At 39.4% G+C, this 69,400-nt stretch overlaps 2 protein-coding genes across 5 annotated transcripts; one reads left to right on the top strand and one right to left on the bottom strand.

The window, feature by feature from the left end:
- Window positions 1-13,596: 13,596 nt before the first annotated feature.
- On the bottom strand, window positions 13,597-51,260 carry LOC115216347 (protein LSM12 homolog). Of its 3 annotated transcripts, none has more exons than XR_005001020.1 (7): window positions 51,240-51,260; window positions 50,141-50,282; window positions 31,953-32,086; window positions 27,314-27,423; window positions 23,960-24,089; window positions 16,726-17,545; window positions 13,597-14,738 (listed from the first exon to the last, which is right to left on the bottom strand). XR_005001020.1 is itself a non-coding variant. In XM_036506749.1 (7 exons), the coding sequence occupies exons 1-6, from the start codon at window positions 51,243-51,245 to the stop codon at window positions 17,453-17,455; spliced, it is 615 nt and encodes a 204-aa protein (XP_036362642.1). In that variant the 5' UTR covers window positions 51,246-51,260; the 3' UTR covers window positions 13,597-14,380; window positions 17,413-17,452. The 3 variants fall into 3 exon arrangements, 2 of the variants coding, with proteins under 2 accessions (XP_036362642.1, XP_029641452.1); XM_036506749.1 differs by having other exon boundaries at window positions 13,597-14,380; window positions 17,413-17,545; XM_029785592.2 differs by having other exon boundaries at window positions 13,597-17,545.
- On the top strand, window positions 50,750-54,114 carry LOC115216345 (protein boule-like). 2 transcript variants are annotated; one of them, XM_029785591.2, is made up of 2 exons: window positions 50,750-51,026; window positions 51,946-54,114. In XM_029785591.2, the coding sequence occupies exon 2, from the start codon at window positions 52,001-52,003 to the stop codon at window positions 53,069-53,071; it is 1,071 nt and encodes a 356-aa protein (XP_029641451.1). In that variant the 5' UTR covers window positions 50,750-51,026; window positions 51,946-52,000; the 3' UTR covers window positions 53,072-54,114. The 2 variants fall into 2 exon arrangements, with proteins under 2 accessions (XP_029641451.1, XP_029641450.1); XM_029785590.2 differs by having other exon boundaries at window positions 50,750-51,117.
- Window positions 54,115-69,400: the final 15,286 nt, after the last annotated feature.

Raw genomic sequence — 69,400 nt, 5'->3', positions numbered from 1 at the left:
AGTTTTCTTTAGGCAGATAGGGTATGATTTGAAGGAGATTTGGCTGCCATTTCTAGCATGCTGAACGACCACGTAGAAACACCACTTGACTACTTACTGCTGCTGGTGGTGGTGATAGTGAGTGGTGGAGACAGAAATAAAGTGAGTTACAATGTAGTAAACGTGCTGAGAATATATATAGTTATGTTGGTGGTACCCTGTAGTGATAGCGAGAGATAGAAATATAAGGTGACATTGTCTGAAAGTAGTAGTCACAGATAAGATCAAAGTGGAAGTTGTCTTAGTAAAAGGACGATGCAAGGAAATGATGTCGCTGGTGCGGAAATGAAACTTATGAAAGCTTTATTGTAATTCCACTCACGTCTGGGATGTGTCAGAGAAATAATAATATCGTCCCTTGTACTTGAGTTGGATCGTTTATTTTACCGACTCTTCAAGGCTCACTTCGGCGGAACGTGAATGAACTCAGAATTTAAAAGGCTGTTGTAATTAGATTCTGAAAGGGTATTATTGTGAAACAACGATCTGCGTTGAACAAACCACATCTGTAAGATTGTCAAGATGGTTGAGGGTGTCTTAGCACCACTCAGCCGCTTAAAAAAAATTTGTCCGACGCGCAGACAAGAATGATAGTCCGTGTTGGGAAAAGTCCAGTAAGTTTACTTTCTGTGAACATGACGGTCTCAGTAGCATTATAAACCCCCAGGCAAACCACTACAGCTGGGCCCTTTGGTATTTATTCATTGACAGCAAGCCACAGCATACGTTGATAAGAATTGGCCCCTAGATCTATGAGGCTCCCAAGCAACTGCAAAAATGTGCTCGTGACTTAAGATGGTACTAACTGTGAGATTCCTAAGTTACGCACTGGCCTTGTTTGTCCCCTCTGTGTTTAGCCCCTTGGGTAGTAAAGAAATAGGTACTAACTGTGAGACATTTCTCTTTAAGATGTACGTATGTGCGCCCGCACAAAAATTAATATTCATACGAAACAGTTTATGCGAGGACAGTTGAACAAAACAGAATTACCGAAAAACGATTGACCGAATTGCTCAAATCAATAATCAATCGAATTATAGTATGTAGTTTCGAGTTCAGTCCAACTGCGCAGTACCTTGGGCATGTGCCTTCTACAATAGCCCCAAAGATGTCCGATGCCTTGTGAGTGGATTTGGCAGTCGAAAACTGTTTACCCTTCACATGTGTGTGTGTGTGTATTTGCTGCCCATCACCGCTCAACAGCCGTGCTGGTTTGTTTCCATCCTCGTAACTTAGCTGTTCACCAAAAGGAACAGAACAAGTAGCAGATTTTAAAATAAGTACTGGGGTCGATTGCTTCAACTAAAACCCGTCAAGTTGGTACCTCCGCGTCGCTGTAGTCCAATGACTGAAACAAGAAAAAGATAAAAGAAAATATTAAAAAATAAATTAATAAATACAACGGTGTAATTTACTTATCTTTGAGCAAGTTAGGTTTATCAGGCCAAAAACAAATGGTTTTTAACTGTAAGCGTGACAGATATATAAGCATATGTGCAGATACCGAAATATGAGATTTCATATGTTCGAGAAGTATTTGAATTTTTTTTTTTAAAGTCAGTTTGTAAGAAAATGTGACAATATAGCATTTAAACAATTCCTCTATATTCTGAAACTTGTAATTCGATTTTTAGTTTATTTGAGCAGGTATGATATGAGTCTTTTATCTTCTACTTGTTTCAGTTAATGGAATTCGCCTAAATAAGATACTACGCTGAATACACCCACTTTTGCTAGTCATGCTGTGGTCACCTGCAGGATGTTGGCTATACTATATATGTAAATATACTACATAAGTAATATTTTTATTAACAAACCCGAAAGGTTTTGCGAGTTACAGAGAGAAAGCTACTATGGAAGGCCCATAGTATAATAACTGTATAATATTAACTAAATTTGACTGAAATTGATAGGTGAGCGATTTGTGAGTTCAATTCAGCCTGAGGTTAGCTCATCATTTTTCGTTCATTTGTTTATATTTAAAAATTGTCACTTCAAATTGGAGAATGAATATCATTATAATATATATTAAATACACTTATTATATATATATATATATATATGGACGGTGCTGAGTTGTCAAACATTTAAACCAAATTTTCTCAAAACAATTTGTCCGACCGTCCCATAGGCCTTCCCTTTGAGAAACACTGATTTAACCTAAATTTGAGACACCGGCAAAAGAAGAAATAAAGATAGAATTTTCTTCTATTTCAAAGAATGCTTTATCGATTGCATTCTTACCTGGAATCGATTTTTGTAATTTTTTCAAGACTTATACACGCCCTGATACCGTCGTTATCTACATATCAAATTTGAGCGCGATCGGATGGAGGATGCCCGAGATCCTAGATGACACAGACAGACAGAACGGATTTAATATAATAATAATATATATATATATATATATATATTTTCACTTTATTCAAATATATATATATATATTGTTATATTTCGGAATGGTCATATTGCCAGTTTAGCCAATAAAAACACACGCACTATATATTTGGTGTTATTTTGCTTCAGTGTTATTTTTTACATTAATCTTAATCTTATTTTGGCCAGAGTTCTTTCGTCACACTCCTGTGACCGCATCAGTGGTCCTTTGTTTTCTTCTTTCTTATTTGTCTCTTTACTAACCATTTTGTATTTCTATTGTATGTCTTCATTTGCGCATGCGTATATCTCTATGTGCGTCTATGTTTATTTAGTGTGTGTATGTGGGGGGATGCCTGTAATATTTGTATCTTCTGTTTATATATGTTCATGTAATTTGTATTTTGTTTTTGTTTATTCTTATTTTGTTCATGTGTTTACATCCACTTATTATTATCATTACGTATGCTTGTATGTATGTATGTATAGCAACAATACTAGTAATAATAATAATAAATTGAATCGAAAAAAAAAATATATATATATAGTTATTTATTTCTATTTGTTTATTTATCTGTGTATTTATTATTTTTATTTTATTTATCTGTGTATTTATTATTTTTTTTTCGAGCAAATAGATAAAACTAGAACTGTACTCGAAAACAAACTTGATAATTTTTCAATCTTTTATATGTTAGGGGAAAAATATGGAGTCGATGCAGGAATCGGAATTCAGAGATCCAAGAATATATCTATTGAGCCCCACCGACATTATAAAATGCTTTATAACAAAATTATCAGTACAATAGTTGACCAAATAAAAGCACGATATTCATCCTTAGAAGAGTTTAAATTCATGGAACTTTCGAATTTCAACAAATTTGATGAGTATTGCAAACAATTTAAAAATCATGGGTACTATTTAAGAAGAGTGGTCCCGGTGCATGCACCCGAGCATCCACGCCAGCTAGTCGTGACTAGTCGATCCTTACTTTGTGTTTTTGTGTTTTATTTACTTTGTTTAAAACATTATTTACTTTGTGTTTTTGTGTTTTATATATTTTGTTTAAAAAATTTATTTAATATGCTAGATAGTTGTAGGATCGCCTAGTCACGACTAGCCAGCGCGGATGCACGAGCGAGCACAACGGGACCACTCTTCTTAAATAGTACCAGGGCGACGTTTTTTTTAATTCTAGGTCATATGGGGGTGATTGCATATTCAGAATCTCCCATATGTAAATCGTAGGAATTCAAAAATTTTTTTACTGAAAAATTGCCGGGGGGTGGGGGGAGGCAAAGAAATTGATTGCATGCCCAACCCCAGAAGTCACCGCACGCCACTGGTATGTATATATGTATGTGTGTGTGTATATATATATATATATATATATATATTATATATATATATATATATATATATAGGAGTGGCTGTGTGGTAAATAGCTTGCTTACCAACCACATGGTCCCAAGTTCAGTCCCACTGCATGGCACCTTGGGCAAGTGTCTTCTACTATAGCCTTGGGCTGACCAAAGCCTTGCGAATGGATTTGGTAAACGGAAACTGGAAGAAGCCCATCATATATGTATATATATGTATGTGTGTCTGTGTTTGCCCCCCAACATCACCTGACAACCGATGCTGGTGTGTTTACGTCCCCGTAACTTAGCTGTTCGGCAAAAGAGACCGATAGAATAATTATTAAGCTTACAAAGAATATGCTCTGGGGCCAATTTGCTCAACTAAAGGTGGTGCTCCAGCATGGCTGCAGTCAAATGACTGAAACAAGTAAGATAGTATGTATGTCTGTATGTATGTGTATATATTTGTTATCTGCGTCTGTGTTTGTCCCTACACCATTGCTGGACAACTGATGTTGGTGTGTTTACGTCCCTGTAACTTAGTGCTTCAGCAAAAAGATATGTACTAGGCTTACAAAGAATAAGTCCTGTGGTCGATTTGTTCGACTAAAAGGCAGTGCTCCAGCATGGCGGCAGTCAAATGACTGAAACAAGTAACAGAATAAAAGAATAACATAAGAACCCAGAAATCTGGTTCAAGGAGTTTTAGTACTTTTAATGATAACAAACACTTTGAAAGAGAACATTTGAAGGTATTTAATGTGAAGATTCAATTGTGCAACTGATAAGAACACATTATCATATGTCCTGATAATGATTATTTGCAGTAATAGGTGTTCTTTTATCAGCTATTTTTTAATTGTTTTAGTTATTGGGCTGAGACCCTGCTTTGAAGAAAGAACTTCAGTTGAACAAATCCATCGTGGTACATTTTTTGTCCTTTTTTTTTTCCTAAGCCTGGTACTTACTCGATTGGTCTCTTTTGCTGAACTGCTAAGTTACAGAAGGGTAAGGCAAAAACAGACACAAAGACACAGATGTGAAATTACATTTGACCCTCTGGCCAATAACTGATGAGGAATTGCTGACAATTGTTGTGATCAATAATAAATTCTCATATATTCCATCTTCCGTCTTTCATTTGTCATATCATCATCATCATCGTTTAACTCTGTTTCCATGCTAGCATGGGTTGGACGGTTCGATTGGGGTCTGGGAAGCCAGGGGGCAGCACCAGGCTCCAGTCTGATCTGGCAGTGTTTCTACTGCTGGATGCCCTTCCTAATGCCAACAACTCCATGAGTGTACTGGGTGCTTTTTATGTGCCACCGGCACAGGGGCCAGGGGAGGCCGGCAATCGGTTGGTGCTTTTTACATGTCACTGGCACAGGAGCCAGTCAAGGCAGTGCTGGCATCAGCCATCATGTCCGGATGGTGCTTATTACATGCCACCAGCATGGAGATCACAACTCCAATTTCCATTTGATTTGCATTTTGATGTTGATATATATATATATATATATATATATATATATGTGTGTGTGTGTGTGTATATATATATATCCGGGTTCAGTCCCACTGCGTGGCATCTTGGGCAAATGTCTTCTGCTATAGCCTTGGGCCGACCAATGCCTTGTGAGTGGATTTGGTAGACAGAAACTGAAAGAAGCCTGTCGTATATATGTATGTGTGTGTATGTGTTTGTGTGTTTGTCCTCCTAGCATTGCTTGACAACCGATGCTGGTGTGTTTGCGTCCCCGTCACTTAGCGGTTCGGCAAAAGAGACCGATAGAATAAGTACTGGGCTTACAAAGAATAAGTCCCGGGGTCGATTTGGTCAACTAAAGGCGGTGCTCCAGCATAGCCGCAGTCAAATGACTGAAACAAGTAAAAGAGTAAAAAAGAATATGTATGTATGTATGTATGTGAAGGTGCATGGTTCAGTGGTTAGAGCGGCGAACTTACAATCGTGAGGTTGTGAGTTCAATTCCCAGACTGGGCTACGTGTTGTGTTCTTGAGCAAGCATGGGTGGGATGGTTTGACAGGAGCCAGCCAGGCCAAAGCCTGTACCAGACTTCTGTGACTGTTTTGGCAGGATTTTTACAGCTGGATGCCCTTACTAACACCAACAACTTTAAAGTGTGGACTGCGTAGCACCTGCACTGACAGGGTCACCAAGTACTTGCAACACAAAACAAAGAAAGAAAAGAAAATGCTAAAATCTTTTTTAGGATGCTTTATTGTTAAAAAGTATAGAAGCAGATGTGTTGTGTAAGGTTAATTTTGAAGATCTGATCACAGATTTTGCAATTAAAAAAATTTTTTCAGATATAAATAGAGTGGAAGTATACAAAAATAAACGTTATTTTCTGTATTACTCTTTGTAAATTTTGTTTCATTTTGGAAAGTAAAAATTTATCTTATGGTTTGTTATTGCATGTATTTTGAATTACATGCAGGTGGCACGTAAAAAACACCGTTTGAGTGTGGCCGTTGCCAGTACCGCCTGACTAGCCCTCATGCCGGTAGCACGTAAAAAGCACCCACTATACTCTCAGAGCTATAGAAACTCTGCCAGATCAGATTGGAGCTTGGTGCAGCAATCTGAATCACAAGTCCCCAGTCAAACCGTCCAACCCATGCCAGCATGGAAAGTGGATGTTAAACGATAACGATAATGATGATGGGAGCACCAAAATGTTTTTAAGTACTTAGGCTACTATGTGTCTTAATCCAGCCCTGGATGAAAGAGTCTACTGGGAGAAAAGTTTTAGGGTCCTTGGCATAGAGCTTTCTTCATTAACTTGTCTAAAGTATAGTGATGAGAAGAGAGGAAGGAGGAGAGAAAGACAAGTAAGTAAGAAATGCTTGAGAATAGATTACATAAGCTTAACAACATCCAGAGCAGAGACAATTATCATTGCTGTCAAAAAGGAAGAGATAGAGGAGGTGGCACACCAGTGTGTGGGAGGCTTGAGTGCATCTGAGAATGACTTTATGAATGAGTCAGATGAATGACTCTTTTCTGGATGAAGTCAAGAATGTCTGTGTACAGCAGCAGCAGCTGCATTCCAACTGTGAGAGCAATATACTCCACTGAGTGGAGGCGCAATGGCCCAGTGGTTAGGGCAGTGGACTCGCGGTTTCGATTCCCAGACCGGGCGTTGTGAGTGTTTATTGAGCGAAAACACCTAAAGCTCAACGAGGCTCCGGCAGGGGATGGTGGTGATCCCTGCTGTACTCTTTCGCCACAACTTTCTCTCACTCTTACTTCCTGTTTCTGTTGTACCTGTATTTCAAAGGGCCGGCCGTGTCACGCTGAATATCCCCGAGAACTACGTTAAGGGTACACGTGTCTGTGGAGTGCTCAGCCACTTACACGTTAATTTCACGAGCAGGCTGTTCCGTTGATTCGGATCAACCGGAACCCTCGTCGTCGTAACCGACAGAGTGCTTCCATACTCCAGTGAAGTCTTCGTCTGAGTTTTTTAGAGTGTCAATTATTATTGAGGACTGAGGCGGCGAGCTGGTAGAAACGTTAGTATGCCGGGCAAAATGCTTAGCGGCATTTTGTCTGTCTTTATGTTTTGAGTTCAAATTCTGCCGAGGTCGACTTTGCTTTTCATCCTTTTGGGGTCGATAAATTAAGTACTAGATATGTACTGGGTCGATCTAATCGACTGGCCCCTCCCCCCAAATTTCAGGCCTTGTGCCTAGAGTAGAAAAGAATAATTATTGAGGACTGAATCTATGTTTGCATGCTCGTGAATTAGTCGATTTGTGTAGCTTTCATCCATCAGAGTGTCTTTGAAAGATGGTAATACTCAGTGTGTCATTGCTCCTCACAGGAATACTATGGCTGTTGGGGTTTATACCCTCACCCTCCCTTAAAGCACAAACAACAGTAATAATGTTTATACAGGGTTATCAGTCATTGATCTTTTGTTTGAAGAAATTATGGAGACACTACTTGATAAGGGCTGACTTGGGTTTAAACGACAACAACCACCTTTGCCCTTGTTTTGATTAGAAATTCAGTACAGAAATCAGTTTATAGATTAAGAAAAGGTCCATTAAGGACTACCTGAAGTTGAAAAGTACTTGAACATCATATTTTTATCTGTTGACTGTGACCTTGGATTTATATAAGCTGTCTATTTGGACTGTTGATAGGGGAAGGAATTGAAGTGGGTTAGAGAAATCATTCATTAATGGGCTTTTGTTGTCGTAAAGGATTAAGATAAAAGATCCCTGTAACCCTAACTGTTGGTCTTTAGCCCCAGGTTAGTTCAAGAACTGATATATAATCAAGGCTGTTCTAGATGTGACAATTTTTTTTTCTCAGATATACTATATGTAGGACTATATTATGTAACATTTCTCCCCATTTTTAAGTAGATGTGATTTGAGAGAGATTTAACTGCTATTTCTAGTAGTTTTTGTTACCAGTTTATTAAGGTGACAGAGGTAAAGCATGAATGTGACACAATTTAATCTTCTGTGTGTTGGGAATTAGTGGGCTTGTCCCTTAGTAACAAAGCAGTTAGTGGGAGTGAGAAATTAGCTGAAATAACCAAGTGACTAATTAAATCCATCATATTAGTATCCACTTATTTTGGGTTCTGAGTTCAAATGATGCCTCAGCCAACTTTTGTCTTCCCTCCAGTAGTAAATAAATTAAGATATAATTAAAAAATAAAACTCATCAATAATTAACCAAAATCCATGCAGCCAATTTATAATAATCATCCACTTATGAAAACTGGCCCTGGACTGCTGTGCTTGAGAAGACACCTCACACTTATTGAAACGATGGGCATAGTTGGTGCTGGTGACATGTTATAGACACTCTGTAAAGTGGTTGGCGTTAGGAATGGCATTCAGCCATAAAAACTATGCCGCAACAGGTGACTGAAGCCTAGTGCAGCACTCCAGCTTATCAGCTCCTGTCAAACCATCCAACCCATGCCAGCATGGAGAGCAGATGTTAAATGATGATGATGATGATATTTAAGCAGAAAATGTTTCAATTCTCAGTTAAGCTCTTTCGCTTTACTGAATGTACTAAATTCATTTTTGAAAGCTAACACAACACATTGCATTTCTCCATTCTTCTTGGTAGAATCTTGAATCCCAAAAAGACGATTCTGCAATTCCTTGATGAATGTCTCCACGACCACCAAGACAAACGGTTTGTTTATAGGGATCAAAGTCTTGTATCATACATTAGCTCACTCCCTCCATCAAATGTAAAAATGATTGCAGAACAATACACGATGAAGTGTTTTGCTTAAGAATACAATGAACTGCCTGGGGTAGGAATTGAAACCACAATTTTATGATTGTGAGTGCAACACTTCAACCACCAATATTTCAATTCATCAACTGAATTGGGCTGTTAAGTATTTATTTTGAAATATTTCTGTTTTTGGACCATAAAATCTGGGATTGACTAAGTTTTTCTCAAATGGACAGTCAGAAAGTTAGAATTTACCCGACCCTCTCCAGTGAGAGAGAAAGAAAGAGACATTTGGTCTCTGTAACGTAATGCAATTATGTGTTCTTCTGATCATCCCTTCTAGTTAATGAGAGGTGGCAAGACAAAAAAGTAGCGATTGAGACTGGAAGCCATCTACTTGCGATACCAGAGGGTGCACACTCTCCTACCCTGATGTAATCTCCAGGGATACAGGCATCCAGCAACAGGGCCTCCGTAATGCTATGATGGACCGTGAAGTCTGGACCGTAGCATGGTAAATTCCATTGTCTCGACCACAGTCGAACGATGATGATGAAGACAAAAAAAAACGGTAAAATATATTTGGGGAACAAATAATGTAAAGAAGCATTTCTCAGTAATAACCAAATCACATTATTGGAAGCTAACTGGATGATAGTATGTACATGACATAGTTATGTACTAAATAACATGAATCAATCATCACGACCCATTGAGAAATTCTTTCAACACTCACCAATGGAAACAAAAGTTACCTCCCTTAAATTATCAATTTATCTCCCTTTAAACTATATGATTTGGATCATGTTTTTCTTTGGTTTAGGGTTAGATATAATGTCCTCTTTTATTTTTACAGACTGCAATTTGTGGCTTTCAGCAGATTTACAAAGACGTTCATGGAATGACGGGAAATATTTTCAACTAAAGTGTTATATTTGTCAGACAAATATCGCTATTTTGTTTTCTTTCAACAAATGACAACAAGCCTATATTTTGTTACTGTAACACCACCTTGCATTTTTTGTCAAATGAATTGACTCCACTACTATTGGTCTCTTTTGCTGAAGCGCTAGGTTACAGGGACGTAAACACACCAACATTGGTCAAGCGATGGGGTGGGGGTACATACACACACATATACTCTCTTTTACTTATTTCAGTCATTTGACTGTGGCCATGCTGGAGCACCACATTTAGTCGAGCAAATCGCCCCCAGGATTTATTTTTTGTAAGCCTAGTACTTATTCTACCGGTCTCTTTTGCAGTACCTCTAAGTTACGGGGACATAAACACACCAACATCAATTGTCAAGCGATGTGGGGGGGGGGACAAACATATATATATATATATATGTGTGACCGGCTTCTTTCAGTTTCCGTCTACCAAATGCACTCACAAGGCTTCGGTTGACCTGAGGCTATAGTAGGAGACACTTGCCCAAGGTGCCATGCAGTAGGACTAAACCTGGAACCATGTGGTTCATAAGCAAACTACTTACCAAATAGCCGCTCCTATGCATATATATATATATATATGACAGACTCTTTTTTTTTTTCAGTTTCCATCCACAAAACCCACACAGAAGTCTTTGGTTGGCCCGAGGCCATAGAAGACATTTTGCCCCAAGGCATCACACAGTGAGACTGAATTCGGAACCATGTGGTTGAAAAGCAAGATTCTTACCAGACACAGAAAGAGTGCGTGATGCATGTACACGTAAATGAGGCTGACTACGTGCCTTGTATGATGATTGTTTTGTTTCTTCATTCTCCAATGTTCTTCAAGCTAAAGTTTTGATCTCACCTACAACACTAATAATACCTCGGTGAAAGATATGCACAGTATGTTACCTGTATTTAATGCTCACTTTTCCATGCTTACATGGGTCAGACGAAATTCAAGATAAATCTTTCAACTTTCCTTTCACCAACCCTCACCCATTTCCATGTAAGGTAAATATTTCCCATGACCACAGGTTTTTTTTTTTTCAGTTTCCATCCACAAAACCCACACAGAAGTCTTTGGTTGGCCCGAGGCCATAGAAGACATTTTGCCCCAAGGCATCACACAGTGAGACTGAATTCGGAACCATGTGGTTGAAAAGCAAGATTCTTACCAGACACAGAAAGAGTGCGTGATGCATGTACACGTAAATGAGGCTGACTACGTGCCTTGTATGATGATTGTTTTGTTTCTTCATTCTCCAATGTTCTTCAAGCTAAAGTTTATTGATCTCACCTACAACACTAATAATACCTCGGTGAAAGATATGCACAGTATGTTACCTGTATTTAATGCTCACTTTTCCATGCTTACATGGGTCAGACGAAATTCAAGATAAATCTTTCAACTTTCCTTTCACCAACCCTCACCCATTTCCATGTAAGGTAAATATTTCCCATGACCACAGGGTTTTTTTTTTTCAGACTGGAAACAACATTTGTATTACAATGATGCATATTTACAATCACTGAGTGATATCAAGACAAGGGTATGCACAAACACACATATATATAATATATATATACATATGTATGTACCTACCTACATATATATGTATATATATCTATCAGTCGCCATGATAGATTATTAGCCACTACACACATTTTCTCCCCTTGTTTTTTTTCTGTGTCCCTTTCTGTAGAAGAGCATAGGCTCGAAACGTAAAAGACTTTTTCTATTCCTGAGCGTTATACTAATACATCTGTTTGTTTTGTACACCACCTGTCTTCGTCTTTTGTTTTTTTTTTGTAAACTCTCCTATATGTATATATACATACATATATGGGTACAGGTCATCAAAAAAACGTAGACAAAAATGAGAAACGAGAACATAGAAAACAAAAACATAGAAAATGAACATTTTTTTCGAACAACGAAAGAAACAGAGAAATGAGACATGCAACATAAAGAACATTCCCTTCATCAGTTGTCTCCTGTTGTATCTAATCTGCATTTCAAAGGTAGCGACAATATATATATATATATATAAAATCATCATTTAATGTCTATCTTCCATGGGTTGGATGCTTTGACAGGAGCTGGCAAGCTAGAGGACTGTGCCAAGCTCCCTCTCTCTCTCTCTGTCTTATCATTTAATGTGAATTTTCCATGCTGGCATGGATTGGACATTTTGGCAGGAGCTGGCAAGCAAGAGAACTGCACCAGGAACCAATTGCCTGTTTCTGCATGGATTTCAGAGTCCAATGTTCTTCCTAACAGCAACCACTTTACAGAGTGTACTGGGTGTTTTCTAGGTGGCACTACCATGGGAGCTTTTTACATACACAAAAGACTCCACTGTATTTTTTTCCACTAAATTTGCTCAATGACCTGGTGGTATGATATAGGATACTTGCCTAAGGTTCCCTATAGTAGAACTGAACTTTACCTGTAATTTCAGAACAGAAGTTTAGCAGTTTCAATATCTGCTGCATACATAAAGCACCAACCGATTGTAACCGATGCCAGTACCTGCTGACTGGCTCTTGTGCCAGTGGCATGCAAAAAGTACCATCCAAACATGATCAATGCCAGGCCCGCCTGACTGGTTCCTGTGCTGGCAGCATGTAAAAAGCACCTACTACACTCTTGGCGTGGTTGGCATCCAGCTGTAGAAACATTGCCAGATCGGATTGGAGCCTGGTGCAGCCACTGGCTCTCCAAACCTAAGTCAAACCATCCAACCCATGCTAGTATGGAAAATGGACATTAAACAATGATGATGATGATAATGATGATACACACACATTAAAATGTTTAAACAAACATCAAATTTTTAAAACAAACAATGCTTTAGGTTTTTGTCAAGTTTTTCTTTCTAGTTTTATTTTTTTAATTTTTTTGTTTGGTTTTTCAGCATTTTTCAACTTTTTCTTTTTAACAGTTTTTTTGTCTTTATTTTTCAATTGTTTGCTTTTTGTTGTATTTTAAATTTTTTTTTATTTTTTTAAGTTGTATTTCTCCAACGATGTCTGAATTTAAGTTATTGGAAGTCAAATGTATTGTCAATAGTTTAGAAACATCATTAAAAGAGTTCAAAAGTGTGTGGGTTATTTTTTTTTAGAAGGATGAAAGGGAGGGGAGGAGGGAGGGGATGGGAGGGAGCTCTCCCATATTTTTTTTTTTTTGTTTCCAACAAATTTTCAAAATTCTGACATTTTCCCTTCAATTCATCTTCCTATTTCAAGCATCATCATCATTAATAATAGTTTTAAATTTTGGCACAAGGCCAGCAATTTCCAGGAAGGAGGTAAGTCGATCACATTGACCTCCAGTACTCAACTGGTACTTATTTTATTGACTCCGAAAGGATGAAAGGCAAAGTCGACCTCAGCAGAAATTGAACTCAGAACGTTAAGACAGACAAAATGCTGCAAAGCATCTTGCCCGGATTGCTAATGATTCTGCTAGCACGCCACCTTCAATAATAATAGTGATAATAATGTTGCTGTTGTCATTGTTATTGTTCTTTGTGCAGTAGTTTAGCCCAAGGCCAGCCATCATTGAGTAAATAGACCAGACCTAAGATCAAAGACATTCCATCTGTGGACCCCACTCCCATTTTTTTTTTTTTTTGAGGTTGTTCTCAATTGTTGCCATTTGGAACTAGAATGGAAATTAAATAAGGAGACAGGGAAAGAAAGGAAAAGGGAGAGAGAGAGAGGGAGAGGAGAGAGAGAGAGAGGGAGAGGAGAGAGAGAGAGGGAGAGAGTTTATTCCACTTTGCCTAATAAATTTTTTTAAGAATTAGTGTTGTAGGATGAAAGAAGAAAAGAAAATTCAGTCAAATGATCAAAAGATTCACCACCAGACTTTTTTTATGGGATGGGGGAAAGGGTCCAGCAAAAATACATAAAGGGCTGTCGGGTCAGACCAGGTAAAAATCTGACCTTTGAACACCTACAATGTTGGCTGCAGCTCTGCAGTCAGATGTCCACAGCAATATCCCTTCTAACTTTTAACAATCACAATTATAGTAGTAGTGGTGGTGATGGTGGCCCTTTCTGTGGCAACAACAACCAAAGCAATTGCAGAATTTGTAGTGCCAACAATGACAACAACAACAAGACTAGCATTTTTCTCTTTTTAGATTGCATATAGATTTGTTCTCCATCTGCAATGTTGCTGTGAAAGAAGAGGTGAGGTGGAGGAGAGTGTGACAGAAGAGTGAAAGAGAGGGAAAGAGAGAGGGTGGAGAGTAAATTTTCTTTTTTTTTTTCTTTTAGTACAGTGCAGCAGTTGTCACTCATTGCACAATTTGTGCTGTTGATTACATGCAACCTGGAAAACAAAACTGCTGTAATGACAAGGGACTTGCTACAAGAAATGACACTGGAGAGAGAGAGGAGAGAGAGAGAGAGGGGGAAAAGGAAAAAAGACAAAGAAAAAACCCTTCAGTTGAGCAATAGGTTGGAGGAGTTGGGGCAGTGTGTGAGATTTCATTGTTCAAGGGTTTCATTTGTGTGTGTGAATTGTATTAAAAAAACATAACATAGTGACAAAAATAACAAGATAACAATAATAATAATAATAAATAGAGCAAAAAAATTCAAGGAAACAATTTCTCACGTTAAGAAAGGAACAAAAAAAAAAAACAGAACCTCTGTCCCTCCTCCATTAATACACCAGGGAGAGGGCTAGAGGAATACGGGGCTCTCAGGGACAAATGTTGATACAGCAAAACAAAGACACACACATACATACATGCACACACACACACTAAATGAAATAATACATTCACACACAAGTCACTTCAGATCTGTCTCAACAGCAACCACAACCTGGGACTACAAGCATTCAGGAACCAACTGGCTTATGCAAGCAATGTAACCTTACAGACACAGGACTGCCTTGATGCATGGTCACCATACAATAAATAAACCAGGGTATGTCATCAGAGAGCACAGTATTGGCAGTGGTGGTGGTAGTGGTGGTGATGATGTGTTCAATATCAGATGGTGCAGGAGTGATATGTATGGAATACTGGACATGCAGATCATACCTAGTAGTTCAAAAGATGACTTTCTATGGTGTATGCATTGAGCAAGTGTCATTTCCTATAACCCTAGGCCAACCAAAGCCTTGAGTGGATTTGGTAAAGGGAAATTGAAAGAAACGTATTTTGTGTGTGTGTGTGTGTGTGTGTGAAATTACGATTATCAAAAATCTTTATGTCTCGAGGAAGAGGGTTCAAAGGTCTACTACTTTTCAATACCTTGCCAAAAGGCCTCAGAGATGTACAAGGTGTTGATGTGAATGTGTTTAGAGAACACTGACATTTTTTTTCTCATATACTTGATTAACCAACATCATGGCAAGAAACACAAAGAAAGGCAGCTCTGTCCAAGTCACAATTTCACCAGGACCAATTCTGAAGAGAGGGTCAGGAAATGAACAACTAATGAATGCTAATGGCAGTGCTTCAGCATGGGCACAGCCTCTGGCTCAAACTGATAGTAAAATAATAGAATGTTTTAACACTATCGGACCTCAACAGCTAAGAATAATTTTACCAATACAGGCAGATAAAACAGAGAGAGTTTTTTTAAGTCGAGATCAGTGAATGACTAATAATTTTTTCATTGATTTCAGATGGGTCAGTGTGTGTGTGTGTAGTTGTGGCAAAAGGTAAAAAAAAAGGAAAAAAAAAAAAGCAGCAGGAGTTAGAACTCAGAGGATAGGGTGGCCTCTTGTTGTTGTTGTTGTTAACCATGTGAAGAAGAACAAGCAGAGTTATGTCTTTTGCTCAAATTGGTCAGAGAAGGCAGATGGTTCCCCCACTACTACCACCACATACACAGAACATTACTAGGTAATCTTGCAGTTTAATACAAACGTTGACTATGTTATCACGGGTATTAAGTCCAGCACCTCATCTAACCACCCCAACACCACCACCTACTGTGCCCATTATAAGGGGTTTTAATTTTCTTTTATCAAGCATTTCATCCTAAATATACTGATTAGACAAAAAAAAACAAAACATTCTTCCCCCGGAGCATGCACACACACATGCCCTCCATACAACAACACAATCTCACCACTAACTCTACAACAACACAATAACATCACTCAACGCACACACACGTTTGTTATCTGTGAGACAGGCATGAAAGCTTTCAGGTGAATGGTAATTGAGCAGATCTCTCACCTAAGGGATCCCAGCCATGGTTTTGCTTTATTAATCTCAGTGTACCATGCACCTAAGATTGTGATAACCTTTTCTACTCTAGGCACAAGACCCGAAATTTGGGGGGAGGGGGCCAGTCGATTAGATCAACTCCAGTATGCAACTGGTACTTAATTTATCAACCCCGAAAGGATGAAAGGCGAAGTCGGCCTCAGCGGAATTTGAACTTAGAACATAAAGACAGACAAAACACCGCTAAGCATTTCGTCCAGCCTGCTAATGTTTCTGCTAGCTCGCCACCACACCTAGGATTGTAATATCAAAACATGTTTGAGAGAGAGAGAGACAGACAGACAGAAAGAGAGACACACACAAAACTGTGATGTCCATGTCTTGCAAACCATTCTGGGTCAATAACACCCCCTACCCCTCCACCTGTCTTTAAGGTTATATAAGCAAAACCAGGAAGTGAAATGGTGAGTTCTAAAAGAATTGAAGTCAAATAAGAGGAGGGACAGTACCCACGGCTTCAGAAACACCACCCTATCTATCATCATTCATGCACATAACCTCCACCACACACACACACACACACACAATGCCCAAACATCTATACATCACACGGCTACATTCATGTGTAACTACACAGACATGAAAACATTTTTTGTTTGTTTGTTTTGTTTGTAGCAAAGTGTAAAGACCCTACATTTTTTTAAAAGAGAGAGGAGGTTGGTGAAGGGGAAAGAGGGATTGTGACATTCATTATATTCCCACCTCCCCGAGGATAATTAATTAGCTTTAGCTTGGATCTGAAATCTGGTTGGGAAGATGGGGGTCACTCAACAGTAGCCAACTGACCAACCAACCAACCAAACAAACAAACCTCCCCCCACCAACTTGTTCAATGACGCACAAACAAACCCCTACCACACACTTAAGCTAAATAAATAAATATAAAAATATAATTAAAAAAATATATGTAAAAACAAAACAAAAGGCAGGGGTCTGCTGTGTAAAAATAACTGGGAAGCAGAGGTGATGAGGAGGGGATTCCAACCATGATCCCAGTAAATCTATGTAAGTTTTGGCTGTCTTTACTCTCTATAGCAAATTGGGGTTTGGGGGTGAGAAAGAACGGCAGAAGGACCAAAAGAAAGTTGGCAGGGAAAAGGTGCTGGTGAGAAGAGAGAAGAAAAAAAAAATAAATAAAAAATAAGTAGAAAATAAGATGAAGGAAAGATAGAAGGGAGTTGAGAATAGAGCAGAGAGAGAGAGAGAAAAAGAGTGCTAAGTGAGAGAATCTTTAAGAAGATGTAGCCGGCGATGGCGATGGGGATAAAGATTTCCTGAGATTGTTTGGTAACTGTGAATCTATCTTACTCATGTGTTTGTGAACCTGTAAAATAGAAGCAAACAAAAATTGAATGTTAGATGAGAGCAGAGAAAAGAACAAGGCAAAACATTAACCAAACATTTCCCAAGACACTAAACCAGTCAAAACACTAATTAAAGGTGTCTATAGATTTAACAATGACTGCATTAATTGAATTGTTAAACAATTTCTACTTAGAAACAAAAAAAAAAGCTGGAGTATCACCTTCAAATGAATCCCATATCATCATCATTGTTTAATGCCTGCTTTCCATGCTGGCATGGGTTGGATGGTTTGACTGGAGCCTGGTGCAGCAGCCTCCTGGCTTGCCAGTCCTCAATCTGATCTGGCAAGGTTTCTACAGCTGGATGCCTTTCCTAACGCTAACCATTCCGAGAGAGTAGTGGTGCTTTTTATGTGCCACCAGCACAGGAGCAGAAGCCAGTCAGGCGGCACTGGCATTGACCACGCTTGAATAGTGCTTTTTACGTGCCAGCAGCATGGGTGCCAGTCAGGTAGCACTGGTATTGGCCACAACTACGATTTCACTTGACTCAACATCTTACGATTAAAGGGTACTTTTAAACAGGCAGGTTATGCGACACTGGCATCAGCCATGGCTAGGATCTCACACTTTATCAGTTCCTATTTGCCTAACCAATAAGTTAAGTAACATAAAAGTAAAACACAAACACACATTATATATATATAGGTGTAGCTGTGTGATAAGAAGTTTGCTTCTCAACCTTACAGTTCCAAATCCAGTCCCACTGTGTGGCACCTTGGGCAAGTGTCCTATACTATAGCCTTGAGCCAACCAAAGCCTTGTGAGGGCATCTGGGAGATAGAAACTGGAAGAAGCTTGGTGTGCATGTCTATCATCATCATCATCATCATCATTTAATGACCGTCTTCCATGTGGGCACTGGTGGGTTTGTTGCTTTGACTAGAACTAGCAAGTTGGAGCGCTGTACCAAGTTCCAGCCTGATTTGGATTGATTTCTACAGCTGGATGCCCTTCGTAATGTCAACCACCTTACAGAGTGTTCTGGGTGCTTTTTACATGGCACCAACACAGGATCTATTTATATGAACCAGCATGATTGCCTTTGACATCAACCAGCACAAGGACTCTTGCAAGATAAAAAAACCTCTTCAGCTGGGAGCAGTGTACACAAAACTGGAAACCACATAGTTGCTCTTATGCGTAGATCCTCCTCCACTTCGTATGTTGTTGTTGGCATTGCAATATTCTTATCGCCATTATTATGTTGTGGCAGAATTGTTAGCATGCTGGGCGAAATGCTTAGTGGTATTTCATCTGATGCTACGTCTGAGTTCAAATTCCACCGAAGTCAACTTGGACTTTCATCCTTTACGGGTCAATAAATTAAGTACCAGTTGAGTACTAGGGTCGATATGATTGACTGTGCCACTCTCTACAAAATCCAGGCCTTGTGCCTATTGTACAAAGGGCTATTATGTTGTGGAAGTATTCCGCATCTTATCTTTGACTCGTCTATTGTGCTATCGCTGATAGCTCCATAAGACAATGACCTTGAAACATCTACCTTGACAGTAACTAAAACTCGTATATATCACATAACTAACACTGACTTCAACTGAGAACTCATACAATGACTACTACTACTGACTTTCTACAACTGACCGTCTAACTTCATAGTGGCTGGTTCATACCACTTTGTCACATGGGAAATGGAGTATCATTTTCACTACAACAGTTGCAAATTGAACTTCTTGACTACATAGCCAGATACTTTATTCTCAAGCATGGACTAACCACGGGGGAAATTAACAGAAGTTGTAAGGAATGAATCACAAGAAAGCAAAGACTGAATTCTTCAATGGCATCACAAGTGCCAGTAACAAACAAAGAAGGAAAACAAGAGATCGTAAAATTAAGGGTATAGTTCAAATAAATAATAAACTGCCAGCAGTGGAATTGAAATCCAGACCACGAAGCTAATAAGCCCATGTACCTTACTTCTCTCTGAGAATTACTTCAATAAGAGAGTTGGTTCGAGGTTAAATATACCCTTGAAATTTGACAAAATACTCATTAATAAGACAATGAGTGCTCTTACTGCTAACAAACAGTGAGCTGAACTCTAACATTTGTTCTTTACAGTTAAAGAAGAAGTGGACCAGCTGATAGTCTTGATCTTAGACCAGTGCTTCTCAAACACAGTCCGTATGACCCCTGGGGGGGTACATATAAGATCTTTGGGGATCTGCATGAGCAAAATAGTAAATTGAGAATCCACAATAGTATTTTAAGGGTCCATCAAAAAATTTTGGTTTTAATGTATTTATTACAAGAAACAACTGACTTTTTACATGGGTTTTACATTACACGAGTGAATGTATGATAAGCAAAATAGGAATTTTAAAAGTTTCTATAAAACTAGTTTTTAAACATTGAATGGCTATGGGGGTCCACCAGCAAACAGTAACCAAAATGACTCATAGGTGGAGAACCATTTAGTGAGAGAAAATGGATTGTCAGTTGGTTGAGTCATAACTCCAGCAATGTGTCCCAGTTACTCATCAGGGTGGACCTCTATTTTTCAACAATGACAACTCAGTCATTCAATCAACTGAAATACCTGCTTCTACATTAACAGGTAAGTAGCTGAGCATTCTACAGAGAGGTGTGCTCTTAGTATAATTCTCAGGTATGGCTGTATGGCTAAGAAGCTTACTTCCCAACCATGTGGTCTGGCGTTCAGTCCCATTGCATGGCACCTTAGGTAAGTGAACCCTTTTATAACCCCAGATAAACCTAGGTCTTGTAAGGGGACTCAATAGGCTGAGACCTGGTAGATGAATATTTGGGAAACAGAAATTGAGAGAAATCCATTGTATAAATGTGTATGTGTGTGTGTATTGTTTTAAACAAGCACTGTTTATTTCCAGTCTTCCCTAAAAACGTCTGACCATGGGAAATATATTGCTTGGAAACAGGAGTGTTGGCAACAGGAAGAGCATTCAGCCATAGAAAAACCTGCTTTAAATCCCGCCTGACCTACGCAAGCATGGAGAAATGAATGCTAAATGATGATGAATCTGAGTGACATTGTGTAACAAGGCTGTTACCGTTCCAATTATGAGAACAATTGACTCAACAGTAACTTACAAAATTTCACTCACAAGGTATGGGTTAACCCAAAGCTGCAGGAAATAACAGTGGCCCAAGATGACACAGAGCGGAATTGAAATTGGAACCTCAAGATAACTATTGCCATACTGTGCCTACATTAATAATACTCAAGTAGGGTTAAATGCCATTCTCTAACCCAATTATTTGACACAATAACCCTCTAACCATCATCATCATCATTTAACATCTGCACTCCATGTTGGCATGGGTTGGATGGTTTGACATGACCCTGGCTAGCAAGGAGTTGTCCAGACTCCAACTGTCTGTTGTGGCATGGTTTCTACTGCTGGATACCCTTCCCAACACTGACCACTTAACAGTGTGCTGGGTGCATTTTATGTGCCACTGGCATGAGTGCTTTTTAAGTGGAATCAGCACCTGAAAGGACAAGCCAGTATGTGTGGAAGACAGCAGAGGGTTAAATTGTGTCCTTTTTTTTTTAAACTTTATTTTAACCCTTTAACATTCACATTACTTAGTCACCAGTTGAGACCCCCTTTGGCCATGACTGACCATGGGATTGCACCTAGAAAGTTACCCTCCCAGGCACAAGTCCAGGCAAGGTAGTTTATGAAAGACCAGCAGTCGCCCATGCATACCGGCCTCCCCTCTCCACGTCACCAGTGTTAAACAAAGGAAAGGCCAATACAGCCTGGCACCAGTGACGTTGCAGCTCATTTCTACAGCTGAGTGAACTGGAGCAACATGAAATCGAGTGTCTTGCTCAAGAACACAACACGCAGTAAGCTCGATGCTCTAACCACTGAGCCATTACCATCACTAGTCACAAGTAATGCTCATTTTATCTCATTGTTTTGAATTAATCATGCATTATCTTCTACCTTTGAGAGTTCAGTGATGTGCTGGTGGCACGTAAAAAGCACCATCCGAACGTGGATGATGCAGGTACCTCCGGACTGGTCCCCGTGCTGGTAGTCCAGATATGATTGGTTTAAATGCTAAAGTGTTATGGTGAGGATTGTGATGCAAAAGATTTTAATTTTTTTAGATAAAAATTATTAAAACATCAATTTTGCAATAAATGCAAAATATAACTTTCTGCATACAATGTTTAACACATAAAGCATGACGGGTCATGTCATGGCCATCAGGCATAGTTCAACAGGCCACGATTGTGGTCCAGATAGATGCATTTAATTTATGGACGTTTGTTGGGGTCTAATGTCACTCAAATGCTTCGATACCCCCCAGAATGCAAGGTGACTAATAGTTCAACTAATGACTTTTCAGATGATGTAAAACTTGCCACCATTATATACTAAGAAGATATTTTAGCTATTTTTTGTTTATCATGCGTGAATGGTAGTCTCATTTTCATAAAATATGCTCAGCAATCCGTGCTATGTAAGCGCTTTATGGGTTAAGCATAGAGAACTCTTCGATTTCATTCATGCTATCAAATTTTCTAGTTTTCTTCCATAAGAATATCATCATATCATCATTTAACGTCTGCTTTCTATGCTCCAATTCGATCTGGTAATGTTCCTACAGCTGGATGCCCTTCCTAAAGCCAACCACTCCAAGAGTGTAGTGGGTGATTTTTACATGCTACCAGCATGAGGGCCAGTCAGGCGGTCCTGGCACTGGCCACGCTTGAATGGTGCTTTTTACATTCCACTGGCATGGGAGCCAGTCAGGCAGCACTGGCAACGATCATGTTTTTATGGTACTTTTTATATGCCACCAGCATGAGAGCCAGTCACCTGGCACTGGCATTGACCACACTTGACTGATGCTTTTTAAGTGCCACCAGCACAGGACCAGTCAGGCAGCATTGGCATCGAGACCACACTCAAATGGTGCTTTTTACATGCCACTGACACAGGTGCCAATCAGGCAGTACTGTCATCGGCCATGTCAAAAACTTCACTTGCCTCAACAGATCTTCGCAAGCACTGTTTATTGCCCAATAATTGAGGGGTACTATTAAATGAGCCAGTTATGCTGCACAGGAATAGGCCACAGTGTTCCCAACATGGAAACTCATTAGCCTTTAGAAGCAAGTGAGCCTGTGTGGCCAGGATGTTTGCTTCCCAACCATATGGCTTTGGATTTAATCCTACTAGAGCACACTGGGCTAGAGTCAACTACAACTCTAAGCTGACCAAAGACTTGAAATTGGATTTGGTTTCGAGTGTTGGGCTTCAGGGAGGCATGGTGGCTGAGTTCCTTTCAAGTGTAGGGCCTCACAGAGGAAATGACTGAGACCTTTGGTATTATATCATGCTTGAGAAGAAGATCCACCAAGCCAAGCAAAATCGCAGTTATGGCAGATACCAGTGCCATGCAAATTGGCACCTGTGTCAGTGGCACATAAATGCATCCAAGTGTTGCGCAAATGGCACCCATGCCAGTGGCACGTAAAAGCACCCATTGCACTCTCAGAGCGGTTGGCATTAGGAAGAGCATCCAGCCATAGAAAATCATGAATTTGGTGCAGCCTTCCAGTTTACCAGTCCTGGTCAAACTGTCCAACCCATGCCAGCATGGACAACGGACATTAAATGATGATTATGAAACAGTGTGGAAGCACATCACGTGTGTGTGTGTGTGTGTGTGTGTGTAGCCTTGTCTTGACATTGTCTCATAGTTGTAAATGAGTACCGCTGTCATTCATTTCCAATATTCTGCAAAAACATTTCCAGGGAAATATCACTTTGCTTGGAAATAGGTAAAGGTAAGCAATAGGGAGGGCATCTGGCCATAGAAAATCTGCCTCAATAAACTCCATTCCAGCTTATGCAAGTATGGAGAACTGAACTGAAATGATGATAATGATGGCAATGTTATGGTGTTATATGAAATGTTCACAAGTGAAGACGTATATTGCTATGTGGGATTTAATGGAATTCTCCTGGTATGTGGTAACCATTTGAATATATATGCTGTTATAGTTTATCAATATCTGAATGATATTAAGGCAGAAATGTTAGCATGCTTGGCGAAATGCTTAGCGATATTTCATCTGTCTTTACATTCTGAGTTCAAATTCCACTGAGGCCGACTTTGCCTTTAATCCTTTCAGAGTCAATAAATTAAATACCAATTGTATACTGGGGGTTGATCTAATTGACTGGCCCCCTCCCCAAAATTTTTGGGCCTTGTGCTAGAGTAGAAAAGAATATCTGAATGATATTTTTTCATGCTCCTGACCTTATACATGTGAGTGTGTATGTTGTGTTTCTCTACATAAGTCATTAATATATGTATGGGGCAAGAGAGAGAGAGTGACTTACTATCTTTTTTACATGATTGAGGATTTGATTCCCATCGGGTCCATGGCAGTTCTCCATCCCATATGGAGGTGTTATTTCTACTGTTTCCATTACAATTATATTCTTTCCTTTCCATTTAGTTTCTGCAATGCTGAAATAGAACAAGATGAAACATTTTTTTTAAAAACATGGTAAAAACAAAAAACAATTAACTAGACTAATACAAGTTTATATTAATGAGGGTAGTGGATCGATAGGGTATCAAACAAAATGTTTTTGTACTCTTAGTTATATTGAATTACTTTCAGAATTAAAATTCTACCAGGTTTGACTTGGCCTTTAATCCTTCTGGCAGCAATGAAATAAATACCAGTTAAATATTAGGGATTAGATTTTTAATCAACTGTTCCCTTCCACGAAATTCGTGGATTCGGATTGTATAAATCACCTCATTTACACTTCATGCTCTGCTAGGTTAAGATCAGAAGAGCTGAGAGGGTGTTTGTGTCTGTTCATGACTTAAGAGGCACCTAAAACCAATCTGGAAAATGCATGGTACATGCAACCAAATTATACTTGTTTGTAAGTGATAGTTATATTGCATGTTGAGGCCCAGGAGCTAAAGTTTGTGGAGCAGATGTGGTCAATTGATTACATTAACCCCAGCAAGTACCTGATGTAAGTTATTCTGTAAACCCAGGAGAGATGAAAGGTAAAGTTGATTCTGATGGGATATTATTACAGGTGCAAACATGGATGTGTGGTAAGGAATTTGCTTCCCAATTTCATTAATAGTCTATCAACTTTTGGGATTTGATCTCAGAACTCAAAAAAGGCATTTTTTGTTTTGCAGATACTCTAACAATTCTGCCAATTCCTCATCCATTCATAATCTCGGCACAGGGCCAGCAATTTTGAAGTGGGAGGGGGTCGATTACATCAATCCTTGCACCTGACCCTGAAAGGATAAAAAAATAAAAAGTCAACCCTTGTGAAATTTAAACTGAGAAAGTAAAGAGCCTGAAGAAATTACTGCTAAGTATTTTGTTTGATGTGCTAATGATTCTTTAAGTCAGCCACCTTTTTACAATAAATAACAAGAGCACTCAGAGAGCATAAATCTCTGCCAAGGCAACACCAATGTCCTCTCAACAATTAGCTAAAGATGATTTTTAAAATGAGTATATCTGAAATAAATCCAAATGCTCTCACAAACAAGAATACTAAAAATGAACCCAACCACTCTCAAAAATTACGTAAAAAAAAAAAAAAAAAAAAAAAAAGGAAAAATAATCCAGAATCCTTGTCCGGTACCAGATCAAATCCGTTCATGCTAGTCATGAGGCTAAACATCCCTGAAAGTTTCATTCAAATCCATCCAGCAGTTCTCGAGAAATCTTGTCCACAAACAAACACAAATGAAAACAATTCCTCCACCTTAGCTAAGGCAGCGGTAACAACTATTTCTAGTATAGGTATAAAGCCCACAATTTTGGGGTAAGAGTCTCGTCTATCACATCAACCCCAGTGCACAACTGGTACTTGTTTTATCGATTCCATATAGATGGCCAGGGTGAAATTTGAAGTCAGAACATGGACAGACAAAATGCCTATAAGTATTGGGTTGTCCAGAAAGTTCATGCCGATTTACAGTAGCTTACCTTCCGACTTATTTTAGAATATGGTCGAGTCCATAAAATAGGATTTGACTACACCTTCATTTAGAGCACAGTTTAAGCTATCTTTTTTATGGAAGAAGGTTTATGTTCCTATAAACTGTGTTAATTCTGTAACCCTTTAAAATGGAAGATAAGAAAGTCCATTTTCAGCACTTGATGCTTTGGGAACCAGACAAAAATTGATGCAGCTCAGCTGAGATGTATATTCACCAGATATTGTGCCTTCGGATTTCCACTTATTCAGGTCTCTGCAGTATAGTCTTAATGGTAAGAATTTCAATTCCTTGGATGACGTAAAAAGATACCTTGATGAATTCTTTGCTATGAAACCACTTCAATTCTGGGAAGAGGGTATTTTCAAGTTAAAGGAAAGATGGAGACGCATTGTGCAACAAAATGGTTCATATTTGGTTGATTAAAAATGTAATGGCAATTATTTATTGACCCTTTTCTTTCCTTTAAAAATCGGCACAAACTTTCCGGACAACCCAATATTTTGTCCAGAGTCATCATCAATATGATTCAAATCTATGCAGGGAGACTCCAATGGATTTCAAGTCCTCTGCCTTAACCATTCAGCCACAATATCTGGATTATTAATAATAATAATAATCCTTTCTATTATAGGCACAAGGCCTGAAATTTGAGGGAGGGTCTTGTCAATTACATCAACCCCTTCCACTGCTCAGTTAGTAATTTTATCTGGCCTAAAAGGATGAAAGGCAAGTCAACCCTGACAGAATCTCAATTCAGAACATAAGGACAGAGAAAATGCCACAAAGCATTTTGTCCAGTATGCTAATGGTTCTGCCAGTTTGTTGTCTAAAACACAGACACACACACATCATCATTCAATGCCTGTCTTCCATGGGTTGGACAGTTTGATAGAAGCTGGCAAAGCTGAGAGCTGCACTAAGTTCCATTGTCTGTTGTGGCATGGTTTCTACAGTTGGATGCCCTTCCTAATGCCAAAGACAGACAGACATACATACACACAACGGGCACCTTCCATCTACAAAATCAATTCTCGAGGCTTTGGTCAGTCCAGGGCTATAATAGAAAACACTTGCCCAAGGTGCTATGTAGTGGGACTGAACCAAAAACAGTGTGGTTGGGAAGCGATACTAGCATCTAATGAAAAGAGGTTACCAAGTCAGGTACATATGGTTGTGATGTATGTGCTTAGGGTACCCTTATCAGATGGGTAGTCATATGGGTATATTGGGCTTTGTATATTTATATCCCAGCATCACCTTGACTGTGTGCTGCTCTCTGACTCAATAATAATATTGGTTTCACATTTTGGTACAAGGCCAGTAATTTCAGATAAGAGATAAGTCGATTACACCAACATTTCATTGACCCAAAAGGATGAAAGACAAAATAAACTCTTGCAGCATTTGAACTCAGAATGTAAAATTGGAAGAAATCCTGAAAAGCATTTTTTCCAACCTTAACAATCGTTTCTACTATAGGCACAAGGCCTGAAACTTATCAACCCCCGAAAGGATGAAAGGCAAAGTCAGCCTCGGCAGACTCTGAACTCAGAACACTGTGACAGACGAAATACTGCTAAGTATTTCACCCAGCATGCTAATGATTCTGCCAGATCATCGCCTTAATTTTCCAACCTTAATAATAATAATAAAGTAAAACAAAAACAAAGGATAACAAACAAACAAACAAAAAAACCAACGTTTTGATAATTGCATCAAAAACTGCCTGTCCTTCGGCTGAAACACCAACACCAACGTGATTGACCCTCTCTTTCTTGCTGTCCACATTCTGTCTTATTCGGCTGGTCAGCTGAAATGAAAGAATATATTTAACATTAAAACACACGTCTCCATGATATATTTATTTATAAAATATTTAAAATATGTTAATATCATTCAAGGCCCAATAGAAGAGTTGTTACAAAGACCACCATTATCTTATGTGGTCACTTCATGATATCATTGCTATGACAATATTGATAGCATCACATGTGTTTTACCAACTGATTATTCAGTTGAATAAAGCTTTTGAATACAAAGGAGTGTATGTCCACAGTTTTACTCTAAGTACAACATAACACAACAATGTCATCACTGGTTAATAATCCTCTCTATTATGGGCACAAGGCCTAAAAATTTGAAGAGTGAGGGATAGTAGATTATATCTACCCCAGTACTCGACTGGTACTTAATTTATTGACCCCGAAAGGATGAAAGGTAAAGTTGATGCTGGTAAAATTTTAACCCAAAACAGAGATGGATGAAATACCGCTAAGCATTTCGTCCTGAGTGCTAACAATTCTGGCAGCTCGCCACCCTAATAATAATAATCCTTTTTATTATAGGCACAAAGCCTGAAATTTGGGGAGAGGGATAGTTGATTAGATTGACCCCGGTACTCAAATGGTATTTAATTTATCGACTTCGAAAGGATGAAAGGTAAAGTCGACCTTGGCGGAATTTGAACTCAGAACACAGCAACCACTAAGCATTTCGTCCAGCACACTAACGACTCTGCCAGCTCACTGCCTTAATAATAATAATAATTCTATTATAGACAGAAGGCCTGAAATTTGAAGGAGAGAGATAATCGATTATATCAACCCCAGAACACAACTGGTACTTAATTTATTGATCCCAAAAGGATGAAATGTAAAGTCGACCTTGGTGGAATTTGAACTCAGAACATAGCAACAGGCAAAATACCGCTAAGCATTTTGTCCAGCACACTAACGATTCTGCCAGCTCACCACCTTACCACTGGTTAATAATAACCCTTTCTACAATGGGCACAAGGCCTGAAATTTTGGGGTAGCAGGGCTAGTTGACTATATCGACCACAGTGCCTCATTGACACTTATTTTATCAATCCCAGAGGATGAATGGCAAAGTCAACTTGAATAGTATTTGAACTCAAAAAGGAAAGACAGATGACATACCATTTAGCATTTTTCCCAGTGTCCTAACAGTTTTGCCAGCTCACTGCTCAATACTGCAGATTTGCTTGACATTTGCTTGACCTTAACGAGATAAGCATGTCCCTTAGTGGCTGACAATACATGCATCTCTGATCACAAGCAGGAGTGGTGGGGGAGAATCAGTCATGTATTGAGAGGAATTCTTTGAAGTTTGAATAACTCACCCTGGAAACTTGGTAGTGTCCTTCAGCATCCTCAAACAGCCCTTATTCTGGGACCTTTTGAGTGGGATGGGCTACTCGACTTAAAGAAATTCTGAGCCCCACCTGAAAGGTCATGCACTATTTATCTTGATATAGGGTCACCACGTCACACACACATACAGTTGTAATGCATGTGCCTGGTGTACCATTATCAGATGGGTAGTCATGATGGGTATATTGGGTTTTGTATATATGTACCCCAGTGTCACTTTGCATATGCTGCTTTCTCAATACTACAACTAATAATAATAATGGTTTCAAATTTTGGGATCTACAAGGGCAACCATTTTGGGAGAGGGGATGTGTTGATTACATCGAATCCAATAACAGTGATGACCTTCCTACTCGATGACCCAGGCATAACAGGTTTGGCTGTGATGGTTTAGGGCTGCAGCATGACTGAAGGGGATTTTGGGCACTAACTAATGATAAAAATATTACAGATTTGAGATTTATAATTATATAAAAGCAAGTATGATGGCCACATGAAAAGTTTCTGTACTGGCAAAAAAAAAAAAAAAAAAACTGTGAAACATGAAAAATGACTTTTCATTAAAATGATAATTGAAGAAAGAGTCACAACAAAATTCTGATCACATTAAATTCTATCAGATTCAAGCTAACCCTTTAGCATTCAGATTGTGAGACCATAACTGTGGCCCATGCCAGTGCAGCATAACTTGCCCATTTAAGAGTACCCTTCAGTCATTGGGCAATAAACCGTGCTTGTGAAGATCAGTTGAGGCAAGTGAAATCGTTGTCATGGCCAATGACAGTACCACCTAATTGGCACCCGTGCCGGTGGCACATAAAATGCACTATTTTAGCATAGTCAATGCCAGTGCCACCTGACTGGTCCCAAGCTGGTGGCCCATAAAAAGCACCATTTGGGCATGGTTGTTGCCAGTGCCGCCTGACTGGCCCTCATGCCAGTGGCACGTAAAAAGTACCCAATACACCCTCTGAGTGGTTGGCGTTAGAAAAGGCATCCAGCTGTAGAAACTTTGCCAGATCAGAGTGGAGCATGGTGCAGCCTTCAGTCAAACCATCCAACCCATGCCAGCATGGAAAACAGACGTTAAACGACAATGATTACTCAGTCAAATGTAAGGCTTATTTATTCATGTAGCCTCTGTAAAGTGATTAGAGCTAGGAAGGGCATCCAGCTGTAGAAACCATGCCAAAAACTGACAACTGAGACCTGGTGCAGCTCTTTGGCTTGCCAGCTTCTCTTAAACCATCCAACCCATGCCAGCATGGAAAATGGATGTTAAACGATGATGCTGGTGAATTGGAACAAAAAGAAAGGGATAGAAGATATGATTACTGCATACCATCTATGGCATGCAGTAATCTGAGCCCAGCCTCCTAAAAGCATTAGAATGTCTTCAACTGTGATCCAAAGATTAAAGAATGTACCAAATTCTTTCTACAACTTAAAAAGATATTTTAGATAACTTGGCACACAAACAAACACACATGAAATAGGAAGTAAAAGACCATCTTACTGACATCACTGAGTCACATGCTGATAGAAACATATAAATCTGGGTTTCAATGTTCCTGAAAGGACTCCCCACTTGATCCTGGCAGAATTTGGACTCAAAACACAGGGATTAAAGTACTACTAAATGACAGGTACAAGGTCAGAAATTAAAGAAGAGAGGAGAGGGGTCAGTTGATTAAATTAATCGCACTACAAGTGCTTTATTTTATCAATTTAGGAAGGATGAAGGGCAATGTTGGCCTTGCCCACATTTGAACTTAGAATGTAAAGAACCAACTTGCATGCTGAGTTGGCCAATCCATTACCCTAATGGACAAAAATGTTTCGGGAGGGGATAGTCAATTTGATTGATGATATTTGATTAGTATTTTGCTGAATCCAGAAAGAGAAATGTTTTTCACCACAATCCCTTCTACTACTACAAATAATAATCCTTTCTATTATAGGTACAAGGAACAGAAATTTTAGAGAAAGGAAGTAGGCAATTACATTGATCCCAGTACACAGCTGGTACTTAATTCATCAACCCCGAAAGGATGAAAAGCAAGGTTGACTTTGGTGGAATTTGAACTAAGAACATGAATACAGGATGAAATGCTAAGCATCTTGGCCAGCATGCTAATGATTCCACTAACACGCCTTATTACCTCCACCTTAGTGAAGGCAGAGGTTTTGTTTCCAGTCATGTTTGTTTGTTTGTCCAGGGACAAGATATCTCAAGAACTGCTGGATGGATCCAGATGAAAATTTCAGGGATATTTGGCCTCATGACTGGCATGAACTGATTAGATTTTGGGATTCTGGATTATTTTCCGTTTTTTTTTCACTTAATTTTTGAGAGCAGTCGGGTTCATTTTTAGTCTTCTCGTTTGTGAGAGCAGTCAAGTTTATTTCAGATATTCTCATTTAAAAAAAATCATCTCTCACTAATCATTGAGAGAACATCAGTGTTGTCTTAGCAGAGGTTTGCACTCTCTGAGTGCTCGTAATTATTAATAATAATTATTATTATTTCTACTATAGGCACAAAGCCTATAGTTGAAAACATCAAGCCCCAGTGCTCAACTACTATTATAATTATTTTATCGACCCCACCAAAAGAATGAAAGACAAAGCTGACTTCAGCAGAATCTGAACGTTAAGCTGGAAGAAATGCAGCAAGCATTCAATGTACCAATGATTCTGCCTTAAGAATTTCTAATGTAGATTCAAGAGGAAATAGTCATGTATATAAACCAAGTATTTGACACCTGGATAATTTTTTCCAGCAAGGAAAACGGGCATTAAATGATTATGATGGGGATCAATAAAATAAAGTACCACTGATATAACAGGATCAATATAATTGATCAGACTCTCCTTCCAAATATGTGGCCTTGTACATATGTAAGAAATCCTGGCAGGAGATTGACATTTATCAGCATGCCTAAGAAATCCAGCTGTAGATACCAGACAATTAGAGCCTGGTGCAGTTCTTTGGCTTGCCAGCTTCTGTAAAACCGTCCACCCTATGCCAGCATGGAGAATGGACATGGTGATGATGATGGGATGGCATGAACACCTCTGCTTGATTAGTGTAGATTTAGAGCTAAACAATTCAAAAGGTATACAACAGAATATCAGAAAGAAGAAATAAATGCTGCTAGCTTACCTTTGCTAGGTTGAGAGGCATCAGCTGTGGAGGCTGTTCTTTAGCATCTGCTAACACAATGACATCTTTCACATAATCAAGATTGATAAGTTTCATATCATGGAGATTGGAATTACCACTTGTGGCATTAGATTCTGAGAGACTTTGTTAAGGAAATCAAATAATGTTACAAAGCAACAAATTACAAATACATACACACATCGAAATATATTATAACATTCCAAGAGACACCTCTTCTATATACAGCTTTGAACAAGGCTTAACAGTAACTGTACAATAATTTAGTTATGTAAACAGGTTCACAAGCGTTAGTCATGTGGTAAGAAGCTTGCTTTCCAGCCATATCGTCCTGAGTTCAGTCCCACTGTGTCGCACCTCGGGCAAGTGTCTTCTACTATAGCTTCAGGTCAACTAAAGCCTAATGAGTGGATTTGGTAGTTGGAAAATGAAAGAAGCCCATTGTGTGTATGTGTTTGTCCCACCACCACTTGACAAAGGGGGTTGGTGTGTTTATGTCCCCATTACTGTTGACATGCACACACATTACCCCTACCACTGTAACTACTGATATACACACACTAACGCTCTTTACAAATAATTTACAAAATATAAGCATTTAAAGTACACACCCTCCCAATTTTGGAGGTCTCTAAAACAGCAGTTCTCAACTGCCACTCCCAGGACTTTGTGCAACCTTCAAGCAGCCCTCAACTGTCTTCCTTTTATAATTTTTTCTTTAACTGACTTGTACTTTACATTTTTTGATGTAGCCCCCTAAAAAAAATCCCCAGAATATTAAAAGAGGTAAGAACCACAGCTCTACAGCATAACATCCAATATACTTTGTTGTTCTGCATGACAGCAGGGGCCAACAGAGAGCTAAACCAGTGTTGAGCAACAACAATAAAGATAGTGGAATGTGTTCCTTAATCTCCACTTAGGTCTTGTGCTCAAAGCATGTTGTTTGTTCCTCCTCAAGCCATGCTTGGCTCATAAGGGCTAGTTTGCCTGCTTCATTGCCATATAGGCTCCCCCACCTGGACGGGACGCCCATCCATCTCAGGTGAGCTGCTAGATGCAGGAGGAGAGAGTGAGAGAAAGTTGTGGTGAAAGAGGTAGCAGAGTTTGCCATTGCTGCATGGAGCTTAGGTGTCTTGCTCTTAAACACACACATCGCCTGGTCTGAGATGCCCCATGATGCCTCAACTGCAAGTCAGCTGCTCTCACCATAAGACCATGTGCCTCCACACTCAAAACATTAGCTGCAATAAGGTTATTGATAGAAATGTGGATCAAAAGAATCCAAAGAACAAATGTCTAATACAATAGTGCTAATGAATGGTCAGAGTTCAAAGGTATACTGACAAAATCTCAGTCTAGGCACAAAACACATAAATAAGAGGGGACAAACAAAGGGATTAAGTCGACTATATCGACCCCAGTCTGTAACTGGTACTTATTTAATCGACCCCGAAAGGATGAAAGGCAAAGTCGACCTCAGCGGAATTTGAACTCAGAACATAGTGGCAGACAAAATACTAAGCATTTCGCCCAGTTTGCTAACTTTTCTGCCAGCTCGCCGCCTTCACAGACATGCATACCCTTAACGAATTTCTCAGGGAGATCCAGCGTGACATAGAATATAACAAGGCTGCCCCCTTCGAACTACATGTACAACTCATTTTTGCCAGCAGAGTGGCTGGAGCAATGTGAAATAAAGTATCTTGCTTAAGGACACGAGATGTCTCTGGGAATCGAACTCACAACCTCACAATTGTGAGCCAAACATCCTAACTACTAAGCCATGCACAGTCTTTATAGCTTTCAGAAAAATGGATATTTAGAATGAAGTTTTCTACAAATACCTTTCAAATGCCAATTACATTGGAATTCAATGTGGAAAAAGGAAATTTTTTTAAATGGTGGCTGTGCACACATACATACATTAAAATTTTCTCAAATTTTCAAGTCTCTTTTAGATGTGTTTTTTTTTTTTTTTTTTACACATTATACTGACATCGCAATCTACACCACCTGAAATGTATTTGTAGAAAATTTCATTAAAAAATGCCTATCTTTCTGAAAGTTATGAAGAAACAAAACCAACTCGTGTGAATTATCCAAAGCTCCGCTTCCCCATCCTTCTGAAAAAAATATTTCCTGACAAATTCCAATATAATTGGAATCTATGCCATCAGAAGCATATTTCTAGGAAATTTCATTAAAAAAATATCCATTTTTCTGAAAGTTATGAGGAAACAAAGTCAGTGGAGGGCACACTTGTGTAGGTGTGCCCATAACTAAGGTCTCTGCCAGAATTGGTGTGTACATGCAATTACACATAAAGGTCATTTGAAGGGCTTCTGGTTAGTCTCCATCTACTCAAATTTCACTCCCAAGGTTTTCAGTTAGTTAACCCAAAGATATTTGCCCAAGATGGCTCACAGTGGAATCAAACCAGAGTGCCGAAGGCTCGATACACAAAGAACTGTTTCTATTCAGTCCATTCATGTGAACATATTATGCACTGACACAAATTAATCAACAAACCTGTACATGGTTAATCAACTGGTTACAGAAATAGCAGCCAAATCTTCCTCATATACATTATTGTCAGTAGAATAAGATATGTATAATAATGACCACCAGGATAAAATGGAAGGAACCACAAAAAATCTATACATTGGAATTCCCAAAGATCTCCAAAAATTCTAAAGAATGCCTCTCCGAAAGAGAGAGAGGGGTGTTTATTGTTTATAAAATATATGATAAATGGTAATTAAGGCATAGGAGTGGCTGTGTGGTAAGTAGCTTGCTTACGAACCACATGGTTCCAGGTTCAATCCCACTGTGTGGCACCTTGAGCAAGTGTCTTCTACTACAGCCTTGGGCCAACCAAAGCCTTGTGAGTGGATTTGGTAGACGGAAACTGAAAGAAGCCTGTCGTATATATGTATATGTTTTTGTGTGTGTGTTTGTCCCCAGAAATACATTTGGGAAAAAGATGTTCATATACATCAATATCCATCTTTAGTCATAAGATCAGAAATACAAAAATTTTAAATATCTCGATCAAGTAAAAGAGGATCTTGGAAAAACAGGACATGATATAAAATTTACAAAACTCCACTAAATCTAAAAATTCATCATAAAATATTCTCTATAGCTTCTTCACGACCTGCTGCAGTGGTTCTCATCCTGATATATTTACAGGTGATGTTCAAGAGAAGAAATTATTGAAATTAGTCACTCATTTTGCTCTGCTGTAGACATCTTGCAAATTGAAAATTATAAAATTAGACATTAGCGTCAGAAAAACTCGACTTGGAATCCAACAGAGAAAATTATTCAGATATTTTATTAGCAACCTTAATTAAAATCAGGTCAAAGTCGAGGAAAAATTTCTTGAAAAAAGTACCTGTCAGCTGACTAGGTTTTGGACTGTCAGCAACAACAACAACTATGCTGACCAATTTTTACTCCCAAAGATGATGAAACAGAACAAAGGATGCAATTCTTGCAAGGTAATAGTTTCAAACAGATAGGGAGGAAATAAAAGAAAATCAGAAACTATTTCTTTTACCCCACTTACCCATTCCCGCCCCTTCTCCCTACTGAGGTTGAGGTGATTGACATGCCCTGCCCCTCAAAAATTGCTGGTTTTGAACCCAGCAATGAACATTCAAGTGGAACGCAGTGATCTCGGTCATAGAAAGCAGATAACCAGGGCCCGAGAAGAAAATATTCGTTTCTACTCTAGGCACAAGGCCCGAAATTTTGGGGGAAGGGCCAGTCAATTAAATCGACCCCAGTATGCAACTAGTACTTAATTTATCGACCCCCCACCACTCACCCGAAAGGATGAAAGGCAAAGTCAACCTCAGCAGAATCTGAGCTCAGAACACAAAGACAGATGAAATACTACAAAGCATTTCACCCACTGTGCTAACGTCTCTGCCAGTTCGCCGCTTTCCAAGAAGAAAATATTCTTAGCAATTTACATTGGCTCGAAGTAGTATTCATACTACACATGTTGTATCTTTGAATTTTACATTTGTAAAACATACCATAAAATAACAATTAACTCGGTAGTCACTCATGCAAAATGACTTTTTAAATTGGATAACTACAGCTTACCACTTCTAGGTTTACATATGTTACGTATATTTTTCCACAACTCACAACGTGGTGTGCTTATAAAAAGGACAGTCTTAGATGTGCATTGTCTTAAAATAAGACCACATGGTCACAAATGGAGCGTATTAGATCACAGCTGCAGGCTACAGCAGCGGGCCTTCATGGACAGGTTTCATGCAAGACAATTTTTCCACGGACCAGAGGGTCAAGTACATAACAAAACAAAGCACATAATATATAAATTACTACGGCAGAGATAAAGGACATGGACTGCACCCGCTTTAGGTTATTTTTTTTTTTTGCTTTTGGTTTTTTTCTACAGAAACCCACCTTTTCGACTGTGAAGATTCCGAATCTGCAAAAAAAAAAACAGCATTTCAATATTTGAATCCCCCCACCCCGTTTTTCACTTTTTAGAAATCTATTTTGTTGAAATATGTAGAAAAATACGAAGATTAGGATTGTAAAAAAAAATTTGTAAAATTGAAATTTTACAAAAAAATAAACACCCCTCCCCCATAAACAGTATCTAAACAGAAAACTCGACATGCTAGAAACAGCAGCTAAACGACGAATCGTTTTTTCAAAATTTTATTCCCCACCCCCTTTTTTGACAGAGAGGTGGAGAGGGGGAAAATTAAAATTTTGAAAATGTGTTTTTGGGAGTTTTCAAAATCTTCAATTTTTAAGTACGCTCCAACCGGAAAGTCCGTCAAGCTAGAAACAACAGCCAAATGAAGATCCACATTCTAAATACGAATTCTCAAAAAAAAAAATTTTTTTTAAATGTCATTTTAGTGTGTGTGTGTGTGTGTGTGTGTGCAAAAAAACTAATTTTTACATAGCTCTAATTCCAAAAGATCCTCAACACCACATGTTCACTTTCTGTCACAGATGCGCTGGTGGAGTGGATGGGGGTGTTTATCTATTTATGTCTATTTATTTTTGAAAAATTGAAATTTTACAAAATTTTTTTGTCATAATCATAATCTCTCTATTTTTTTTACGTATTTCGCAAAGAAAATTTCTTTAAAAAAGCGAAAAAAATTTTGGGGGGGGGGGGGAATTTAAAACTCTGAAATGCCGATTTTTTTTTTTGCAGATTCGGAATCTCCAGTGGGAAAAGTGGGTTTCTGTTGAACCCCCCCCCCCCACAAAAAAAAAACGAAGGGGGGTACGGTTCGTGTCCTTTACCTTCGCCAATTACTACATGCATATAAGGCAGAATCGTTAGCATAGCAGCATTATACGTTCTGAGTTCAAATTCCGCTGAGGTCGACGTAATCGACATACCCACCCCTCCTACTCCCGAAATTGCTGGCCTTGTGTCAAAATTTTAAACCAATTATTATAATTATAATAAAAAGAATGGTCAGTAGAATTACGTTCGTTTTATCGAATTGTATTATTCTTATTTTTATTTATTCTTTTCCTACACACTTCGTTGCATTTTATATATAAACCCACGAATTAAAATTTATTCTTTGAGCGGCCTCGGACCAAACGATTTACAGTCCATTGGTTTGAGATCCTAAGTTTCATTTCGTGGACCACGTGGCTGGTAACAAACAACAAATTAATTGATAATTAAACCAAAGTTAAAACGGATGTATTTGTTTTTAATGATTCTTTTTCTTTTTTTTTTTTAACCCGTTGCCTCAGTTAATAGGAAAAAAAAGTTTTCACAAAGGAATAACGAAAGACCCCCAAAAATTATTAATATTATTATTAAAGGCGGCGAACTAGCAGAATCGTTAGCACACCGGGCGAAATGCTTAGCGATATTTCGTCTGCCGTTATGTTCTGAGCTCAAATTCCGCCGAGTTCGACTTTGCCTTTCGACTTTTTGGGGTCAATAAAATTAGTACCGGTTACGTACTGGGATCGATGTAATCGACTTATCCCATTCCCTCAAATCTGAGGCCTTGAGCTTCCAGTAGAAAGAGTTATAATGTATTGAGGCTAATTTCATAAAATATACACGTTAAGGAGAGATGGAGGAGGGGGCGAAGGCCTTAGATAAACCCATAAAAACTTATGAAGTTAACGGACCGAAATGTGTTTTGGACTTGCTTAAAATCAGGTTCAGGCATGCGTTGAGGTTGAGAATGTGATAACGTGCCTAGACACCATAGATCTTGGCAAACAAGTGCGTGAACATGTACGCATGTTGGTTGGTATGTGCGTATTTCTCAAGTGTTTTAAAACGTAACTTTTCTCTTTTATTCTTTCCGGACTCTGCACCGCGGTCATGCTGGAGCACCGCCTTGAAGGGTTTTATTCGAACAAATCGACCCTAGTGCTTACTAGTAGAATCTGGCATTCTATCGATTTCTTTTGCCAAACCGTTAAGTTAGGTGGGACGTAAACAAACTAGCACTGGTTGTCAAGTGATGGCGGTGGGAGGAGGATACAAAGACACACACCCCACGGGCTTCCACACAGTGTTCGTCTACCAAATCCACTCACAAGGAACCACATCCACATCCGCGCCTTAATGCATTGGAAAGTATTAAAAAAGTCTTATTTTTAATCGATATTTAAAAGAAAATGTAAAAAAAAACGCATTTGGCCAAATTTGGACATACGACAGTTAAACATAATAGCAACGATATACATATACAACCAACATAGATATAGGTTTGATATAAATGTTGAGTGAGCATGGAAAAGCAATTCGTTATTTTACACTCGTGAATTAACTCCGAAATGGACGATAGACGATACAACACTAAGGTAGATGATGACACGACACGACGTTTAAAGTGCTTCTGCTGGTGTGAACAAACGAAAAAGCAACACGTCCTTCGTAGAAAGCCCTCTCCACCACTACCATCACTATTAAACTGTTGTCCGCAAGATTTGTAGAGCAGCAATGCCCAACCTTTTTGCACCACAAAAAGGGGTATCAACGCGCATAAGAAAACACGAAGTGCATAATATATAATTTTAAAAATCACCAAGTCTACCGTGATAGTCAAAATAAAATTAAAATTTTAAAATTTCTTTTTGTGTGAGTGTTCGGGGTACCTTGTCGTGGGTCGTAGAAAAACACTTTGCGGTGTTGACTTACGTCCCTTGAAATTTGGCGTCGATTTGAAACTGATGTCAGCTTTTATCTGATCGATAAAATAAATATCAGTGATAATAAGGAATTGCCCCACCACCATCGTCAAGTTTGGGAGTTCTCTGAGCTAAGGTTAAAATATTGTAGGTTCTGTTGACTCATGTCACACAGAACCTCGTTCGGCCTGCTGGAAATCACAGCCAAATTTATCAAATCACGATACCATAGCACCTTCAAAAATAAATAACTAAAAATGTAAACATTGGGTACAGTATTTCTGAATATACTGTACTTGCATAAAAGATGAGATGGTCATGGTTGACCTGAATATAAACAGAAATCCTAGTTTTCGGTAACAAAAAAAGTTATGGGTTGTGTAGCAGTTTGTGCTCTCTCTAGAACCTCAACATTTGTTCAAGCCCTTCATTGAAGTTACACAGTGTTCCTTCAACTAATACCATAGTCATCTGGTATCTTTTACCTCTGAAAACCATATCCAATTGCAATGCCAAGCTCGCACATTTAACTGTGCACCCTATTAATAACTACAAGCCCACAGATCCATCAGGCTTGGTTACACGAGACAAGACTGGAGTACTTGCAATTCATACAGCAATCATCATTGTTTTAACGTCCATTTTTCCATGCTTGCATGGGTCATACAGACTTTATTGAGGCAGATTTTCTACAATTGGATGCCCTTCCTGTCACCAACCCTCACCTATTTCCAAGCAAGGTAATGTTTCCCATGACCAAATAGGTCTTCACAGAACATTACAAATGATACAATGTCAAGACAATGAAATAACACACATACAAGGGCTTCTTAGTTTCCATCTATCAACCCACCGTGCAAAAATTGGTCAGACGGAGAATACTGCAGAAGATACTTGGCCAAGGTGCTATGTAGCAGGACTGAACCAATGCTGTGTCAGTCTACTTTTTCTAGTGCATTAGACTTCAGGTTATCAAACTCAAATGTTTGCATTGAAGGAAATAAGGATGAAAAAAAAAAAAATCTCATCTATTTTTCTCTTTCGGAAACCAAGTTTGGATGCATGTCTATAAACCACCAAAGTTATAGAATGCCTGGCTGAATGTGTATAAGCTAACAAGGTTACTATAAGCTGCAAGTTTGATCAGGTTACATACATGGGTTTAGCACCAACACCTAGGCCTTGGGTGCCTTTAACGGAATTCACTCTGTTATAAGCAATGGGGCCACATCTCCACTTTGAAGATAGCCCCATCATCATCATTTAACATCCATGTTCTATGTTGGTATGGAATGAACAGTTTGACAGGATCTGCTGGGCCCAAGGACTGTATCATGCTACAATGCCTACTTCGGCAGGTTTCTACAGATGGATGCTCTTCTTACCACCACCCTCTTTACAAAACGCACTAAATGCTTCTATTTTTTTTGGTGCTACCAGTACTAGTGAGGTTGCCATTCAGCTCACAAAAGTACAAACACCAAGATGGGGGTGAGTTTCATGTAAGATGAGGGGTTAAAGTACAATAGGGGTTCAGAGTTAGTTCTTGTAGAGGATTTAGCATAGCTATTCACATTAAGAGAGAGTGAGGATAATCAATGGGAGCTGCTCTTCCCTTTCCAAGACGAAAAATAGTAACCATCATCATCATCGTTTAACGTCTGTTTTCTATGCTGGCATGGGTTGGATGGTTTGACTGGGGACTGGCAAGCCAGGTGGTCGCACCAGGCTCCAATCTGATCTGGCAATGTTCTGCAGCTGGATATCCTTCCTGACGCCAACCATCCCGAGAGCGTATTGGGTGCTTTTTACATTCCACTGGCACAGGAGTCAGTCAGGTGGCACTGGCATCGGTCACATTCGGATGGTGCCTTTTATGTGCTACCAGCACAGGAGCCAGTTGGGGCAGGGTCGCTGGCATCAACCAGGTCTTTTTACACCCCACTGGCACTGACAACTGACACAAGAATGGTGCTTATTGCATGCCACCAGCACAAGAGCCAGTCAGGTGGCACTGATTCTAATAATGTGATCATATAAGGTCTCTTTATCACAGAAAATTTTCAACTGATGAAACAAATCATCACATCAAATAGTTGTATTAATTATTAAGGGCCATGAAACCATTTAGTTAATTCTTTTGTTACCATATTTCTGCTGAAACACTACTGTTGTGTCAATTAATTTTGAAAATCATGAAGAATTTAGTAAAATAACTGGCAACAGAAACGTTAGCATGCTGAGAAAAACATTAAGCAGAATTTTGTTCCTCTTTACGTTCTGATTTCATACTCCAGCAAGGTTGACTTTGCCTTTCAGGGTTGATAAAATAAGTACCAGTTGAGCACTGGAGGTCAATGTAACAAACATACTCCTTCCCTTGAAATTGCTGGCCTTGTGCCAAAATTTGAAGCCAATATCAAGCTGGTGTTTGGAATATAAATTAACATAAAATTTTAAAGGTTTAAATTTTTATATCAATTTAAACAGGAATTTGTATCATAGAATGAGGGGCAATCTTAAGCAGGGTGGTCATCAAATGTGAAGTCACATTACAGATCGAGTATGTGGAACTTGCAAAGCAATGTTACACCACATCACCCAAAAATGTTTAGTCCAAGTCAGCCTTCATCAAGCAGGCCAAACAGATCAAGAGTTTCAATTGTGACTATTTCCCATTTTATTCCAAAACAGTGTGATGGTTAGAGTGTTGGGCTCACAATCATGAGGTAGTGAGTTCGATTCCCAGACCAGGCTACATATTGTGTTCTTGAGCAAGGCATTTTATTTCACATTGCTCCAGTTCACTCAGCTGTAGAAATGAGTTGCAATGTCCCTGGTACCAAGCTGTATCAGCCTTTGCCTTTCCCAACATCAGTGGCATGGAGAGGGGAGGCTGATGTGCATGGGCAACTGCTGGTCATCCATAAACGACCTTGCCCAGACCTGTGCCTGAGAGGGGTACTTTGTAGGTGCAATCCCATGGTCATTCATGACCGAAGGGGATCCTCTCAAAACAGTATAACTTGGATTGTATCATTTAATGTGCTCTTCCTTTATGACAGTAGGGAGTGATTTGATAATGGTTTGGCTGCTATTGTTAGTAGGTCAAGCAACAACGTATTTGCATCACAAGATGAAGTGCAGTGAAATGGTTTCAACTGGGAATTGAGCCAATGTCTCTTCACTCAAAATAAGGCACCACATAAAAAGCACCCTTGCTGGTGCCATGTGTAAAAGCACTGGTGCTGGCACCACATAAAAAGCACCCAGTAAACTCTGTAAAGAGGTTGGTATTAGGAAGGGCATAGAAACAATTCCAAAACAGACAACAGAGCCTGGCACAGGTCCCAGGCTTACCAGCCCCTGTGAAATCCTCCAATCCATGCCAGCATGGAAAAATGGATGTTAAATAATGAAAATAGTGAAATAATAGAGCATCAGACAAAAAGAGGTATAAGTCCCCTTAACATCCAGTGTTCAAATCTCCTAAAGATCAATAAACAAAGGATCAATTAAGTAGTAGAAGTTGATTTCATCAACTACAACCATAAGTGCAGGAGTGTCTCTGTGGTAAGTAGCTTGCTTACCAACCACATGGTTCCAGGTTCGTTCCCACTGCGTGGCACCTTGGGCAGGTGTCTTCTGCTGTGGCCTCGGACCGACCAAAGCCTTGTGAGTGGATTTGGTAGACGGAAACTGAAAGAAGCCTGTCATGTGTGTGTGTATATATATATATATATATATATATATATATATATATATATATATGTATGTGTGTATGTTTGTGTGTCTGTGTCCCCCCAACATCGCTTGACAACCAATGCTGGTGTGTTTACGTCTATGTAACTTAGCAGTTCGGCAAAAGAGACCAATAAAGTACTAGGCTTACAAAGAATAAGTCCTGGGGTCAATTTGCTCGACTAAAGGTGGTGCTTCAGCATGGCCACAGTCAAATGACTGAAACAAGTAAAAGAGAGTACAACCCTTCCCTGTAAAGGTGTGGACTTGCAGCAACAATGTCAGAAAATTAATATAGAGAAGGCACAGGTATGGCTATGCGGTTGAGAAGTTTGCTTCCGAATTACATGGGCTCCGGTTCAGTCCCACTGTGTGGTACTCTGGGCAAGCATTTTATACTCTTGCCCAGGCCAGCTAAAACTGAGTGGAATTCATCATTATCATTTAACATCCATTGTCCATGCTAGCATGGGTTGGACAGTTTGACCAGGGCTGGGAAGCTGAGGGGTTGTACCAGACACCAGTCTGATTTGGCAGGATTTCTACAGCTGGACACCCTAATGCCAACCACTTGGTAGATGGAAACTGAAAGAAGCCTATCATATGTATTTGTGTGTGAGTGCATGTATGTACATGCCTCCTTGTCTGGACATTGCTTGATTATTGTAAACAAATGTAATTTATTTCCAATACTGTGACAGGACACCTGGCCATTGGGAAATATTTCCTTGCTTAAAAATGAGTAAGGGTTGGCAACATGAAGGACATTCAGCCATGGAAAATTTGCCACACTAAACTCTTTCTAATCCATGCAAGCATGAAGAAATGGATGATAAAATGATGATGATGACAAAGCAAATATCACAGAGCAGGATACGTAAACTCGTACATAGTAACTCTAGCATGTGACAAGGTTTGAAATCTGTGATGAAATCCACTGAAGTTCTCAATATTGTGCGCTGAGGGTGGGGCAAGTTGGCAGAATCGTTATCATGTTGGGCCAAATGCTTAGCAGCATTTCGTCTGTCTTTACATTCCGAGTTCAAATTCCGCTAAGGTCAACTTTGTCTTTCATCCTTTCGGAGTCGATAAAATAAGTACCAGTTACACACTGGAGTTGAATATAACCAACTTACTCCCTCCCGCAAATTGCTGACCTTGTGCCAAAATTTGAACCCACTAAACTTACTAAACATCACATTTCCCTTTGTTCAAAACACATGGATGCACAAGAGAGATTCGTGACATGTGACACAAAAATATGATATCTCACATCCAATTTCCACGCTGGCATTGGTTGGATACATCATCAGTATCTGACAAGTCAGAGGATTGTGTTGTGCTACCAAGTCACAGATTTGGTTTCTATGACTGGTTTATACCCTTCTTAATACCAACCACTTTACAGTGTGTACTGAGAGTTATTTTTATAGTGCCAGCACTATCAATGTTGCCCTGCAACTTGCAATAATAAAGAAAAAAGCCCACTGCCACAAGAGGAAGAAGCAGCAGGGAGAGATAGAGAGAAGGATGATTTTAAGCAAGGGGATAGGTGAGGGTAAGTACAAAAAGAGGAACAATGGATGTAAGTGAAAAGAGTAACAAAGTAGATAGTTCAGCTGTTGTGGCAGAGGGTATGTAAGTAGACAGAGGGAAAGGACACCATTTTCCAAACCATTACAAAAATATTGGTGACAAAACAGCAAATACATCACAAGATGTACCACTTAGTATACACAATAAGCACGACCTTTGAACGTTGGGCCGCACCAAGGCAATGACAAATGACCAAGACCTTTGGAGATATGCTGTGCTTGAGAAGACCCGGCAAGCCAAGTGAGACCATAACTGTGGCCTATGTCAGTGCAGCATAACCAGCCCATTTAAGAGTACTCTTCAATCATTGGGCAATAAAGTGAGCATGCAAAGACCTGTTGAGGCAAGTCGTCATCATGGCCGATGACAGTACCACCTGATTGGTACATAAAATGCACCATTCAAGCATGGTTGATGCCAGTGGCACGTAAAATGTACCATATAAGCATGGTCGATGTCAGTGCTGGTGGCATGTAAAAAGTACCATTTGAGCATGGTCATTGCCAGTGCTACCTGACAGGCTCCCATGCCAGTGGCATGTAAAAAGCATCCACTACACTCTCAGAGTGGTTGGCATTAGGAAGGGCATTCAGCTGTAGAAACACTGCCAGATTGGATTGGAGCCTGTTGCAGCCTTCTGACTAACCTGGCCTCAGTCAAACCATGCCAGCATGGAAAGCCAACGCTGAACGATGATGATAATAGTTTAACACTATGGAAATGCATATCCACATGTGCACCAAGCTTGAAATATTGCTTGGAGACACAAGGCATGTTATCCAAGTCTCCTGGATTATTGTGTTTCCATAGCATGAAATTATTAGCAGCTCTTATTTAAATACTATCTATACTATATGGCATTTCTCTCTCACTAGACAGACTACTTTTTTTGTTGATCCTACCCATAACAAAACAGTAAACTATATATATATATATATATATATATATATAGGCGCAGGAGTGGTTGCGTGGTAAGTAGCTTGCTAACCAACCACATGGTTCCAGGTTCAGTCCCACTGCGTGGCATCTTGGGCAAGTGTCTTCTGCTATAACCCCGGGCCGACCAATGCCTTGTGAGTGGATTTGGTAGACGGAAACTGAAAGAAGCCTGTCATATATGTGTATATATGTATGTGTGTGTGTGTGTTTGTGTGTCTGTGCTTGACAACCGATGCTGGTGTGTTTAGCAGTTCGGCAAAAGAGCGATAGAATAAGTACTGGGCTTACAAAGGATAAGTCCCGGGGTCGATTTGCTGGACTAAAGGCGGTGCTCCAGCATGGCCACAGTCAAATGACTGAAACAAGTAAAAGAGTATATATAGGTGTGGGTGTGTGGTAAGGAGCTTTAAGCACAGGCGTGACTGTGTGGTAAAAAGTTTGTTTCCCTACAACATGGTTCCAGGTTCAGCCCCACAGTGTGGCACCTTGAGCAAGTGTCTTCTACTACACCCCTAGTATAATATATATGTTTGTGTGTGTGTTTGTCCTGCCTCCGTTGCTGGAGAACTGATGTTGGTGTGTTTATGTCCCCATAACTTAGCAGTTCGGCAAAAGAGACCGATAGAATAAGTATTAGACATATTAGAATATGTCCTGGGATCGATTTTTATATATATATATATATATATATATATACATACACACACACATGCACAGGAATGGTTGTGTAGTAAGAAGTTTGCTTCCCAACCACATGGTTTTGGGTTCAGTCCTGCTGTATGACACTTTGGTCGAGTGTGTTCAACTTTAACCAATGGACAACCAAACTAGCAGAAAGAAATTGAAAGAAGACCATCCTATATACAGATGAATGTGTGTGTGTGTGTGTGTGTGTGTGTGTGTGTGTGCTACTCTCTATTTGCCTTGACATCATGTGATTGTCATAAATGAGTGACATCATCAGGCAAAACAGCATTTTCTCCAATCTTCTGTGAAAGTATATTCAGGAATAAGGGAGAGAAAATCTTACTTGGAAACAGGTGAGAGTTGATGACAGGAAAGGCATCCAGCCATAAAAAAAAAAATCCACAACAAATTTTGTCCAACCCATACAAGCATGGAAAAGCAGACATTAAAAGATGGGGATACACAATGCATTTTTTTTTAAGGGATTCTAAATATAGAGACAAAGCCACAACATTTGAGGGCTGGGTAAGATAACAGGCAAAGTTAGCCCAGAAAGTTAACAGGTAAAGTTAGCCATAATAGAATATGAACTCAGAGCGCAAAAGACCATAATTACATACCACAATGCAGTTTGTCTAACAACTCACTCAAAGTGTTTGACTAATTAATAACTGCTGAAATTTGTTGAGGCAGATTTTCTACAGCCAAATGCTCTTTCAGTCACTAACCCTCGCTTGTTTTGAAGCACAGTAATATTTCCCCTGTGGTCAGACATGTTTTTCAGGGAAAACTGGAAACAAACTATGCTGCTTGTAATGATGGAGATGTGCTTTTACAATCATGATGCCAAGACAAGGGTACACACAAGCACACACCATCACTTAATGTCTGTTTTCCATGCTTGCACAGGTTGAACAGCTTGACTGGAACTGGTAAAGGCCAGGGGCCACACCAGGTTCCATAGTCTGTTTTGTCTTAGTTTCTACAGCTGGGTGCCCTTCTTAACACCAACCACCTTACAAAGTATATTGGGGGCTTTTTACCTGGCATCATACCAGCACAGGTATCTTTTCAGCTTCAATCTATCAAATCCACTCACAAGGCTTTGATTGGCTCAGGACTATAGAAGATACTTGCCCAAAGTGCTGCACAGTGGGACTGAACCCTAACCCAAATGGTTAGGAACCAAGCTTTGTAACCAGAGTCATTCACCATGATTGTTTAACATACTTTCCATGCTGGTATAGGTTGTATGGTTTGACATGGAGCTGGCCAAACTCCAATTGTCTGTAGTGACATGGTTTCTATAGCTGGATGCCCTTCCTGATGCCAACCACCTTGCCAAGTGCCTTTTACATGCCACCAGCACAGGTGTGCTTACACAGCACCAACACAGGTGCTTTTTACATGGCATCAGCACCTGAAAGGACAAGCCTGTATGTCTAGAAGACAATTTTACTTACCTATACTTATATTAGATGTTATACTATGCGACTCCCACTGTCACTAAATAATCCCTTGATATTTTCTTTAAAACAGCATGCAGTAAAAGAGACATAATTACGTAATATTCATGCTTTTTTAAAAATATATGCTGAAGGAAATGTAATACTGGTAGGTTTTCAACCAGAAACTGAACCTACACAAAATCCTCTGCCAGGTTGTTCTACGTGCTAGAAATAGCAACGAAATCAATTCACGTTTTTGGAGCTAAACATGTAGGGACCAAGAGTATGAAACTACCATCACGATAAACAGACCTTTGAAAGTCCCCAGGAGGTGAGGGATTGTCATAATTAAATGATATTCTGTTATCAATCATAACTAGTTCAAAGGAATGCCAAGAAGATAGTGAGATGGTCCAAACAAAAATGTAGACCAGCATTGGAATAAATGCAACCCTCCACCTCCACACACAAAGTTCCGAGGTTAGCTACTTTTCAAATCAATGAGGGAATATCTATATGGTCGCTAGACTTGGTAGAAACAGCAGTCAAAGTCTCAAATTACATCTTACAATTTTTTTAAAACACATTGCTTAATATAGTCCCCAGTATACCAATAAATGGGATAGTCACTGTTGGAACGCCTTTACCTGTAGGTTTGCTTAACCAGGGCAGACCTGTGACTTAAGACATTCTATATCCTTCCAAAGCAGAACCAGTAAATATTTAGAGAATATGTCATGTCCCAATCTTTTGCCAGGGTTCGTAATTGATTTTATTCCCGATTCATGCTTTTTATTAACTGTAGTAGTCCCTTGAAGAGAAGAAAATGCCAAATCGATTCTAGCGAGATTTGAAAACGGCAATAATTTTCGTTAACTAACGATGCTCCTTTCAGATTGTAATTTTATGAGAAAGCCTTAAATAAAACTAAAAGAAAAAAACAATTTCGAACTACATTTAAACGGATGGAAATATAAATATATATACACACACAAAAAAAAGCCAAAGAAATACACTCCGACCTAAGTAAAGGAAGCCAAACCCGTTAGAATAAGCCCAACCTTATTCCAACCAAAGCCTACAGTCATTAAAAGAGCACGTTATATAAAGCAGCCCTAGATACACAGTTTCAACTAAAGAAAACAATGGGATGGTCACTGCTGGAAGGCCTTTGATCGCTGATCAGCTCAGAGCTAAGGTGGGGTCAAGTAACCAAAATATACATCTCATAAACAAAAAAGAATGTTATAAAACACTATTATAAAAAGAATATATATATATATATGACTGATTAAAAATAATATAGGTCCAACTTTGGTGTACATTTATTCCAGTCGTACCCATCTAACCATTTTTTTAAATCTTTATTTTTTCACCAATAATCTATTTTAAATGTATTAAATGTTACAAAGACTGTAAGGGTGTGATTTAGGGAACGTATATACTGTTGTCATGCAGGAAAGATGACAGAGGTTTTAATTTTCATCTGTGGAATGCGTAATCATATAGTCATACTGTTGCTACTCCGAGTTTCGCGTTGTCCTTATTTCGTTCTATAAACACACATATACACAATATATATATATATAATATATATATATATATATATATATATATATATAAGCGTATTTTGATAAGCTTAAGAGTTTGGGGAGTAGCAACAATTACAATTTCTGATGAGGCAAGGATGAAGAAATGAAGACTGGGTAGGAAGGTGTTCAGTGTTTGTGTAGTAGTAGCAGTAGTAATAATACTAGTACAAGAAATTATGTGTATAGTGGTCATCAGAAACAAGCAGTTAAATCTTGATCGACCCGGTAAAAATAGCAGCCAAATCTCCCTCGGTTTGTCTTAGAAACGAAAGGACACACTGTACAATGTAGTCATCGATCTTCGAATTCCACTCACATGTCGGATGCGTTATAGGAATATAAATTGACCTAAGAATTTTGGTATATATGTGAATAAGAAGACAAGATGTTCATTGATGGAAAGTCTTTGATAGTAGGTACACCCGAAAGGGGCTGACCTGGGACTAAAGAATTACATCCCAACCTGCTAAATTAGATATAGCAGTCAAATGTTCCTCATATATTATACTCAACCATTTTAAGAAAGGATAGACACGAGATAATGGTGTAGTCCTAGATACGCTATTAATAAAACACAGGGTGATCGTAATCATAATGTCTTTGATAAGGTCTGTCTACACAATCAAAGCTGACCAAATGCAAAACAAGAATTAAGACTTAACGTGGTAGAAATAGCAGGCTAATATCCCTAAATTCACATCCTACCATTTTTAAGTATCCGAGTACATGTTGTGCTAGATACAACCATACCTGAATAAAATACACAAGATGGTCACAGCTGACCTGAGGTTAAATAACAATAAAAATCTACAAGTATAATTACAACATTAAGTGTTGTTGCCGGCAGAAACTCTGTCCGTGTCTGTCTCTCTTTTCTCTCTCGCTCTCTCTCTCACGCACACGGTCCTCTCTCTACAAAGATATTTACTGCAAAGAACAAAATATACAAACATACAAGAGGTATAAGCGAAGGTAAAAAGGATACTAATTATTAGCAATTTGGTACCTATGTCGAAAGCAGCGACCTCTCCTTCCAGTTTCTCATTATAAACGGTGGTGCAAGAAATCCGGCTTCCAACAATGAAACATTCACTGTCCGCCATATTTTGATACAGCTTCATTTTCACCTTAGTGAAGACGGTTTCAGGCAGTGAATAAAAAAAAACATATAAAATTCAAAAGTTTATTGCATACTCAAAAAATTTCACAAGTATTACAATAGCAAAAATTTTCGAAATTGTTTCCAACATCTATAAGCATTTAAGAAAAATAAAATAAATTTCTACCAAATAATAATTTAGATATTTGCATGCAGAAAAGGAAGGGGAACAAATGAAGTACAGCATTGTTAAAATATGGAAGATTAAAACGGTAATAATTTGTATGCCGTGAAGCAAATGAAGAAATTACATTTCTATCATTCTTAACAATTTATGCGAAAATTTAATAAAGAATTTTAAGCATAGCATTTATCCTCTGAAATGAATCTGGATAGTAATACTGTATAACTTAAAAGAAAAAGGTAATTACAAGATGTATGTTATGTCATTCCATAATTTGCTTCTGTAGGCGTTAAGTTTTGATGCACTATACCTTAATTTTTCAAGAGGTGGGGAACCGATCAAGTAATTTTTAACATTATAATAATTTTATCATCCAGAAAAGCATTAACTTTATGAAATATTTAAGAAGTAATTTTTTTAATTTTCCAAGGAAATTGTGATTTATATTTAATGAATCGGGAAAGGATAAGAAGTTGAAAAACTAAGAATGCAGCTCATCACGTAAAACGTGGTTACAGAGCACCATGTGGACACGAATAACAAACATGGACTTTGCTTTCCCACTTGTGATTAGAAACCAAGCTGAGGGTGAGTAGTCGCTCCATACATCCGTTATGTATGTACCTGATTGCTTGCGTGTCGTGCTCAAGTTACCCTTAATTGCGATTCAATTCTAAAGGTATTTAATTTAACTTTATATATTAATGTTTACCTTTCAATCACAGTAAATATGTGTATAAACATGTATATATATATATATATATATAGTATATACACATACATATAATTAAATATACATACCCACATTTTGTATTACAGGTTGTTGAGTGAAGATGTATTAAAAAAAAAAAAAAACGAATTCAGTGTTCAGAATGAAGAACTAAAAAGTAAAGCATTATTAATAGATAATTACAAATATATATTTTCTTTCGAACCATTATATTTCTGTCGAAAGTTCATTCTTCCAACTAATCTTTTACCATTTGTACTCACTAAATCTCTCGTTTAGCTGTTACCAAGTTAAAAGTTGCTTGGTTTTTTTTTTTTTAATGAACTTTACCCTCTGCATTATTTTGTGCTATCATTATTAAAAAATATGTATATATTTCCCTACTTTCGGTAACAATAACTTTTTTTTGTTTCTATTCAAATTTATTTATTGAAAAGCTGGCTGCAGCCGAGTCCAAATTTAGATTCTCTCTCCATCACACACATTTATTCTAAAAGGGGTGTTAGCCCTAACTATCGGTTTAAAAAAAAAAGAAAGAAAGGAAATTCCACCTAGATAGCAAATGCTATAAAATTCAGACTTCATTCACAAACAGAGGTGTGGGGCTCTTTCTATAGGCTGTTTTTTTTGTATGTGTATAGGTAATTGTTTTAATTTAATTCTTAAAAAAAAAAAAATTAAAAACACCTAGTCTATTAAACGAATAAGCTTTGTCTGTATACTAAATTTCTTTATTTTTCTTTCTTTCTCTATATCACTATCTGTTGCTGCTACCAGTGTCACACACCAGACCCAGCCAGCCTTACACAACACAGTTTCTTCGGCTTCCGCTATGACCAGCGGTACGGTAACCACCGGTGCTCAGTTCGGTACCTATATACCTCAAAGGATTTTTGTTGGTGGAATTCCAAGAGATACGACTGAAAATGACCTAAAATCTTTCTTCACCTCGCACGGATCGGTCAAAGACTCGAAAATCATCATCGACAAAGGAGGCGCCTCTCGTGGCTACGCTTTTATTACTTTTGAAAAACAAGAGGACGCCGAACGTCTCGCGTCCAAAGATGGGGAACCAATTTTCTTTCGTGGCCGAAGGCTTAATATCGGTCCCGCTGTCAAGCGTCACATACCACACCAGAGTCCATCTCCCACGGTTGACGCCAGAGAAGTAACCCCAAATGCAGTTTATTACAACGGGCTCGGCTATGCCTATCAAAATGCCATGACCTTGTTGCAAGCCGACGACAACTATACAGTGGCACCAACTTCCGCCTATCCAACCAGTACTGTCTTACTTTCACAACCTCAGAATAGCTATATTACGCCGGCTACCAATTATTCCTACCATCTCGGTTCTACTCAGTGGCTGCCACCTGCCGCTCACTGGACTATTGCCCAACCGTCTGCCACAAGTCCGTACCTGAACGCCAACCCGGCTTACTACTATGCTGCTAACTTACCTAGCGTCCAGTACGCACCCGAGTTTATGTACCAGGCTCAAGCTGCTACTGGAGCTGCAACTGGCTACCCATACTCTCATGCTGCCAGTCCTGTAGACCCAAGTCAGTACATTGAAAACTATCAACTGGAAACTCAGGGCAACGAAGCTACAGACAACGGGAATGGATCGTCAGAAATGGCCTCAGAATATTTACAAACGCAAACGGCGCCACTGCCGACAAAACCTACCCTTATCGCCTACCCGCGTCGACCGAACGTTGCAATGAGCGCCCACCTACATCAACCCTATTCGAATGCTGTCCTACTGAAACACCCAAAGAAAGGCCCCACGGTCATACCGTCTACCCCACAAAGTATTTTGCAGAAGTCTTTCACTACGGAACCTGTCGACGGAGTTGGCAATTTATTACTGACACCCCCTGCAACGCCGAGTACCAAATAAAAACTTTTCGGCGATTGTGGACTGATATATTTCCTTTCCTCTCACTCTCTGTGTTGGTACCAGAAGTTTGGTAACTTGCAAACAGCAATTAACAACCTATAAAAAAAAATATTTAATACCCCTCAGAAATAAGCCACTCTTATCTAGTTTACTTTTTCATTAATATGACAAAATGTAAAAAAAAAAACAAAAAAAAAACTAATTTATTAAACTCCTAATCCTTGTCTTTTTTTTTTTCCTACAAAAGGATTAAGGCGATAACTAGAATGCACCTTCTCTCACACTCTCCTCCTCTATTCTGTTATCGATAATTCCCCTCGCACTGGGAGGGGTGAAAAAAAAGAAGTTGCTTAATGTTACCTTCCAGGCCACCCACATCCTAATCTTCAACTCTTGTCACTTTGACCCCTTCTATCTTTCTCTCTCACCCCCTCCCCCTTCGAGAAATATATAATTTTCTTTTGCTTGCTATATATTAACGACAGGATGATAAGAAACGCTCCACCATCACCATTATTACTTAACGAGCCTGTCTGAAAATTAAAATCTCGACATGCACACACATGCTTTAGGAGGGCGGGAGTGGACTTAGCTTTCTGCCACCCACCTATACCACCATTTTTTTTTTTTTTAATGTGCCCCTCCCCAACATCAGATTTCCACCCCCATTGGCACTATGAAGGAAAGATCAGTTGGAGTCTTTCTACACACAATTATATAACACACACACAAAGGTAGACTCGATTGTTGTTAGTACTTGTCCAGTTTAACATGTACCTACAATATGCACACATGCATGCATTCCAAGTGCAGTATTTATCTTGTACACACAAACACACACACACACACACACACGTACATACATCTGCCAAATGAACTGCTGGAAATATATAAGCAGAGATTTTGTGTGCTCCTAGCATATATATTACAAACAACACATACACACACATCTATATAGCACTCGGACACAGTTCCATTACAGCTGGCACAGTCAGCCTCTCATATAATGAATGTATCTTCTGAAGAAAGTGAATAAAAAAAAATGGTAATAAAAGGTAAAAAAGAAATGTCTTGTTTACATTCTATTTAAACTGCAATTTCCATCCTTTTTTCTGTTTTTGATATTTCTTAAGCTAAATTTAATTTCTTTTCGGTGAAACGTTATTTTACACAGTAAAATAATTTTGTCCACTTCACGAAATATTTTCTCAACTGGTCCTATCAATTGAATTCACTATTAAATTAACGTGCAAGTGGATGACTATTTCAGACACGTGTACCCTTATCGTAATTCTCAGGTCTAATCTGCCCGACATATGTGACCTGGTTGAACTGCCTGTACAGTCTATCCAACAGTTTCTGTCTACCCAATTTCGCCACAAATTTGTGGTTTAGGGTTAAAAAATATATAAAATTAGCGAGTTATGCTGAAGGGTTGAACTCCGGGTCTCGTGATTGCGAAGCGAACTTCGTTAACCATTCAGCTATGCTCGTTCTCTTTCAACTGGAATTTAACCCCTGACCAACCCTAAATTATTAGACATTTTGGTCGTGGCCATCTCGTTTTATTGTAGATCCAATACTGCATTGTTCAGTTTGACTTTAAAAAAAATTCGGCTGCTATTTCTAACAGCTCGGTGGAAGATATCTCTTGACCGAAGTTGTACAAGGTCTGTGTTTGCTCCTTGTTTTCAGTTTCTCCATAGACCCAACTGAACTCTCGTCTTCAACTTCAACAGTTCCCAGTCCCAACACTGCCCTGGTCGTGCAGACCTGATCAAAGGAGTTTATTTTAAACCAGACGTAAAGTAACCCTTTACTTCATAGAAATATTTTATTTCTACGTGGGGGAAATTTGGTTACTATAAGTTTACATTGAAGAGACTTGGTCGTTGACAGGGGCCTCATAGGTTAACGCAGTGAACCATTTCATACGAGGCAATTAGTGTTATCTTCGTCTGTGATCTGTCACTGTACTACCCTTCCTCTATCTGCCTGGCAACTAAATTCTGACCCCACGTTGTTGGTTTGTCACCAGTAACCGATTTTCCTGTTGAAACCTACTGTAAAATTACCTTGTTGGGGAGGGGTTAAGCCAATTTTTTAAAAACTTTTTTTTGAATTTTCATGCTGCAGTTTGCCGTAGCTATTCAAAGTAAACACAAGTGAATTGTCGCCTGTAGTGGTCTTCTTTGAAAAAAAAATGTTTGACTGTCCTTAAGGTTGTTTTGCTTTTTTTTTCAATGCTTCTGATTGTATAGTAACGAAAAAAAAACGCAATTGTCTTTAAAATGATATACACCGTATATCGTTGAAAAATATTTCCTAAGCTTCAGTAGGGGCTCGCTATTAACTTAGTTTTTGCAGTGTTGTTTCTCTAAGCATACACTAAGAAGTCCCTATCGTCGCCAATTTTTTCCCCTACGTTACTCCACTTAATGAATGGACTAGACACTTTACCGGCGCAAAATTCTTTACTTCATGGTATTGGACAGTTTAGTATAAAAAAATCTATTTGTCGCCATCCTCCTTTGCAATCACAGGGTTCCTGTTAGGAACACTGCAATCAGCAAGAAGTACTCAGTGATTGAATCGGACAGATGAGCAACGTTGTTTTGATTCCTATGGTGTCAGGGAGGTCGTTTTTATTTCTCTTACTGTTGTCAGTCAAATCCAGCCCTCACTTTATTCTCCAGCTTGAAAGCTTTTTTTTTTTTTTTCTGTGTGTAAGATTAATGGAAATATCGTTTCATTTGTTCAGTTACCAAGTCAACATAGAACTGACTGATTATGAAAGCCATGACCATCTTGATAGGATGTGATTTGAGGAAGATTGAGCTGCTCTGTCTTGCAAGTCAAACGACTACGTAGGGAAGATTCCTTCATTTGGTTTGTTTTTAGCTACCGGCATTCATATTGGTGTGAGATGAAGTCGTTTGCTGTTCTTCTGCTGCTAGCATGATCTGAAGTTGTCTTTCGCTAGTGAAAAGAAATTAGCAACAGGAAGGAATTGCTAGTTTAATAACAACCAATAGTAGCTGGATACCTTGTGGGTGGGAGTTCAAATCTTTAACGTCACTTTTCTCTTATGCTATCTCGTCTAAAGATTTATTACCAACACAACTGCTTACTTATCCTGATAGAAATAACAACTATATCTACCTCCTCAAATTAGTAAACTTTCTTCAAAATTTGCTAGCCAAAAATGGATATTGATTAGTGTTGTGTGGGGGGGGGATGAAAATTGACAGCCAGCTTTCAAGAGCCGAGAATACTACTGATAAGTCGGAAGGGCAGAGAAGATAATTGTCATCACCATTTTAACGTCCCATTTTTCATGCATGGGAATCTGGGGCAGATTTTTTTTATACCAGATGCCTTTCCTGTCGCCAGCCTTTACTCGTTTCCAAGCAAGGTAATATTTTCCCATAGTCAGATATGTTTCTTTTTTGCAGAATTTTGGAAATAGCATTGCTTTTATGCCAATCATTTTAACAACTATCACGCGATGCCAAGATATAGAAAGACACGCTCACATGCATACGTGTATATATATTATATTATGTATGTAGTTCAAATTTACAGAAGACGAGGGGAGGTGTAGGAACAACAAGCAGGTGTATTAATTTAATGTTTGGAAAAAGTAGAAAAGTCTTTTACATTTTGAACCAACACTCTTCGACAAAGGATTAAGAGCGAGGAAGAAAACGGAGGAAATTTGTGCAAATATATATAAAGATCTATGTATAAATTTCATTTGACTGCGGCCAGGCTGGAGCGCTGCTTTCAGTCGAACAAATCGATCCCAGGACTTATTTTTTTGTAATATATATGTGTGTGTCTCTCTCTCTCCATGCCTCTGTGTATGTGTGTATATATGCAGAGAAGGAGGACGGGCTTCTTTCAGTTTCTATCTACCAAATCAACTCGCAAGGGTCGGCCTGGGGCTAGAGTAGAAGACATTTCCCCGAGATGCAACGCCTATAAATACGAAGTTGGCGGAAATGTTTCAACGGATTGTTCTACAAATAATGTAAATGCAATTGTTTCTCGTATGTTGAGAGTTGAAAAAGTTTGACATAAAACAGCTCAATATTCGTCTTTTTAAAACCGAAACAGGTAAGGGAGATAACTCCTATTAGCAGAGCATTTGGTCAAAGTTTTCTGGCAATGTAGATCAGGGTTCCACAGTTCTAGACTTAAGAGATGAGGAATTATGTATATTATTTACAATTGACGGATATTTGTCCTCATCTTGTTTGTTGTAAACACAACATTTCGGCTGATAATCCCTCCAGCTTTCATCAGGTGTCTTGGAGAAATTTCGAACCTGGGTTCTCATTCCTAATGTATTTTTCCATGTTGTTATTATTCAGGTCACTGCCTGGAATCGAACTCAGAATCTCGGTTAGTAGCCTGCGCTCTTAACCTGAATAATAATAATAATAATAATAACATCGAAAAATACCTTAGAAATGAGAACCCAGGGTATATCAGCCGAAACGTTGTTAACAACAAACAAAATGAGGACAAATATCCGTCAATTGTAAATAATGTAGATGAGGGGTTCCCCCAACCATCGGGCCACACCAAAAACAAGAAAAGAATTTAAAAATTTATTTTTATTAGATCAACTATCACAATCTGCAGGGTGTTATATATGTATTAATTAGATTCTGTACTATGCACTTCGTTTTGTTATGCTTTTGATCCCCTCTGTCCTTGGAAATATTGTTTTACATGATATTGGTCCGAGGTGCAAAAACGGTTGGCGACCGCTGATGTAGACAATGGACATTGTTGGAGATTTTGTCTTTGAAGCCAATCGACCTTTTAGCATTTAAACCAGCCCAGAATATTCTTCCTGTTCTCTGTTTAAACCTGCCAAATCAGACTTCTCACACCTACTCTACAATGTCATTCTAAAAATAAACAATTCCATTGAACTCTCTGAGCGACGAGATAATGCATAATTAATTTCAAACAATGAATAAGCATTATATTTGACAGAGTAATCAGAATGCTAAAGTGTTAAATATGATATGCATTAAAGTTTAAAATATGGGGAGAAAAGAAAACCCCCTTTTTTTTTTTTTTTAACATTCAAGCATTAGCATGGATTTTCTAAAGCTTTAAATTGTTCCAGCATGGGTACTTTTTATCCAGAATTGGCACAAGTTTTGATGCGGCACCATCAGCCATGCAAGGCGAAGGCCTTGGCTGAGAGAGGGAGTTGAGGGCTTGGCTGTAAAGGACCTGCCCTTATGTATGGATGGCCATGATTTTATGTAGGTTAACGTGTCTTCTCAAGCACAGCACAAACCACTTAAGGTTTCAGTCCTTTGTTTTCTCCTCAGTGAATCCAATATCTGCAGATCCTTTTTCATCACTTCATCCCATGTCTTCCTGGATCTACCCTCATGTTCCCTCCACATTTTCTTCATGCAGCTGGCCTCATCCATGTGCATTCACATGACCATACCACTACAGCCTTTTTCTCTTGCATGCTACAATCAATGCCTCTTCAACCCAATTTTTCACACCAACATCACCTACCCAGCAGATCATGCTGGCTTAATTTTTTTCAAGCCTTCACATGTCCTCTGTAGCCACAACCATGTTTCTCTGCCATGTAGCATAGCTGTAAGCACACACACATCATTCAATCTGCCATTCACTCTAAAGGAGGTGCCTTTTGTTACCAGTAAAAGTAGTAGCTCTCTGACCTTTACCCAGAATATCATTCTAGCTACTACACTTTCAGAACTTCCTCCTCCGCTGCTAACTTGGTGGACTTGATACTTCTATCTACTTCTAAGGATCTCCACCCCACCAGACATTTGAGGAAGTCTATTCTCTGTACATTCTTAGTGTTTATTGTATCCGCACATCTGCCACTACTTCCTCTGATACTTCTGCACCCCTTATCTGTGCATAGCTTGCACCAGGTACACCATATGGAGTTTCTATCAACATCTTTCCTACATATTGAGCAAGGCCACCTCCTGAAGGAATTTGTGATTTGTCTACTTTCCTACTTGCTAGGACATTGGTCTTTGATTTCTGACCTTACTTCCACACCTGAAATTTCATCGTTTAACATCCATTTTCCATACTAGCATAGGTTGGACGGTTCAACCGGGGTCTAGGAAGCCAGGAGGCTGCACCAGGCTCCAGTCTGATCTGGCAGTGTTTCTAATTCCAACCACTCTGTGAGTGTAGTGGATGCTTTTTATGTGCCACCAGCACAGGGGCCAGAGGGGGCTGGCAATAGCCACGATTATTTGGTGCCTTTTACGTTCCACCGGCACGGAAGCCAGTCAAGGCGGCACTGGCATTGGCCACGTTTGGATGGTGCTTTTTACCTGCCACTGGAACGTGTATCCAACTACAATTTCCATTTGATTTTTATTTTGATGTTGATTTTGATGTACTTGGCTCAATAGGTCTCCTCAAACACAGACTCTCCTGTCGAAGACAACATACGAGTGTTCAGATTTAGCCAAACAACCTGCATAAATGATTTGTCTATAGTGATTTAAAAGTATGTGCTGTTCATTAACTCAATCCCCACATCATATTGATGTTGCCTGAATGGATGCATGGTGTACCATGTGTCAAGTGTTGAAGTGATTGCAGAGCAATGTGGGAAGAAGAGTTTTGTGCAAGAACACACAGCATCACCTAGTCTAGGAACTGAAACCACAATCTCATGACTGTGAGTGCAACACCCTAACTACCAGGCCAGGCATCCTCATATATATGTTTCTCTCCTTGTTTTCTTCTGTGTATCTTTCTGTTGAAGAGTGTAGGCTCGAAACGTAAAAGACTTTTTCTATTTCTATTCCTGAGCGCTATACTAATACATTTGTTTGTTTGTACTCCACCTGCCTTCGTCTTTAGTTTATTTTCATAAACCTTCCCTATATATATATATATATATAAATAAATGGAGTTTAACGCAGGTATAATTCAAATATTTTTACTTCCGACACAAAAAATTCCACGTAAACCTGAAGTTTCTACCTTTAAAAACAAGGAGTTACAACCTCTTTACTTATGTGATTTTTTGCTACCCTGGTAATTATTTATCTATTTTTTTCCGTGTTAATTGTTAACAAGGGAAAAATACACTCATATATATATATATATATATATATATATATACAGGGGTTGGACAAAATAATGGGAACACCTGGCATCATAATTTTGAAATATCTATAAAATCATAAAATCACCAAAAGCTTGTTTATTTTTATGTTTTTAATGTTTTGCTAAAATTGTTGTTTCTTTTCAGATATCATCAGAAAAAAGTAATTAAAATTCATTAAAATGACAGATCTATCAGACTTTCAGAGAGGTTAAATTGTTGGTGCTCATATGGCAGGGTCTAGCGTAACCAAAACAGATAAAATGTTTGGTGTATCAAGATGCACTGCCTTGAAAGTAGCGACAGCCTTTGAGAAAGAGGGAAATACCTCTTTGTCAAAACAAAACCCTGGAAGAAAACCAAAGCTTTCAGATAGGGACCATCAGACTCTTATGCAAATTGTTAGAAAGGATCACACAGGTACAGCTCCCAAAATTACTGCAGAGCTTAATGACCACCTAGAGAACCAAATTTCTACAAAAACTGTTCACCGGGTGCTACACAAAGCTGGATATCATGGGAGGGCTGCAATCAAAAAACCACTACTTTCAAAAACAAACATTGCAAAGTATTTAGAGTGGAGTAAAAACCTACAGAATTGGTCCCTAGAGCAGTGGAAGAATGTTATTTTCTCAGACGAGTCATCCTTTACCTCATTTCCAACCACTGGCCGAGTATAAACACTGAAGATGTACAGAAAACAGATTCCATCACACACCAAGGGGAGAAACTAGAAGTAGTTGATAGCTTCTGCTACCTAGGCAACTAAGTCTGTAGTGGAGTGGTTTCTCTGAGAGTGTAGTGGTTAGAATAAGAATAGTCTAGGCAAAGTTCAGGGAACTCCTACCTCTGCTGGCAATCTAAGGGGCTCTCACTCAGGATGAAAGGTAGAGAGTATGATGCATGTGTGTAAACTGCCATGCTACACGGCAGTGAATCATGGGCCATGAATGCTGAGGACATGTGTAGGCTTGAAAGAAATGATGCTAGTATGATCCACTGCATGTGTAATGTCAGTGTGCATACATAACAGAGTGTAAGTGCCCTGAAAGAAAAGTTGGGCATAAGAGGTATCAAATGTAGTGTGCAAGAGAGGCGACTGTGCTGGTATGGTCATGTGTTATGTATGGATAAGGACACCCTAACTGTGGAAGGAACCTGTGGTAGAGGTAGACCCAGGAAGACTTGGGATGAGGTGGTGAAGCATGACCTTTGAATGTTGGGCCTCACAGTGGCAATGACAGGAGACCTAGACCTTTGGAGATAAGTTATGATTGAGAAAACTCGACAACTAAAGTGAGATTGCAGCTATGGCTGATGCCAATGTTGTATGTCCAGCCCATTTAAGAGTACCCTTGATGTGTTGGGTGATATGATATGATATGCTTGAGAAAACCTGTTGAGTCGAGTAAAACCAAAATGTTGCTGTGGCCAGTACTCCTGACTGGCTCCTGGTTCAGTGGCATGTAAAATGCATCATCTGAATATGGTCAATGCCAGTTCCCCCTGACTGGCTTCCATGCTGGTGGCACATAAAAAGCACTATCCAAACATGATCGATGTCACGCCCACCTGACTGTCTCCCAAGCTGGTGGCACGTAAAAAGCACCCACTATACTCTCGGAGTGGTTGGCTTTAGGAAGGGTATCCAGCATGGGAGACAGTCAGGTGGGCGTGACATCGATCATGTTTGGATAGTGCTTTTTATGTGCCAGATCAGACTGGAGCCTGGGGCAGCCTTCTGGCTCTCCAGACTTCAGTCAAACCTATGATGATGATGATGATATATGCATGAATGTATTATTTTTCATTATTTTGCTGTGTGAAGTGTGTTTTTTTTCTAATCTAGTTTAGCCCTGTGTAAAAGACTGTCTATAAATTTTAAGGAATAACTGTGACATAATCATGTAGCTATGTGTACAGGTGTGTTTACATGTATGAATGTGTGTGTGTGTGTGGTTTACATGTTAATGTAGGCCAGTTAGTGAAATATTTTGCCCATGTTGACCCCAATTGTGAACAGAACTATGTCACTGGAAATTGCAAGATCTACTACAAGCACCTGTTGATCACAGTATTTCCCTCATCCCCACACCCACCCTATATCCCCACTACCACTATGACCACCACCACTGTACATTTTTAAACACCTACTACATCCCTCTAAATCACTTTATTTTGTAAATTCTGTTCAAAGTTCATAAAATAATTCAACTGAAGATATTTTTCTTTTATTCTGTGGTGGTGGTGGTGGCGGTGGTAGTAGTGATGGTAGTAGTATAGTAGTGATGGTGGTGGTGGTGGTGGTGGTGGTGGTGGTGAAGGCAATGGCAATGAAGGAGATGGTGATGATGATGGTGGTGGTGGTGGTGATGATGTCAGTGAACTTGCTCATAGTTGGCATTACTGTTTAACCCCAGGTGAGCCCTAACTGAACAGACTTTTCTTGTAAGTTGACTATGTAGAGTAGGTATGGGCAATTCTTTTTGAGAAAGGGATCACATGAGACATGGCTTGTCACCAGGTGGGGGCTGCTCTGCTAAAAAAAAATCAAGTTAATTTTTCATTAGGTGTGCCATTCACAAAGTCCTGTGAGTCGCACTTCGCCCACAACTGACACAGAAACTCCCTCAATGACCCAGAATTACACAATGTCTTATTCAATGGAATTACTTTTTACTGATAGGCTGTGTGATAAGAAACATGCTTCACAATTACATGTCTTTTACCTTGGGCTGACCAAAGCGTTGTGAGTGGACTTGGTAGACAGAAACTGAAAGAAGTTTGTTGTATATTAATCTATCTGTCGCATTTCAGCACATGAGATCATTAATCCAGACATGTTTTTTGCCTCCCTTCAGGTTTTCCTTTGTTTTCTTCCCTCACATTTCTATCTATCTATGACAGACAGATAGGCATGCAGGCAGGCAGATATATAGATAGATAGATCGATAGAAGATAGATAGATTGATAGATAGATAGAGATAGATAGATAGATAGATAGATAGATAGATAGATAGGCAGGTAATGTAGATAGGTAGGTAGATAACTTTCTTTTATTAGCCACACAGGGCTGAATACAGAGGGGACAAATACAAATGCAGAGCTTTTCTTTTCGAGGGTGGAAAAAAAAAAAAAATGTAAGATTGCGATCAAAAGGGATCGAGAGGAGGAAAAAAAGAAAATCGTGTATCACAGAAATAATGGTGTAAACATTGATATAACAAGATTGGGTTCATCCGTGGGAAGAAAAGCCTACAGAAAAGACCACGGGAACCCCAGTCAGGGAGGAAATAGACACATGAGGTCAAAAATGCTCTCTTTCTTTCTTTTTTACGATCTACAGGATCATGCTCAAAATGGTTTCGTTACTAGCACGCACCATCTTTGCAACATTCACCCATCTTTTTTTTAATCTTTCGCGAGACAAAACTTCCCTCTCCATTCTCACCTTCCTTTTCAAGTGGTACTTGAAAAAGTTGATGAGCGATTGGCCAGAGAGGTAAGTGTTTGTCTCTAATCCTTTCGCTCGAGTCCACCACACACATTCTTTCACCATGGCCACCAGTACGATGAAAACTGCCTTGCCTTCCCGGTTGAGGGAAGGGGGCAGAGCAATTCTCACGATAGACTCGGCCGATAGGCGGATTCGTCCCACACGTGACAGCAGCCGTTCGGCATAAGCCCACAGGTCGGAAATGGTTGGACATTGCACGAGTGCGTGCAGAACGGTTTCGTCGCTCTGACCGCATCTCGGGCAAGTCGGTCCAGTGTGTCTGGAACCGTGTCTGTAGAGCTTATCCCGAACAGGTAATGCTTCTCGATAGCACTGCCAGGCCAGGGATCTTTGGTGATTGTTCATAGGTCCCGGCCCGAAAGTTGTCCTGAACAGGCGGGTCAGGTGTTCCTCGTCGACGCCCAGACTCTGCCCGAGTTCGTCGTCGCACCTCCCCTCCACTAATCCTCTATAGAATGCCTTTGTTGTGATGGAGTCGCACAAGTTCGATCCCGGACGGCAGAGTTGCTTGAGAGCAACGCGACACTCGCGGTGCCATTCGCCTAGCCTCGGTCTCTGCTTGATCCATGACTGTAGTTCGTCCAAGGAGACGAGCTGCGGGAAAGCGCGCCGCACAAAAGGCGACCACCCCTGTTCACCGTTGTCTATGAAGCGCCGGAGATGTCGCAGTCTCAGCGCATGTCTGCGCATCATCAACCACGGCATGCCCAGCCCTCCATTTAGCGGGTGTTGGCAGCAAATGGATCGCCTAACCATCGGAACGTTTCCCTTCCACAAGAAGCGGAAGAGTATGCGTTCCAGTTTGGTGATGGTAGGGTCGGGACAAGGCACGACGGTCAGACGATACTCGATGACGGATGCGATGTACGCGTTTGCCACCTCCGCCCGACCTTTTAGGGATAGCTTTCTCTCAGTCCATTTCTGGGTGAGAGTAGCCACCCTAGTCGTTATCTCGCCCCAGTTCTTCTCCATTTGGAGGTCCGGACCGAACCAGACCCCGAGCAATTTAACCGGTCCGTCGTCCAGCGTCCCACGATGGAGACGCTGTTGGACGGCATGGGCTTGCTTCTCCAGGTGCCGAGCCGCAAGCCCACTGACTTTTCCCGGTTAATTTTTGCTCCCGTTACCGCTTCGTATTCTTTCAGTGTCTCGCCGACCAGCTCGATGTGCTCGTAGCTCGACACTATGACGGTGACGTCATCCGCGTATGCAGACACGCTCCTCCCGCATCCCAGCTCTCGTGATAGACACATAGATAGATAGTTCAATAAAAAGATAGATAGATTGATAGACAAAAAGATAGATAGATAGGTAGGTAGGTTGGTAGATAGATAGGTAGATAGACAGGTAGATAGATAGGTAGATAGACAGACACATAGATAGATAGATAGATAGATAGATAGATAGATAGATAGATAGATAGATAGATAGATAGATAGATAGACAAACAGATAGACAGATAGACACATAGATAGTTCAATAAAAAGATTGATAGACAGATAGATAGATAGGTAGGTAGGTTGGTAGATAGATAGGTAGATAGACAGGTAGGTAAGTAGATAGATAGGTAGATAGACAGACACATAGCTAGATAGATAGATAGACAAACAAATAGATAGATAAACAGATAGATAGATAGACAGATAGACACATAGATAGATAGTTCAATAAAAAGATAGATAGATTGATAGACAAAAAGATAGATAGATAGATAGGTAGGTAGGTTGGTAGATAGACAGGTAGGTAAGTAGATAGGTAGGTAGATAGACAGACACATAGATAGATAGATAGATAGATAGATAGACAAACAGATAGATAGATAGACACATAGATAGTTCAATAAAAAGATTGATAGACAGATAGGTAGGTAGGTTGGTAGATAGATAGGTAGATAGACAGGTAGGTAAGTAGATAGATAGGTAGATAGACAGACACATAGCTAGCTAGATAGATAGATAGATAGACAAACAAATAGATAGATAAACAGATAGATAGATAGACAGACAGACAGATAGACACTTAGCTAGATAGATAGTTCGATAAAAAGATAGATAGATAGATATGCAACAGGCTTCTTTCAGTTTCTGTCTACCAAATCCACTCACAATGCTTTGGTCAGCCCAAGGTTATATTAGAAGACACGTAATTGTGAAACAAGCCACACCTGTACTTACCGGTGAAATGTAATTCACATGAATAAGTCATTGTGTAATTTGATCTTCAATAAGATTTGTCTTCAGAATGTAGAATACAGAAATTAATGCCACCAAGGTGTTTTTTCTGGTGCTCTACCAGTTCTGACATGAGTCAGTGAGAAGGCCTCTATGTGGTTGCTTGGCCTGCTAGAAATAGCAGCAAGAAGGACCTGTGGCTAAACAAAAACAATAAACATTACTCAATCAAAAGTAACTGGGGTGGGAGCAGGAGGACTAAGTAATAACTTCAGCAACTTCCTTTCCTTGTAGTACTACCATGATAGCCCTGACATCACACCCTAAAGAAAACTCTGAGCCAGTAAGGCAGCCTTTACTTGGTCACTCAAACTTCTAGAAATAACAGCCAAATGTCTTATAATTCACATCATACTGTTTTAAAAATAGGACATACTAGATAATGTAGTCCTAGATACATTGTATATGAAAAGACAAGATGGTCTTGGCTGACAAGCTTTTGATCATAAATCTGGTGGACCAGGGTCACCATGGGGTTAAACAGCAACGATAACAACAACTACATTGGCTAATAGTACAGTCAGTCCAGTCGTGATAGCCTTCACATCATACCTAACAAGAAACTTGAAGAAATGTTATTTCCTGCCTACTATGACTCAATCTGCTACTTTAACAAATAGGTACAGGTGTGCTCCAGGTAGACAGTTCAAATATGCAAAATTCTATTTTTAGAACCAAATGACTTGACTTTGTTATTGAAATCAACAGGTGACGTTTGTGTGTGAGTGTGTGTGTAGAACCTTCTGGCTTTCTCAAAAGCTGAACACAAACAAACACAGCATTAACCCTCTTAATTTACTTAGTAACACTTTATTTATTTAGTCTACTAGTTGAGTGATTTTGCTATCACATTTTATGTTCTTTGGCCCAATTTATTCAACACCAATTCCTTCAAAAATTCACTATAAAATATTGGCTTCAAATTTTCATACAAGGCCAGCAGTTTTGGTGGAGATAAGCTAGTCGGTTACATTGACCCCCAGTGTTCAACTGGTACTTAATTTAATGACCCTGAAAGGATGAAAGGCAAATTTGAACAAAGAACATTAAGATGGTGAAATGTCACAAAGCATTTGGCCTGGCATGCTAACGATTCTTATTTCTTTATTGCCCACAAGGGGCTAAACATAGAGGGGACAAACAAGGACAGACAAAGGGATTATGTCGATTACATCAACACCAGTGTGTAACTGGTACTTAATTTATCGACCCCGAAAGGATGAAAGGCAAAGTCGACCAGGGCAAAATTTGAACTCAGAACGTAACAGCAGACGAAATACCACTAAGCATTTTGCCCAGCGTGCTAATGATTCTGCCAGCTCTCTGCCTTTATATATATACATATATAAACATATATATATATTATACATGTGTATCTGCATATGTATATGTACACATATATAAATATATATATGAAGACAGGGAAAGCACCTGGCCCATCAGGAATCACCTCTGAATGCTTAAAATATCGGGCGGTGTGAGTTATGGTTTTGTTACCCGCATAGTAAATCAGGTTATCCATGAAGGAGTCATACCCAATTACTGGTGTAGTAGCACCATAGTCAACAGCTACAAGGGTAAATGTGATACTTTAGATAGAAATAACTATAGGGATATCAAATTATTGGATCGGGTGATGAAAGTTACAGAGAGGGTCATAGCCAAACCAGTTAGGGAGAGAGTTAGCCTAGATGAGATGCAGTTTGGTTTTCTGCCACTGATGCTATATTTCTGGAGTAATTTCTAGCCAAAGATAAACCTCTGTACTTGGCTTTTGTTGACTTGGAGAAAGCTTTTGACAGGGTCCCCTCATCCCTTATCCGGTGGTCAATGCAGAAACTGGGGATAGACGAGTGGTTGGTAAGAACAGTGCAGTCACTGTACAGGGATGCTGTCAGTAAGGTGAGGGTCCGCAACAAGTATAGTGAAGAATTCCAGATAGAAGTAGGGGTTCACCAAGGATCAGTCCTCAGCCCCCTCTTATTCATCATAACCCTCCAGGCAATAACAGGGGAATTCAAGACAGACTGCCCTGACGAAGTTTAGGGTGTGGAAGCAAGGTCAAGAATCGAAGGGCCTTAGGGTTAACCTAACAACAACCAAAGTCTTAGTAAGTAGGAAGGCTGACAAATCACAAATCCCTTTAGGTAAATGGCCATGCTCGATCTGGAGAAAAGGTGTGGGTAGAAACTCCTTACAATGTATCCAGTGTAAGCTATGGACACATAAAAGGTGCAGCAATATCAAAGGATGGTTAACCATGAAGACAGTTTTTGTGTGTGGCAGATGCACAGGGGCAATAAACACTGAAGATGTCCAGAAAACAGATTCCATCACACGCTAAGGGGAGAAACTAGAAGTAGTTGATAGCTTCTGCTACCTAGGCAACCAAGTCTGTAGTGGGGGTGGTTTCTCTGAGAGTGTAGTGGCTAGAATAAGACTAGTCTAGGCAAAGTTCAGGGAGCTCCTACCTCTGCTGGCAACTAAGGGGCTCTCACTCAGAATGAAAGTAGTCAAACACCATTTCAACAAATGAAATTCATCATCATCATCGTTTAACGTCCGTTTTTCCATGCTGGCATGGGTTGGACGGTTTGACTGAGGTCTGGAGAGCCAGTGACTGCAGCAGGCTCCAATCTGATCTGGCAATGTTTCTAGAGCTGGATGCCTTTCCAAACACCAACCACTCCGAGAGTGTAGTGGGTGCTTTTTACGTGCCACCAACACAGAAGTCAGTCAGGTGGGCCTGACATCAATCATGTTCAGATAGTGCTTTTTACATGCCACCAGCATGGGGGCCTGTCAGGGTACTGGCATCGGCCACGTTTGGACGGTGCTTTTTATGTGCCGCCAGCATGAGGCCAGTCAGGGTTTACTGGCATCTGCTACGTTCGGATGCTGCTTTTTATGTTACACTTGTATGGGATCTAGTCAGGAGGTACTGGCATAAGCCACATTCAGATAGTGATTTTTATCTGCCACCGGCATGGGAACCAGTCAGGGGCTACTGACATCAGTCATGTCCGAATAGTGATTTTATGAGGCACCAGCATGAGAGCCAGTCAGGGGTTACTGGCATCAGCCACGTTCGGATGGGGCATTTTATGTGCCACCAGCATGGGAGCCAGTTAGGCGGACCTTGCATCAACTACAATCAGATGGTGCTTTTTATGTGTCACCAGCACGTAGATATGAGAGTGATAGTATTTTTAAAGATACCATTGCTGGTGGCTGTGAACACAGGCTGTACAGGCAAATTAATGAAATATATAGATATATAAATATATTCAAACATGGTTGTTGCCAGAACCACCTGACTGTGGAACATAAAAAGCACTCACTACACTCTCGGAGTGGTTGGCATTAGGAAGGGCATCAAGCTGTAGAAACTTTGCCAGATCAGATTGAGCCTGGTGTAGCCTTCTGGCTCA

Source organism: Octopus sinensis, linkage group LG10 (genome assembly GCF_006345805.1).
Source record: "Octopus sinensis linkage group LG10, ASM634580v1, whole genome shotgun sequence".
In the NCBI taxonomy this organism is placed as follows: Eukaryota; Metazoa; Mollusca; class Cephalopoda; order Octopoda; family Octopodidae; genus Octopus; species Octopus sinensis.
Note: the sequence above shows the minus strand (reverse complement) of the source record. Positions and strands in the feature narration are given on the sequence as shown.

What these genes read in the sequence shown, in the direction of transcription:
- LOC115216347 (XM_029785592.2), bottom strand. An exon ending in TGCCTCTCAACCTAGCAAAG is followed by an intron (nt 27,424 to 31,952) that starts GTAAGCTAGCAG and finishes CTTTCATTTCAG; the next exon opens with CTGACCAGCCGAATAAGACA. An exon ending in TCAATCATGTAAAAAAGATA is followed by an intron (nt 17,546 to 23,959) that starts GTAAGTCACTCT and finishes TCTATTTTACAG; the next exon opens with GTTCACAAACACATGAGTAA.
- LOC115216345 (XM_029785591.2), top strand. Translation starts at nt 52,001, where the DNA reads ATGACCAGCGGTACGGTAACCACCGGTGCTCAGTTCGGTACCTATATA.